The sequence below is a fragment of the Anoplopoma fimbria genome, chromosome 7, assembly GCF_027596085.1.
Source record: "Anoplopoma fimbria isolate UVic2021 breed Golden Eagle Sablefish chromosome 7, Afim_UVic_2022, whole genome shotgun sequence".
NCBI lineage: Eukaryota > Metazoa > Chordata > Actinopteri > Perciformes > Anoplopomatidae > Anoplopoma > Anoplopoma fimbria.
The window spans coordinates 15,546,107-15,618,195 of record NC_072455.1 but is presented as its reverse complement, the minus strand read 5'-3'; the positions used below and the strand labels follow the sequence as shown (position 1 = coordinate 15,618,195).

The following is a 72,089-nucleotide window of genomic DNA, read 5'->3' as shown; positions in this document are numbered from 1 at the left end:
AGCTGAACATAGAGCTGATAATAGACATGGATTGGCCCGCTTGCAGAGCACACACACATGCGCACACACACACACACACATTTTGCATTACATTTTTTTGGAGAGGTAAAATGTTGATTGTCACCCACACCTTGGTCCCTCCAAAAGCTGCCCAAAGTCCTTTCTGCTCGCAGTACGGTTGACTGATTCAAACATGGGCTTGTTTGGCCTGACTGAACGGTTCAGTGGTTTGTGCGTGTTGACTGGATGTGTCCGTGCGTGTTGACTGGATGTGTCCGTGCGTGTTGACTGGATGTGTCCGTGCGTGTTGACTGGATGTGTCTGTGCGTGTTGAATGCCTCGTGTTGACTGGATGTGTCTGTGCTGAAGCCTCTCAGGGGAAAAAACCACTCCGGCTGGTCCCTCAGGGTCACAACCAGCCCGGAGGAAGACTTGTACTGGCAACCGAGCGCTGCAGGCAGGGCTGGAGCTCTGCTGCTGTACCAAAGCTTACTAACTACTACATGAGGGCAACAGATTGTCACTGCTGCTGCCCAATTTTCATCCAACTGAGAAGTCAAATTTAAAGCAAAAACTGTTGTCCATTTGCTACCGTTTAACACAGCATAACAGAAGTATTAGTAGTCAAGCTATGGCAAGTTGTTTTAAGGGAAGTGACAGATGCAGAGACAAGCTTTTGCTACTAACTTTTAACATTTTGCAGCTTTTAATGATTTGCATAAACAAATGCAGCTTCCCTCACTCAAGAATATCCATCTCAATCTCTTCAGCCCACTCTAATTACAAAATGCCTTGTGCATTCATCTGAAAGACGTGATCCTGGCAGCCTCTGAAGTACCCACTTTCACCCTCCACCTCCACAACTCCTCTTGAGCCTGTCATTTCTGCAGCAGAGGACAGATCCGAGGAGGAGACTATGGCGCTCCAACAAATTCACACACAGACTGAGATCGACGTGTGTGCATGTGTGCATGAATCTTGGGAACATTGGAAAAAGTAGCTTGAGGTGCTCTGAATAGATTTTTCTCGTTCTACCATCAATTACTAATTACCATGAGAGCAAACTAGTAAAAATACAAAAACTCAACATGCAGAAAGAGTGCATGGGAAGGCCACACACACACACACACACACACACACACACACACACACACACACACACACACCTCCCAGCCATTACCACTACAATTGGACTGAAACATGAGATTACATGCAGATTAAATTAAGAATGCATACAAAGGATTACAGATTATCATTAAATCACTATTGGCAAGTACTGCTAAAACAATCAAAGGTGCCCAACATTAATTTATTCCTTTCCCATGACATTTATTGAATGATTTAAACTGTCATTCTGGCAGTTTCAGGCAGGAGTGTTTGGCAATCCTAGGCACTAGTTCAAGTTCTTTTCTATTGAAATATTTTCGTCCATTTTTCACCCACTTGTTCATGTTTATTTGCTGAGCCGTTTAATTCACTCTGCCACTATTGAAATGTAATCCTCAAAAAAGGATCAGAGAATATTATAATTCTTTCCAACAGATCAATCATCAACACGACCTCTGACTTTTTGAACACTGGCAACACGCCAGTAAGTGAATGCGCTGGTTCGTGTCAGTTACAGATTGTTCCAGCAGATTATCACATCGAAACAAAAACAAGACAAAGATACAAGACACGACAAGATCTGAAACAACAACAGCCCTGATAAGAAGGTGGATGTCCCAACATCATCATTCATTTGTTTCACTTACTGAATTACTCTTTGAGCCGCCTGGCAATTCGTTTACTCTGCTCTGAAGTAGCAGGATTAAAGCCTGACTCCCTTCCATCAGCCATTTCTTAATCAGACCTTTTTGCCCAAATATGGTCAGTTGTTCCTTCCTTCTCAATGAAATGCGACTTGTAATAATCTTGTTTCTCAAAGTTAAGACCACGAATGGAACACACAATTATTTAAATTCTAGTATTGATACTAAACAATATCAAACTACATAAATCATTATTTTAATATATTATAGTAAATAACAGAAGGGACTGTTAACATCATTCCTCCTCCTCATTCATCAGTTTGAATAACATCTCTCTTGCCAGTCTACTCAAAATATAATTTAAATTTAATTATTTGTCTATCTGCCTACCAGCTGTCTGTCCATCTGTCCACATATCTTTCATCCATCCGTTTCTTCCCAAAGCCATTTCCACCAGAGCAGTTTCATTAACCGTACAAGAATCCTGTCACATGACTTCTACGTTGCGATACCAAGTTAGGTTTCACACGGCGGTGACATCATGAAGGATATACGAGGCCAACATGGCACTGGTGCTCTAACCTTATAATCGGTGTCTGCTAACCGAGTGCCACAGCGCTGAACAGTCTGTTTCTATAAACCCATCTGACTGCACATCTATGAAAGCTACAATAATATTAAAATTGCCATCAACTTCTATATACAGTATTAACAGGGTGGACACTGTGTGCAGCTCCTGTACAGTCTGTTATTGGCATGCAAAAAAGCTATAATAAACACATTTTTACACACACAACACAATTAGACACAGTGAACAAAGACATATACTGACATGTGCTTCCCTGCAGTTAACCAACAGCTCAACTGGCGTCTTCTCTAATGCACATCCTGGGACTAAAATACACTCCTGAGTGGATCTGTGTTACCTCACTCAACCTGCAGGCAGTTGGCATTGCTTACAAAGACACTTCATGATTATAATGACTCCAGACCAAAGCTTCTGCCAACTCTTGCTGCAACTGCTAAATATTGGGACAATGGCTTGTTTCATTATTTCAACATTGTCTCAACACGTAGGCCAATGAAAAAAATCTAAACTCATATGCATCTCATTTAAAAGCATTATTACAGATACAACACCCTGGAGGCATATATGGTGATAACACTGGCCTGTGAACCAACCATTCGCACTTTAAAAAAACGTCCTCGGGTGCTAGAGTTTTCACAGAATGGCTATCAAAAGCATATGTACAGTCTTAAAATGCATCAAAGGGCAGTGAATAGCACTTTGGTTATGACCAAGGAGAGTGCTTGTCTGAAACAACATTGCAGCTAATTGAAAATAATAAGCAGGAAAGCAAAGGGGTACTCTATTACATCACATTCGTCATATTTATGGAAGCAAATATCTTAACGGCCTGAGTATTTACTGGCTGGCTATTAAATGTGTACCAGAATATACACAGCTGTTTAGCAGGAATGTGAATGAATAACTGGCTCTCAAGTCTGTAAACTGTCCCACAACATTAAACAAGTTACTGCCTGCAATTCGATTTGGTGCAAGGTGTTTGGTAATAGAACTGAAAAATGCGCCCCAGCTTGACTCGTGATCGTTAAGGTAAAACGGTTTTGTGTAAACCTTTTACACTCGGCTGACGGCCCAACCTGTGTGACAGGGTATGGAATGACAAGCTCATCAGGCTTAGCTAGTGCTGAAACATAATACTGAAGGGGTTTTTACATGGTGGAAAGGTGTTAAGACAATCAGTACTGTATGAGCAGGCTACGCTGGCTGACACATGACAGAGCACAGGCCGAGAGGTTGTGACAAACAACAGAGAGTCTGATGCAAAAGAAACAGAGAAAGTTGTAGTTATGTATACCCAAATATATACACAATATGTTACTGGGTGCTAGCTTTCTGTTTACAGTCCTGCATGCTTACATATTAGAATAAATGATGAGGGATAAGCGTCTAGAATGATCATACGCACTCATGAAATTAAAGGCAGACTATTTTGTTAAACAAATGACACACAAGGGAGGATTGTTAAACCTGTTTTTGTCAGCCAAAAGGATACATTTTCTGACAGACCTGTTCCCCGCAAATTTTTGGATTACATTCCTTTATCTCTTATCCTAACATTAAGCAAACGTTAGGCAAAATGATAAAAAAAAACAGCCCCTTTTAAAAGTGATTCACAGCCAAAATGTGCCAATTCTGCAGATGTGGTTAAACTAAGCTGGACAGTCAAGCGGGGTGTGTGTGTGACTCAACAGGTGTGTGCATTGATTGCAATTTTGGGGGAAAGTTGTGTGCTAATGTTGTCTATTATTTTCCTATGAACTGTATGTGTATGACTCTCACACACTTCCTTTGATAACATGCATCTACATTCCCCTGGATGACTCACATCCCTCATTCTTTTCTCTCTCTACATCCCTCTCTTTCTTCATCCAGGCCTCCGCTCGCCTGGCATTCTTTACTTCCTTCCGATCGTACTCGCACTCTCACCAAAACACACGCTTGGTCACCCCCCAATCACAATGTCCTCTCTAGCTTGGTTGATTTATTAACTCAGCGTCTTAGAGAAAAAATAAAAGGCTCACATGGTCAGTCAGTGGGTCAGGCTAGAGTACATGCTGACTCACCCCAGATCAAACAGGAAAATGACTGTTCAACACGTAGAACCACATGTAAGCTATTAACACGAAGCTATGTGTGTGTGTGTGTGTGTGTGTGTGTGTGTGTGTGTGTGTGTGTGGGGGGGGGTTACAAAGACACACTGGAGTCTTTCACTCCCGCTGTGTAACAAGCACTCTTTGTAGTCACCCTCTTACGCACACGGAGTGAAACAGGGTAATGCTGATTGGTATTCAGACCTTTAAGGATGAGGTTTAAGCAAATGTTGTGTGTGTTTTTGTTCATGTGTGTCTGCTAGACAGCATGACTTAAACAGACATACCAGGACGCATGTTGTGTTTTTATTGCCCTTAATGTCCTCTTTAATTGGCTGTTGTTGCAGACTGAAAATGATCCATTTACAAACTCCCTTAACTGTACTGTTCAATGATAAGTGTTTGAGTGAGGTTCATTTATTGTCACTGGATTGATTTTAGTGACGGATCAAAACGCAGCTGCAGTGAAAAAAGGGGACTTTAGGCACTGCTATTATTTTACAGCAATAGCAGAGGACACATGTTAGAAAAAACCCTTTCTCCCTCTCTGACATCCCTGCCTCCTCCTACTACTTTTTCCTTCTCCTCTTGCCATCCCCTCCAGTTGTTTTTCCTTCTCTTCCCCCGATTATTGCATTCCTGCTCACCAATCCTGCCTCTGTTCTCACTTGTATCCCCATCTGTGTTTATGTGTGTGTGTGTGTGTGTGTGTGTGTGTGTGTGTGTGTGTGTGTGTGTGTGTGTGTGTGTGTGTGTGTGTGTGTGGCCACGTAGGGCTCTGGAGTTTGGGGATTGGACCGCCCACTCGCCCCACTGTTAACTATGTAGCTACTGGTCAGCTCCAGCGTACTACCAGCAGAAAACAAAGCAAGCTGAGGCAGCACAAGTCTTTACTGACAAATTCACATTTAACAGCACAGTTGCCATGGAAATGATACGAAGGCTGGTGAGAAATTCTATCATTTTTTTTTTACTAGGAGTGGGGTTCTGGACTCGAGTGGAACCGACCACTTTCCCTTTCCCTAGAGTGTGCCTAAACTCACTTATATACAGAGCCAGTAATAGAGTGGAGGGGCAATAACAACAAAGACAGTGTAAAAGGCATCTATCCTTAAAGAAACACCCAGTAACCACCTTAAATCCACACACTTCCTGCCAGTTCAGTGTTTATATTTTCAACCTAACAAGGTTTACAGTTGGGTTTATAACATAAACTGTGAGATGAGTGGGATTTGGACAATTTGGAGGTTCTATTGCAGTGTGGTTCCCGATCTTTGTTGTCTAATGTACCCCCAGAGCCCTATCAGATGAACTCAAACAACCCCTTCACTACCACTGGGACTCACCGCTCTATTGGGCACCCTATCAAAACCAGGGAGTGTTTCTTCAACAAAGCAAATGCCACATTAATATACTAACTGAACGGCTCTAATTATAATCCTGGATTGAAAGAAAATAATGAAATCAGGGGCTTTTGGGAAATTATGATTTTAAGCAAGCTTTTCTTCTAAACTATGGACACAACCTTTTTTTTTTTTTTACACTGCATGGTTAACCAACGTAAACATTTAAGCCAGCGTTGCCATGGCATCATATTAAGGCTCGGCTCCTCACTAGTACCAACAGCAACTCTGACTGATAGACTGACTAAGTGGCTGGATGAATATCTGACAAGCTGGTTGGCAGAAATGACATGGCTGAATGCTTGTAGCATGTTTAAAGGGATTATATGAATGGGGAAAATAGCTCATTAAGAATTCCCTGTTGAACAAACTCCATGCCGGTTTCGTTATTAGCAGAAATATCCATCCAAGACAGGAGAGAAAATAAAGGGAGATTGGAAATAATGATGAGGGGAATATTAAAATACCGATCACGCTATGAATCAGAACAAAAAGACGGACACGGCAAGAAAAGGAGCGAGCAAAGGAGGGATGCAGGGAGGTGGAAGAAAAGGAGTAACTCGCTCCATATCTTTTGCCAGTGAACAGGGTTCTCCCAGTCTGCTCCCTGACCGGCTAAAGCTGCCTCTCCAGTTACACTGTTTAGTAGCACGTGCTCCCCAGCTCCCCGTCTAAATGAGCCCAATGTGTCTCCATCAGTGAACCGACTGTAAATTACTCTCTTTGTTGTCTAACAGCCGAGGCAGAGACGGGATCAGGACAATGAAAAAACGGGGGAAACACTGTGGATGGATGGAAAGCATAAAAAAAAGGCATCAACATTAGAGATGAATGAGTGATATGTGTCCATAAAATGTGAAATAAATCAATATCCCATCTCCTGTGATCTGACAGTAATAAATCATTACAGTCCCAGTCTCACTGTCACTGCGACAACCATTTGTGAGGCTTTTTGGGCTCTTTGTGACCCTATCTGAGCAAAAAAATAAAATAAAATAAAAATAATTTACAACAAGATGAACAAAAGCATGATTGCATTAAAACTTGCCTGACTGAAAGACTGAGTGGAGTAGTGAATGAGAGATGGATGTAACCTTGTACACTGTCTTTCCAGAACAGTACAGCAAAAAAATCCTCCTGTAAATGTGCTTTTTTTTTTTACTCTTCAAGGTTTTTAATCCATAGCATATGAATCATTGGCACACAATCACAGCACATTGATTTTAAAATCCTCTCCAGGCCATTTAATCGCCTCTGCTGGCATGTGAGTCTCTGTAGTATCCCTGCTACTTTATTATTATTACCCTCATGTCACGGGATATCCCTGTAACCGCCGTTAAAATCTCCATGAAAGTAGGATGCAGTCTGGTTTTCACATAAGAGAGGTATCAGTTTCCAACCCTCCTCGAGTGCATTTATACTCTTGTTGGAACAACATAGTAACAATAAGTTATAGTTTGTCAGTGGATTGGATTTTGGACTTCAAGGTGTACATGTGGAGACAGCCAGACCTCCTGAAGAGGCTGTTGTTAAATGCCAACCTGTCTGCAACAAGACAACTTTTTATCCCCATACCAGCCTGACCTTGTGGTAATATGTGTGAATTGTCTTTTCTCAGCTATAGCCAACCAGGAATTCTCCAAACCTGTTAAGTCGTTGTATTCCTCACGCTACTAGGAATAGAATGTGGGTCAATGCCAGCTCAGTAGAGTCGACATGAGCTTACCAACTACTGACGCCAGCAGCTACACCACAGCCGCCGCCAGGTTGCATTAGCACCGCACGGCTCTCCTTGTGTCACCATGACCAATGGTTTGGTGTGTGATGGTGCAGAGGGACTCTGGTGTGATTGTGCTCAGTCATTATGACAGCCAGGGGGGGTCATTATAAGGGCCCCCCCTGACAAGACGCATGGCTGGACCTCTCCACCCAGACTCATCAGTATCACCTCATTTGCTTGAAGAAGGTATCTCCCTCACAGCCGCCTACCTTTCACTTTGATTTAAAGTTTGCAATTAGAATAGATGAGCCATGAGGGAGGGGGAATGCACCAGGGGTCACCTTCTGGATAAACCACAGACACAGCCACGCAAAAAGTCTGTTAATTTCACAATTTCCATTTTGGATATCCTATTATTGGATTTTCTGAAAATTATATTTATTTTTTTTCCAGCCCAAAAAGAGCTGAACAATGTATTTAACTACACAACTATGATTTCAAGTACGCTATCAAGACTTTATTAAATGAATTCACAGGTGTGCCTTAAAACAGCTTCAGCCAATCAGAAGAGAGAACAGCAAAGTCTTATTACTGTCTTATTTCATGATAAGGCTATAAAGCTGTATCAGCTACATTTAGCCTACCTGTGGGTGGGTGAGGGGGACTGAAGTTAAACCACTGATTGTTATAATGTCTGACATGTTTTGTTTGTTTCATGTAGCCATAATGTTCAGTTTCCTCACACTCCTTATTTGCCATCTCCATTACCTCATCTTCCTGCATGTGGCACAGATACTATAGGTCATAGAGCGGCGAGGCTAGGCCAAAAGCAGCGACAAAGGGGCCTATTAGTGTTTCTTTATCAACAGTTTGCTTTAGGACTGAGAGCTGATAAACTGATTTATAGAGCCTCTATTACTGAGCAGAGCCGCCTGATCGATCGCTTTGGAGACCGGTTATATTGTTGGGGTATTTACCTCACAGTCGTACAGGTCCGTTAGCTGGTCGATAATCCACTCCTCCAGGTTCAGTCTCTTCCTCAGCTCCTTACGGTCGTATTTGACGGTGACGCGTCCCTGCTTCCGAACGGGTATCTCCGGTTCCTCCGTGGTGCCGGACGGCGTCTGGAAATATACCCGGGGCTGAGGGCTCGTCTCCGGGCTTGTTACAGCAGCCATTGTCGCTCGGGTTTTTAAAAAGAAAAAAATATATATTAAAAAAAAAAAAAAAAATGTCCCCCCACCCCCGGAGGTGTGGAAGTGTGGAAGCGGCGACGGCGGCGGGGAAGTGTGGAAGCGGGCTGCTCGATGTGTTCCGCACTGGAAAAAAATCTTGGACTTGGAAAACCCCACGAAGAAAACAGCGCTGGACCTGAGGATGCTTTTTTTTTTTTTTTTTTTTTTGTTGTTGTCCAGAATCGCTTAAAGGGACATTGGCTGAGGCCGGACGCTTCCACACAAACAGACGGGACCGACGGTGAAACGTGAAGTGTAAACCGGCTTATCGGGCTATTTACAGCATGCAAACTCCGCTTATATAAAAAGAGAGAGGTGAGCAGAAGCAGAGCCGGCTTCAACTCTTCATTCAGTACAAAGAGAAATCACACGTCTCTCTCTCTCTCTGTCTCTCTCTCTGTCTCTCTCTCTCTCTCTCTCTCTCTCTCTCTCTGTCTCTCTCTCTGTCTCTCTCTCTCTCTCTCTCTCTCTCTCTCTCTCTCTCTCTCTCTCTCTCTGTCTCTCTCTCTCTCTCTCTCTCTCTCTCTCTCTCTCTCTCTCTCTGTCTCTCTCTCTCTCTCTCTCTGTCTCTCTCTCTATCTCTCTCTCTCTCTGTCTCTCTCTCTCTCTCTCTCTCTCTCTCTCTCTCTCTCTCTCTCTCTCTCTCTCTCTCTCTCTCTCTCTCTCTCTCTCTCTCTCTCTCTCTCTCTGTCTCTCGGTCCCCACGAGATGTACGTGCGCGCATCCGACGTAGCGCTGCTAGAAAAAAAAGAAAAGAAAGTCTCGTTTCCTTCTCACATACACCCCCTCTTTCCTTTATCTGTCGCATGTGGCCCCCTGGAGCCCAATGTCCTCGTTTTAAGACTCACCTTTCACACCATTACACACTATAGAAGACATACTAGGCTTGCAGTGCATTGTTCTTAAATTGTTTGGCTTTAGGGGCCCAATTTTGTCTCCTATGGAATGTTTGGCATATATACAGACACAATTTCACACCTACTTTTCACAGTGTATAAAAAAAAATAACCTTGCAATTCACAGTGTTCCAAAAAAATATTATTGTATAAATTCCATGTTTGCTAAATGTTTTCTCTTCCAAGGTTACACTCTGTACATGGAAAGCAACCAGAGCAGCTGTTTTTTTTTTCTAGTTTGGGTTCAGTTTTGGAATTTTAACTTTTTCCTTTCGTCCTTAATATTTAAGAGAGATTAAAAAACTACTGGAAGTGTTCCATTAACAGGAAACCAGTCCCAGTTTTTCCACAGTCCGTCCATTGTGTTGCCACAGCGGGGAACCCCACACCCCGGCGAGGCTGGTAAATAAGAAGAGTTTTAATAATAATAGGAGTGTGAAGTCAAGGGGGAGGTAAAGAGAGGGAGTGAATTCATAATGTCCGTCTCTCTCTCTCTCCTTTGGAGTGTGTATGGGGGTGTTCACATCTGTCAACATGCTCATATTGGTGTATGTGTATGTTTGTGTGTGTGTGTGTGTGTGTGTGTGTGTGTGTGTGTGTGTGTGTGTGTGTGTGTGTGTGTGTGTGTGTGTGTGTATGTGCAGTCGTTTCAGACAACCATGGCAACAAGACTTAAAAAAAACCTGAATTATTTAGCGAACATGTCTGAAACTTACAGTTGAGTAAGCACAGACAGTCCAACACACACCCGTACACACACGGTCATTTAAACATACACTTCACACACATAGGAAGTCACTATTGCGCCAAAACCAAATGGGTCACCAGGTAAAAGAAGAAAATGCGTACGCAAACTAGTTGTGTGCATCTGCACAAGTGACCTTGAGCTGTTTATAATATTTGTGTCTCTCCACTTCTTGTCAGACAGACACAGACCTCTGGAGAGGAAGTCAGTATAATGTTAGCATGTATCATTGAAACTGTTGTGGCCTTGGGGGAGAGTGAAAATGTACAAGGCTCGTATACAGTATAATGCATGGGCGTGAGAAAATGTCAACTAATGAGCTCAAATAATCTCTCCAAGAACCTCAAGATTGCAAAAACCAAAACACCGAGCTCATTATTCATCATTTTTATTATTAAACTGCAAACTGAAAAGACCTATACATTTAAAATCCTGCATTTGAAAAAGTAGTGCAAGTACAGTACTGCAAATACATAGTAAGAACATAAGCGGAAGAGACAAATTCGGTGTTCTGCTCTCAGTCTCAACTTCCTCTGTTGTGTGACCGTACAGAGTTTTCACCACATACAGCCGACACCTGGCTCAACACTGCAAACCACACTTTCACCTGACATTTATTTATTATATTTATATGGACTCTTTGAGGACTGCTCTCGGTAATGCAGACCTCTCTCCTTTGCCTCTTTCATGGAGCCAGTAGTTTGGGAAGTCATCCACCCACAGGGGGGAACTGTTGAGCTGCTTCCACCGAGTACATTCATGGGAGGACCATGTGACAACGGGCCCCTGGGCCCCTGGGCACAGACATGTGTCTCTTGTCGTTTGATGATTCTCTGTGGTCATTTTCAGTCTCTTCCTGATGGTTATGTGTCTCTTTGAAGGACATTTTGTAGCTGAAGGCCTGGGAGGTCTACACTTTGGGCCCCTGGGCCTTGACCAGATAGCCCCATTCATGAGTTAATTTGTATTTACTACGTTTCTGCCCGTTCATTGCACATTTTTTTACACACATTTTTTTCCCTTTATACAAACTTCTCATGAATAGATCCAATCACTGTGCTCAGGAAGAAAAAGGCTACTTTGTTTGTGATTATAAACACATTTTATTTTTTTCCATCCTTCTTCCACGTGGAGGTCAGAGTCAACTTAACCCCTTTAGACCTACCAAATCAGATCAACACATCTAAAGCTGGGATGAGTTTTCAGATCAAGAACTTTTGACATCAAATGGAATTATTTTAATTATTGTATCACATGATGAGCGAAACAAAAACAGCCAATACATAAACATACGAAGTCAGCATGGAGGTGTACTGCGAATTAATTTCACTTCAACATTGTACTGTATTCTATTCTAAGTGTTTGCATTTTATTCACTGATATTCAGTTTGGAATCCCAATGAGTCTCTCTCAAATGGACTCCAGTGTCTTGCTTTGGCATATGTTATTTATGAATTGCTATTGGTTTTACCCTGATTCACTTGTGCAAATACACTAAACACAGATCGCTGTGATTGGCAGGTGTGCACATACACAGGTAGGCTACACCCCCAGGATTCTAACAGCACAGGAGATGCAGAGCTGAAACTAGTGCATCCACATTCTTAACTGTTGCACAATCCAGCTAGCACTGCACAGAGGGGAGGGTAGTGTTGCCATGCAGCCACTAGATGGCAGTATAGGATTACATTGCAGACGTGACAGTGATGAAGGAGTAGAAGTCTAGGGTGCAGTCCCCCATGTGGAGCATGTTGAGGCTGCAGGGGAAGCAGCTAAACTAATTTGGAGTGAGTGGACAATGATGAATGGAACCATCATGAAGCGTAGTTTGGTTCTCGGCCATCATATCCATCTGCATTGTCTATGAACGCCTCTTCTGGGGAAAACTGTAATCAGCACTTTGCTCACAAGCCCACAAGATAACTTTTCTAAACAATAACCGTGCAGTTTAATGGAGACAGATGGGTCCAGTCTCGAGTGAACTGTCAGCGACTTCAGGCCAAAATCTCAGTTGTGCGCTGTGCAGCGTAATCTGATCAACTTTTTATTGCTACTGTTGACTGAGTCAGGCCTTTCTTATTAAAGCTTGTGTGTGTACTGTACATGATTGTGTGTGTGTCTGTGTGGGTTGGAAGGGGGGCAGTGTGTTGCAAAACAGTGAATATGCCTGTGTGTCTTTATACAATGTGTCTTTGTGAGTCCATGGCTTGAGTTGGAGAGAAAGATCTGGCTGTTACTCGAGAGAGGGAAACCGAGAGAGAGAGATGATTGGTTGTGGGTCTTCCTTTTCTCTACAACCTCTTTGCATGTGTCTGACTTTGTTCCATTTTTAACCTCTGTTGTCCCTCTTTATTCTCTTTTCATAACCCTCTTTATTAACGGGCCCTTACGATGTTTCTGACAGCCTATACTTATTGCAAACTCTTCCCTGTTCCTCCTTCCTTCTTTCATGCTTTCTGTCTTTCTTGCTGACCTTCTTTCTTTCCAATGCTTGGAAATTGGAAAGACCTTGTTAAAATGACACAGAACAGGAAATAGTTAAACATGATTAGATCTTACATTTGCTCCAGTTACATTTCCTGTGAGTAATCTATATCCCTTACATTCCCCTCCCTCTTCCCTTAAATCCTTCTCTGTTCTGTATCTCTTTTACTATTTCTTATGGTCTGCGTGTCCTCTTTTGCTCCCTTTCCTCTTCCTGCTTCTATCCCTGTCTTTGTGGTCCTATGAATGGGGGCTTGAGAGGACACTGCAGCTGTTTCATGGACCCATCGGATGGTTATCAGGACATGTCACAAAATAATAACCTGCTGGTGGTGCTACATGAAAAGCCATAGGGTCATTTAAAAGAGCTTTATATGAGATTGGGCGTATTTCTATTGCCTCTCAACCGTTCTCAATGTGTCGACAGCTGAGCCTGTGGCTCTCAGCAAACAGCGCTAACAGTGCTAACTACGGCAAAAGTGCTGACAGTGCTAGCAGTGTTTAACTGAGAAGAAACCAGAAAAGCGTTGGTCGGGTTGATGTAATCAGCTGTAACCACCGTATTAAAGCAGTGCAGAGCAGCGGCCCTGAGCTAACCAGTGGGGCACGCTAACATGCACTCACATGCACTATAAGCAAGGAAGATTAAATCTGGAAGAAGCTCCAGCAACAAGAATAATGACTTCATTTACTGCCCAAAGGAGACAATTATCCTCTATATATTAATCTAATAGTTGTTTGCTGCTATAATAATGCTCTGAAGATGTTGAGATTTTGCACAGAACAGGTGAAAACCTGCTGGAGATGCTAGAGGATCATCAGGTTCATCCTCTGGGGAACTTGAATATACCAACTTTAATGGCAAAACATCCATAGTTGTTAAGGCATGTCACTAAGCCTAACAATCATGGTGGTGCTACAAGGGTCGGGGTATCATCATATCAACCCCCGGGAACCACAACTGTGTGTACCAAATTTCACAGCAATCCATCCAATAGTTGTTGAGATATTTGAGACTGTAATAAAGTAGTGGACTGACCGAAAAACAAACACAGACCAAAACAATAACTAACTTTCATGTGGACACAGTTGTGATAGATCTCAGGTCCAAAAGCGCTTTGTTCTAGATAGTAGGACCAAAGCACCCTCATCAGAGGTTGGTCTTATGGGCACAGGATGAAGTCGTTTCCGTGGAGGGTAAAAACGGAACCTGCACATCTACACTTACACTTGTTACAGAGTGCAAAATATTTTGTTGCCTAATTCTCTATTTATTCAGATGAGCCTCATGTGTACTATGTCCTAATGATGTCCACCTGTTGGAATGAGAGAGCAGAAGAAAGGGAAAAAACACAGAGGAGGAAGAGAGAGGCTTGGACCGAGAGACCTAAAGTGAGAATGTATTTGTTAGAAGAGAGATGGCTGAATGGAGGGAGGAGGCCGTCTATTGACACCACAGCTGCCTGCACTTCAAAATGCAGCGTTCAACACAATATCGTCTGGCTGAAAAGAAAATTCATTGGTGTGTATAGAGAAGAAAGATAGCGTGTGTGCATTTTTATTATGCACCAGACAAACACAATTTCCCCGCTCATGCATGTGTGCTGCACTGTTGAAAAATTACTTAATCATGTGACCATCTTGTATTTATTTACCAGATTAATCAACAAGTCTACCTGGACATGGTTACGGCCTGGACTCAAAACACACACAGCTCAGATAAACATAGAGACACACATACGCACACACACACACACACACACACACACACACACACACACACACACACACACACACACACACACACACACACACACACACACACACACACACACACAACCACCTCAATGCCAGTCTGTCTAGCTGCTGAATTGTTAAACATCGTCTGTCCCAGTGGATGTGTGCACCTCCTCAGGGTCATGTAACACTGACACCAGCAGTTTCGTATTTTCTGTTCATGATAGATTGATTCTTTTGGATTTGATCTTCCTCACTATGATTTTGGTCAAGGAAAAACAAACCACCAGGCATTCACTAAGCGAGTCAGTCAGCGGGTTGCAGCATAGCAGACATTCCTGCCCGGTGTAGTTAGGGAGTTGGAGAACGGCAACAATTGCCAAAAAATCTGTTGCTCCGTGGGGTGTTTTTTTTTTTTTTTTTTATGAGAAGCCCAATGTTGCTTGGCAGCAGGATTTTGGACGGGATTGAACTGTGCAGCCTTCTTTGCTCTCACGCTTCTTAAAACATGATACCACTGATCACGGAGGAGGCAGGGGAAAGTTATCTGATGACTTCCAGGGGCTTCAGTTACCTTTCCTCCAAACCCTCTAAATTATATGCTGTTTTTAGGTTGCAGATTTAACGTCATCATTTATAAAATGTATCCTTAATCTCACAACCTGACTGCCTGAGTAGCATCCCCGTTGCTTCAGAATTACCTCTAAACTGATTACTATGTATTTCCAATAACGGCCACCATGTTTTTAATAACATAACTTGCACATGTAATCTGTCACTGTCAATACCAAGACTTTTTTTAAGGCAATGAAAGGCAAAAACAGCCTTTAATGATACTTTTGCTTCCTGCAGACTACAGTTAAATGGCATGTGTGCCTGTGATATTAAATAGAGATGGACCTTACGCCATATTTATTATTAATGCTATGTCAGTAGTTACCAACCTTATTTGGTTGGTGGCCCCTCAAAGGAACAGTTTGACATCTTTGGTAATCCATTTATTTGCTTTCATGCCAAGAGATGGCATATAGATGTCTATATCCAAAAGTGAAACTTAAAGTACACTTACATAAGTACAATTTTGAGGTCCATGCACTACTTCACTATTTTCATTTCATGCTTCCTTATAGTTCTACTCCACAACGTTTCAGAGAGAAATGTTATACCTACATTTTACTCCACTACATTTATGTGACATCTTAAATACCTTATTACAGATTAAGATTTTACACACAAAACATATAAGAAGCAATGCTTTTATACAAGCCTGAAGTTTAATCCAGGGTAGCTGTTTTGCTGTCCGATTGCTCCTAGTCAATATGCAAAGATAAACTAACCAGCTGCCGTTTTAAGCTTCACATGTAGCGCACAGACATGAGAGTGCTATTCATCCTATCGTCTAGTTCTCATCATTAAAGCGAATGTGCATATTTCTCAAAATGTTCCACCATCCCTTCCCTCTTGTGGCCTGTGATCGAGGTGTAACATGGACATTAGCTTAGAGAAACCAAAGAGTTGCTCACAGTTTCTTTTAAATGATGGGTGTTTAGATTACTGAAGAGGTGAAGGTATCTAGTATCTCATCAAATAAAACAGGAACATTTTGAGAATTAAACTTTTTTTGCCTTTTATTATCTTGTGCCTCCTTAGATTAGTCACGGCTGTCTTGTACTGTTGCCAATATGTGGATGTATACTGTTACAATAAACATATATTTATATAATAAAGCACTGTGGTTCAGTTCATGGAAGACTTGTATAGCACCCAATAGACCCAAGTTTTATATCTGTACTGCTGAACTACAGGGCTCATTAAAGGGGAATTTAACAGCTTTTACACATCAAGGTCAATGTAGTCAGAATAAGAAAAAATGCATTGTCTGTGAAAATAATTGTACATATTTTCTTTGGCTCTACTGAAACTGAAAGCCTGTATTACAAAAAAGAAAGACACTTTATATTTGCATCTTGGGGAAGTAGGACTTTTGGAGGTGGATTTCTGAGATTCAAAAATTCAGGATATCTCCGCCTCTTATGCTTTCACTTTGACAATTTCTTTTTTTAAAGCTGCCTCTCACAAGTCCCCAAACATTATGAAAGTACAACACTAAATCACTGCACACCTCTAAGTTCCGGCAAACAGTTTTACTTATTTCTGGGAAATATGGAGTAGTAATGAAGTAAACACAAAGGATGGGTAAAGTTTGAGCAAATAGAGTATTGGGAAAATAAATATGATCTCATAAAGAAAACACAGATGCGATCATGTTCATGATAATATTTGCATACTGTATATTTAAGGACACATGCAGACAGATAGACAGACAGACAGACAGACAGACAGACAGACAGACAGACAGACAGACAGACAGACAGACAGACAGACAGACAGACAGAGACAGACAGACAGACAGAGAGACAGACAGACAGACAGACAGAGACAGACAGACAGACAGACAGACAGACAGACAGACAGACAGAGAGAAGTGAATTAAAACACTCCCCTTTTTACACAATCTCTAACTTCCCTCCTGCTCTCTCACTCCTCGTTCACTCAGCGCTATCTGACGCTGCCCTTGTCTCTCACTCTCTCTCCTCTCGGAATCTTCTCTTTTTTTTGAGGAAGAAGAAACGCCTCGGAGGACAGGAGAGAGAGAGAGAGAGAGAGGAGGGAGAGAGAGAGAGAGAGAGAGGAAGCAGGGAAAGTTTGTGAGAGCGAGGGGGCGAGAGGAGAGGAGAGGGGTCGACCAGATGGGAGGAAGGAAGGAAAGGATCTCTCCGCCGGCTCAAGTGCGCGATTAAAGGATTCGGCGTAAATAAACAAATATATGAATCAAAGCTCATAATAAAAAAAAAAAAAAAAAAAAAAAGGGGAGTTAGAGGCGCGCCACCGCGTTGCGTGGACGCGGACAAGACAGCGGCGGTGCGCGCTGCAGCAGTCTAGTCCTGTCTTTCTCTCTCTGGATTTTTTTTACTCCTCATGTTCTTCAAACTCTCGGTGACGTTTACTAACTTTTAAGGTCAGTGTCAGAAAAAAAAGTTTCCCTCCCCTCTCCTACTTGTTATTCACTCTCTTCCTCGGAAAATAATAATAATAAGAAGAAGAAGAAGAAGGAGAAGAAGAAGAAGCTCCGGGGTGGAAGTGGAGGAAGGAAGAGCGCGTTTTTTTTTTTTTTTTTTTGTTGTTCCTTCCGAGGAGTCCGGCTCGCCGTAGCCGGGGTTTAGGCGTTGGCACCCGGGCAGGGAGTCCCTCGCCATGGCTGGGGCCAAGCCGGGAGTCCACGCTCTGCAGCTCAAACCCGTGTCCGTCCACGAAGCGCTGAAGAAGGGGGGCAAGTTCATCAAATGGGACGAGGTGAGAACCAAAAATGTTTGGATCTTGCAGCTCTTGAACACACGTGTCAATGTTAAAGCCTCAAAGTGAAACGGATCTTTGTGTCTTGACAACAACAACAACAACAACAAAAAAAGAGCTCCTGATGTGATCAGCTTTGACTAGAAGACAAGAGACAGACAGCATGAGACATGACAGCCTGTATTTGACAGTAGGCCCACTGTTGTGAAGTGACACACGAGACTCTGGTGTTTGTGTGTGTGTGGTGTGTGTGTGTGTGTGTGTGTGTGTGTGTGTGTGTGTGTGTGTGTGAAAGATACAGATACTGACAATGTGTGCAGGTGTGTGCACAGCCTGGACACAGAAGACCACTATGTCTGCGAGTGTGTTAATCAGATACTCTATTAGAAAAACTCCCCTGTAGTTACCAGCAGTCAGCAGTGCTTGAATGTGTGTGTGTGTGTGTGTGTGTGTGTGTGTGTGTGTGTGTGTGTGTGTGTGTGTGTGTGTGTGTGTGTGTGTGTGTGTGTGTTGTGTTGAATTCTTGTCAAGCCGGTTTTCTTCAGGCTCAGGTTCAGTTCAGACGCCTTCTTTCACCCTCCTGTTTCTTTCTCTTCCTGTACTTTCCCTATTTTCTTCTCCAGAGGGTTAGTGGAGAAACACCTGTCTGAGAGGGAATCCTGTAGAAGCTGCCTCTGTTTGAGAGATTTGGGAGCTTTGTAGTGCACCTTGAGCTGAAAGACACACTCTGAATGATCACTTTTTTTTACTTTTCTTAAAAGTTTCTAAACATCTTTATTGTTGTTTCGGTTTGGGTGACAATATAAATCATGTCAACACAAAGGATTTAATTATTTCCCCTTTCCTATTTTTCCTTCCGTGTATTTCTGTAGCGGTGTGTCTGGCAACCCTGGCATGTGCCTGCCTATGTCAGTGACTATAAGGTGTGTGTGTGTGTGTGTGTGTGTGTGTGTGTGTGTGTGTGTGGTGTGTGGTGTGTGTGTGTGTGTGTGTGTGTGTGTGTGTGTGTGTGTGTTCGTGTGTGTGCGTTGGGGTTTTCTGAGGCAGAGTGCAGGGCCATTCTGCAATCTTCTCTATAGAGAAAGTAGGTGTGTGAGTCCGTGTGTCTAAGCAGCCATCAATGATTAACTGAGTTGCTGACTGTAGGCCTGTGTCTTCCAACAAGTGTGTGTGTGTGTGTGTGTGTGTGTGTGTGTGTGTGTGTGTGTGTGTGTGTGTGTGTGTGTGTGTGTGTGTGTGTGTGTGTGTGTGTGTGTGTGTGTGTGTGATCGAAATATTCCAGGGAAAAGTCCATAGTTCCACTGCGGCTTTCAGCATAGGTGTACTTTGATTATATGAGGTCAGGTTTGGTGTTACTTGCACACGCAAACAATAAATGACCAACACTTATCAGCAACAGAGCTTCACATTGCAATGGTGACGTGATGTGTGTGTGTGTGTGTGTGTGTGTGTGTGTGTGTCTGGCCTCGGAAGAAGGGTCTTGTCACGCAAACAGTGTGCACCATGTCCTTTTGATTTCCCTTCCTTTTTCTCTCCCTCTCTCACACACACACACTGACTCTCTCTGTCTCTCCGTCTTAAAGGGAATTCCCATGGTTCCCAAATGGTTATGCTGGCGATAAAGTGTGTGAACACTCAAAAACATGTGAACGCTTTCTCCTTGTATCTATTTCAAACCCTCTATTTGCTATTGCCTATTAAAATCAACATGTGAATTATGGAGGATAAATTAAGTAAGAGAGAGAGAGAGAGAGAGAGAGAGAGCGAGCACACGCGAGAGCACATCTGGGAGAGGAGGGATGTGGAGGAGGAATAAATGCAGGAATGCTTTTGTATTTGTCAAAGATGCTCCGTTGTTAAACATCAATATAATAAAGCGAGTCCATGGTTGAGATGCTACAGATACTTTCAATTAGTAAGTGTTCATATTTCTGCCCCACAAGGCTGTCTTGCAGATATCCTGCCAAATCAATAATGTGTTAAGACAAGTAATTCATGTTTCCTCCCTTTTACCGTAATCAGATCCAAATGTCTCTCAATATTGTGTTGAGACTCAATAAATTACACTATTCAAATAAGTAAGCTGTAGTATGGAGTCATTTGGACTCAGGCTTCTTCTTAGCTGTACGTTTTCTTATAATTAATAAATCATTTAAGGTTTTCATTGAGGTAAAATTATAAATGTTCTCCGGTTCCAGCTTTGCATATGTGAGGATTTGCTGCGTTTCTCTGTTTGCTATCATTTCTAATCGAATATCTTTGTGTTGAACAAGCAACTCAACGATGACACATTGAGCTTTGGGAAATAGTTTGCATTGCATTTTTCCCTATTCTCTTAGGTTGTATGGACTAAATTAATTGATGGATTAATCAGTGATGAATGATAATTGTTAGGTGCAGTCAGCCAGCCAACCCTGCTATGTGAGACAGGCTTCACATCTTCTAATTACATTGTCACAAAAGAATCCCCCTTCTTATCCCCAACTTGTCAGAAAGGCATTGAAGAAACAGAATATTTTCCTGTTTTCTTCCAATAAAGCAAGGCAAGACTGTCTTCCTAAGGATCACCTTAATTACTGACTTGTGTCATAATGAAAACGAATGACTTTTATAGCTGAATAATTTAGAACTTTAGCGCAGATGATCATTTGCTCCTGGGCTCCATCATAACACTTAAGCATATCGATGTCTCAAACACGAGAAAATAAGAGAGTTTTGCTGCTGTACACTTAAATGTTCACTTCATTTGAATTGTGTTTAACTCTTTCTCAACCAGGAAGTCTCTGGAGATACACAAGAGATAGATCTGGCCAAAACAGAAGTTTACACAGATTTACAAAAAGAAAATAGGTTGAATTTCTTTTGCAACCTTTTCTTAATGTGGCATTTGAATGCCTGGTATGAAGGCAGTGTTCTCTTATATTATTCCAAAGCCAGGGTACATGCACTTTTCTTTTACAAATTGAGAACAGACTCTTGGGACTTGGGAAGTTAATCCATATCAAATAAAGCATGACTCGGTTTGACTCTGTTGGATAGGAAACAAAGAAAATGTACCGTGCTGCTGAACCACAGGGAGGTTGCTTGGAATTTATTTAGGTTTATATTTAAGATTTATTGATTACCAGGACATACATGGAATCCAACGGTAATCTAGCAAAAGCTTTGAGACGAGTTGCTCAGAAATAAAAATCTACACATGGATTATTTTAGTGTCTGTCTGTGTTTTAACAGGGGACTTGACCAATGGGCTACTTTCCCAAAAAACACGGCCTAGTCCTTTAAGGATTTGGCAAAGTGAGAAAAGAATTAGCACACACACACACACACACACACACACACACACACACACACACACACACACACACACACACACACACACACACACACACACACACATAGAAAGTGCCCGAAGGCAGTGCAGTTTGTTTACATGAAAACCCCACTTTTGACCCCGTCTCTCTCTTTTCACCCCCTTCCTCCTCACCATGTTTTTCCTCCACTCCCTCTTCTCCTCATATCCCTTAATCCTTTAGCGTCTCTTTTTCCTCCTTACTTTTCAACCTAATACTCATCTGTCACAGAGATGCTGCTGCAGTCTACTTCAGGCCCATCAAATGACACACACACACACACACACACACACACACACACACACACACACACACACACACACACACACACACACACACACACACACTCTGACTCATGCAGGGGTGAGGAGGAGGAGGAGGAGGAGGAGGAATGCACTCCAAATTGACCGTCTCTCTTTTGTGTTTTGGCTTGTATACACACACGTGTGCTCATATGTGTGTGTCCGTGTGTGGTTGTTTTTCTCTGGGTGTGTGTTTTCCCGTTGAATGACTTCCTGTCGGAGCTTGTTGTAAGACTCCAGAGCCAAACCATTTTCCCTCTCTCCCTCCCCCCCTCCCTCCGCCTGTTGCTGCTGCTGCTCCTCCCTCTGAAGCCCGGCCACAATTCAATTGAGATGAATCCCAACTGGAATTCAGTTAAAATTCCTCCCAAACAACCAATTAAACACTCAGAGACAGACAGATTGTCTACAGAGCAGCTCGGCTCTCCTTCAGTGTGCCATGGAGTGCACAAAAATAGAAATGCTAAATCACCTGCACAACTTATATTAACTTTTACCTCCTTTGCAGACTGTTACATTCATCTGGATTATATTTGCACCTGGTATTAAAATACTCTTCCACTGTGCCACTACTTTCAAATCACGCACTGTATGAACACTTTTTATATTAAAACCAAAAGAGGAATTCATCTCGGGGTACAAACACTCCTACATGTTTTCTTTGCTCAGAACCATATGGGGGGAAGTGCTATTTCTTGGGTTTGATATGTTTATGTTCACATTGCACAATTACAAGCAGATCAGGGCTCATAAACAAAGTCACATGGAATCACTAGTTGTTCATTTATGGACAGTTTTGGGGAATGTGACGGTTTTGGCTCCAGCTTGCAAATGTCTGTAGCTTGAGTGAAGCATGATGCACCATAAAATGTAGCATTTTGAGGTTGTTTCTTGCAATTTTGTTGGGGTTATAAAGTCAGAGCTTACAGACCGCATAGCAGTTCACTTTGAGGAGTTCCAAACTATAATCTTGGCAACAGTTGAGGACACTAAAGACACTTTAATGCCACTGTTGTCCTCACTGTTTATCAGCTTTTTGTTGCCAAACCAAACTGACTGCAGACACTGGACCATTTAAATATCTTGACGAGGCATTTTGGGATCTCCTGTTTTCACCACCCCTATCTAATTTGAAGATATTATAAGTACTAACATGCTGCATTTTGAGTGATCCATGCATGAATATTTATATTGTTCATATGATAGATTTGTTGGAATCAGCCAAATATCTATTTTCAACTACCTTGGAATGTGGTTTGGATGATTGTCAGTACATCATGATGGATTATCAAGCTATACTGAACATGTTAAAGCAGGTTCTTAAAAAAACAGTTTGACTTTTATGGAAAATTAGGTATCTGCTTTCTTGATAAGAGTCGAGATTGGAATATAAATACTAATCTCAAGTCTGTACGGTAAATATGAAGCAGCAGCCAGTTAGCTTTGCATAAAGAATTGGAAAAAAGGGGAAGATTTCTAGCATATGTATGGACATTTGATGACAAAAGCTCACATATTATTGTGTAACATCTCATTTGTTCTTCCCGCATTACAAACGGAAAAAGTCCAGCTGTGTGTCCCTTTTGCTGGTCTTCATGCTGTTAAGCTAACAATGTAATAACAGTCTTCTCATCTAATTCTGAGCAAGAAAGCCGTTTGCTGGAATTTTTTTATTCTAAAGCACATGCATTTTTTCCTAGTAGTTTTTTTCAGTTGACTTGGGTATCTCAGGTGCTGTGATTGAATGACAGAAGTTTTTTTTGATAGTTTGAAATTTCTTCCAGTACACTTTCTTCCTCTGCATGTCGGGACTTGCCCAGCAGCTCCTTCTTTCATCTTGTTTTTTGTTCCTGCTTGGCTTTGAGCAGTTCTTGGTAAAAAAGTGACTTTATATCACACCATGAAATGTTTTTAAGACGCCACAGCACTGATGACAATATCCACTGTCACCAGCCTTGAACGATTATTGCTCTCCTAAAATGATACAATTTAATAACTGCCTACACTGTTCATGTTGCCGAAACAACGTGCATTACATTGGAAATACGATGTGTTGAAAGGCGAGATGGTTTCGTAACTATTTGGAACACATTTAATACCTGAGATGTGGCAGCCAATATACCAAAATGAAAATGTTTCTATCTTTGGAAGCAGATATCTTTTGTAATCAGAGGTGCTGTGTCATCGTGACCGTGTTGGGAAAACATAATGGGCCCTGCTTTTTTTTTGCCAACTGTTCCTGTGTGCCTGTATCAGAAAGTGGAAGCCTCGGTTTAGCGCTAGATAGACGCGTAGAAGCAACAAGCCACAAATTGTCATTATCGATCAGGGAATGGGTAAATGTTTAGGAGATGACAGCGGGAGTAAGAGGAGCAGGGGGAGGAGGAGGAGGAGGAGGAGGAAACGCAGGCTTGTGCGAAGGTCTGACGCCATGCCGAGAAACACGGCTGACATCCTGACAGAGTGGTGAGAAACGAGGGATGGATGGATAGAGGTTGGAGAGAGGTGGAAGGTCAACCACAGCCACATGTGAAGTGTGGGACTGACATCTGGACTGCTCCATCTCTACTCCTACTCACTTCCATTGGATTCACATGTAACCTTGTTGTATCTTGCACATTTCTTATATGTGATCTCTTCCCCATTCTTTCTGTTGCCATCTTTCTATCACTTTCTCTACCTCCTGCTGCCAGTCTCTGTCTGCTTCCTGTCTTTTAGTTTTGTTTCCCCTCTCTGTCTGGTATTTGTACTTCTAGTTTTAGGGCTCCTCTCACTCATTACGGCCCATAATATTTGGTTATATATAAAATCCATGTTAAAAAGTGTTTCAGTAGAGTTGGCAGAGGTCTTGTATGGCAACACTCACTGACCTGCTTTTTGTGGTTGTCCACAGCTTTTCATGAGAAAACTACCTTTATTTTCAGCTTTGTGACAATCTTCAATCTCCAAGCTTCTCTCTTTTGTTAAGGATTCTAAAATGTTTTAGAATTTTCAAAGCTTTTACACATCTTTTTCCCTCACTTCATTTACTTATTACAAGAGTGCGACACTGAAGACTTCCAGGAGAGGCTGTCTGAACATGTCTGTCCTTATCCTCATATCCCTGTAGCCATACTAAACCAACAGTTGCTGAGACAAGGAAGTCAGTGCAGGAGAATTATATATTCCTAATCTGAAACAGAAATCATTCCTTTTTGTTTCAGTTAAAGCAACCTGTATACACAGGGGTATTGTTCAGTAGTTAGAATACCTGGCAGGGTTAGTGGTTCATTTCCTGAGTGGGTGTTGAATTGGATGAAGGTTAAATGACCCCTGAGGAGAAATGAGTCCCAGAGAGCCCTCGCATACCGGTTCTGTTTACACCTACAGTATGCAATGCTGTTCTGATAAACACATCTAGCACATGCCATTTACCACTTAGCTAAATATTAACTGTACTGACCTTCTTTCTGTTTTATATTCTATAGCTGATTGTCCCTCTCTGGCCCCACTCATTCCTCTTCTCTCTCTCTCTCTCTTTCTCTCTAGAGTCCAAAGGTTACCCACTGTCATCAACTTTTACCATGTTGCCAAAGCAGCAGCTCAAACACACTCGCATTAAGTGCACACTGGCCCTCTTTCTCACACCACTCCCGCGAGCTGTCGCTGAACATGCACACATTATTGCAGACCAAAGGTGCGCCTGGAGCAGCCCTGTTTTATCAGTTTCCCTCACTAATGGCTTTCTCCTGACTCGCGTTAGACAACACACACTCGTTCATTTGTTGCGAAGGCAGTATCTAGGGTGAGAGGCAGAGGCCACGTGTGTCTTTCTACATGTGCATGCCCTTATGGATTGTGGGTTTTCAAGAGGGACTCATTAGCTGGTGTCAGTCCATGTAAGACCTCGGCCTCAGAGGGTGGTCCGTCACACTTTGTGTGTGTGTTTGACATTGCAAGCCAGGTAATGAAGGTGTTTTTCGGAGGGTCAGGGCATCTGGAGGGGGTCTGGAGAAAGAGACAGGGTCTTCAATCGGGTAAGGAGGAAAAACAGCAATCAAAGTGTTGGAGGGAGAGTGAATTGAAGCTATGATTGACATGGAGAGAAAGACATGAAAGGAAAGGAGGGAAGGAAGCGAGGCCAGACTTCAGTAGGTCTCCACATATGGCAGTTAATTAGGGATTGGGGTGAGGTCCAATTATATTCGTACAACCCGCTCTAACACCAAAAATGCACCATAGCGTGTATGTTTATGGTGCACAAGTTGTCTGTGGGGAGGGCATGCAGTAATGATTTACTGGTTAGGTTTCTAACCATTTCCCTTAATATCAGCTGGAAACTATTGTGACCTTTTGTCTTGTAAAACATTCTTTTTACAGAGCAGTGACAGTGACACTTAACAAGAAAAGGTTGGTAAAGGCAAATAAATGACTATATTCATTATCATTAGCCTGTTGATTAATCATTTGATCTGTAAGATGCTGGTAAATAGTGAAAAAATGGCCATTACAATGTTGATAATGTTTTCAGATTGTCCAACCAACAGTCTAAACCCCAAACATAATCAATTTATAATGATGAATTGAATTTAAACTCAGTTTTTGAAGCTTGAACTGGATTTAAATGACTAATTGATAAAAGAAAATAACCAAACAAAAGAATTTAAGTGAGTAGATTAGTGAATAATAATAATAATAATAATAATAATAATAATAATAATAATAATAATAATAATACTAAGAATAATTAAGCCTTTATTAGTCCCACAATGGGGAAATTCGGTTCTCTGCATTTGACCCATCCCGGAGGAGCAGCGGGCTGCAATGAAGCGCCCGGGGAGCAATTTTTGGGGTTAGGTGTCTCGCTCATAAATAAATAAACATGGAAAGATTGAAAAATGTATTATGGAAAGATACAAGAAAGAAAGATAACAGATGTGTGCGTCATGGTGAAGAGCAGCGCTAGAAAGCAACGGCCATGTATGTAAAACTCAGCGGGCACTACATGCAAATATGTGTGTGAGTGTGTGTGTTCAGCCCCCTGTCTGTGTGGCTTGAAGACTATACGGGAGATGATGTTATATTAGTGGTCACATGAGCCTATAGATCACATTCCTCTGGGGAAATGTGTATGTGTATCTGGTCCCAGTGGAATTCCCCATCTATACTGCAAAGAAGAGAAGTAGTTACATAAAGTGAGCCTGTTGTGAAACGGTTTAGATACACCATTTATTGTTTTTACCAATAAATACAGTTAAAGAGAGAGAGAGACAGCTTATCGGCCTCACTCATACAGGGGGTGGGTAACTGTAGCACTTTGTATATAAAACGTACCTCAATACATTGTACTACGTACGTGTACTAACCAGTACTGCTCTGATTTGTCTAAAAGCTTTCTGCCCAGAGGAATGTCCCCTGCTGTTGATATTATAGGGTGAAGACAGGGTTCTGTTAAGACTGCAGCAGCATCACTACAGCTGTTGAACTATCAAAGTAATACCATCGCACTATAGCACTAGCTATATGTGATGACTTCTATTACTTTATCTATGAATGTGTCTATTATCAATCAAATAAAAAAGTCAAATATAATAGATCATGACTGTTGAATCTATTATGTTAGATTCAACAGTCATGTGAGGCCTACATATTGTGGTTTGAATCTACAGTTTAAAGTCTGGCTGGAGTAAAATCTGAGATTAATTTTGAAACACAATATACATGTTAATTACAAAATAATCGCTGACATTTTTTATTGAAAGTTTTTTTTGTGTTGTGTTTTTTTGGGCGGGGATGAGATCAAGGCTGGATGACGCACCAGAGCCATATGCAATAACTAGATAACACAGCATCAGTGTTTCTGCTGCTAAATCGCCAGATACAACACTTACTTTCTACAGTTTGCTAGCTAGGAGTGGTGTACTGGCCATCTGGCAAACCAGGACATGTTCTGGTCGGTCAGATTGGTCATGTAGACCGTATATTAAGTTTTTACTGACCCTCAGGCCCTCTCTGTGTACCTGTAATTCAGGATGTGCATGAGAGAGTGCCGCATACTTGTTCCAGTTAAACCTGTGCTTACATCATATGCTCTGCCATAGCCTACTCTGTTGCTACTGTTGCAGCTGTTAAACAGTGGATACATTGTTTTAAGCGTCACTACCCCTGCAAAATGACTTGATCCATTCAGCCCGATAATATTCGGAAAGTCACAATTAATAAAAGATTTCCCATTCAAATACTCGGCCCATAGAGCATGATTGTTTACATTTTGCAAAACTATTGTGCAGCAGTGAGATGGCCAACATGTTGTATATACTGTTATATACTGTTATATGTAATCAAACTCACTGACGATTGGGCCTGGTTCAGAGCCTTCAGGAGACACGCCATCATGGAGCAGAGGAGATTGCTTGTTTTTTCACGATTTTAAAACCATATTTTATGCACTTGCCGAATTTATTTTTTACGTGTCATTAAAATTCATCAGGTTGGTTGATAAAAAATGTTTCTGTGGTGTGACCAACTTAGTACAGAACATATTCATTTTTGCTTTATCCAGGTGCTCCTGGGAGTGACCGGGTTCTTACCCATACCCAAACGTGTGGTGTGAATGGGTCAGAGTGAGATTTAAATCAAAGTTATTATTATCACACAGTTAATACAGCTTTAATGTATGGAAGTTATATTTCTGTCTCCTGTTTATTTTTGCTGAACATGACCTCATGACCTTGATGGATTTTCTATTCTTACAGCTTTTGAGTCTACAATAGTACATAGCAGCTATGCTACAGTTTGTGTGTGTGTATGAAAACCATATACTTAAAAGTCCAGTGTGTAGGATTTAGGGGATCTTATGGGTAGACATGGAATATAATGTTCATAACTAGATTTTCATGTTTATAACCAGCTAGCTTAGAATTAACCCTTCACACCTACAAAGATTTCCTGGAATATTTAACTACGGTATCATTTGCCTTTATTGCCCAAGGCAGGCATTCTTATTTGCAAATGATTTGCATTTTATGCATTTGATACAATGCAAAGTAGTCTCTGCTAATGAGGATGGAAGTTGCTTTGTTCTCAGCACTTTCGTTGGAACATCTGGGCCTTCCAAACTTTCCAGTTTGTATTGTAATCATTTTCTGTTGACTCAGATAATCAAACCTTGCAAACAAAAGATGAACAAACATTAGCCGTTATGGCTGCAGATATTCAAGCTCAGGCTTCATTGCAAGTTAATCAGCTAAGTTGGATGTGCACTTTAAAACCACTGAATTCCTTGTTGCTTATTAAGGTTCCATGATGTGGTTTGACTTTGATCTTGTGCTCTCTTCTTTCTACTCCTGAACTTTTTGGTTTCTTTCTCATTTTCAACCTTCGACCTTTCCTTCCTATCCATTTCCTAACCACCTTCATCCCATCTTTCTCTTTCTTCCTGTATATTCTTTCTCTCCTTATCCAAATCTAAACAATAACCACTCCTGGTATCTCTTTCTCTGAAAGCCCACTTTGGAGCCTAAACTCAAGGTACGTTCAGCTTGAAATGCACTCAAAATATGCATTTCCTGGGAATACAACACAAGTTAAAAGTGAGGAGACTTCTTTAGAAATAGTTCAAAGTTTATTCACTTTCTTGTGTAGAGATGTGTAGAGATGGGTTAGAAGCATGGTTGGATAATGCAAGACTAAAGATGGGTAAACAGCTAGCCAGGCTCTGAATGAAGGTAAAGAAGTCTGCTTATAACATTATATAAAAATAATTTGCATTGTCTCTCCAAAATGTATTTTTGGATTGAGGGATGCAGTTAAGAGTTTGTTTTTCTACCTGTTTTCCAACCTACCAATATTTATCTCTCCATTTAAATCAAGCATGATTATTGTGCATGTACATGAATACAACAGTCCTTTTATGGAGTCTTTTAAAGTGATAACGGAGCATCGGGTAATTTTTTGCAGTTATTAGTTTAGTATCCCACTTCATTGAGAAATTGATCTGTATCAATTCTAATAGATGAAGTGTTTGTTATGCAGAATTTGAAATCATTCAGTCTTAAATGATTATTCAAATGATCAACATCTGCACATTTATGTGTTAAACATGAAACTATGATTATTTATGTATCAGCTTTGTCTTTCATGTACTCGTTCTACTCCACATTAAGAAGCACCATTTGTATGTGGTCAGTGGTTACTTGTTTGTGTGTTGCATATTCCTTTGATAGTATGTTGGTGGGAAAATGTTGCCTGGCAGAAGTTTCTCTGTCTTCCCATCTGATGTTGATGATGAGGATGTTGAGAAATGATGCTCATGATGACATGTGTACATGAGTCATCCATCACTGTAATAACAAACAATCTGGACCATCATCGTTGTTTCCCAGGATGTCTGGACGCTATGGTTCTCTGCTGGACAGGAGTATGACCGCTTACCACTGTAATTACAGAGCCAGTAGATGTGTGTGTATGTATGTGTGTGTGTTTGTGTGTGTCATAGGATCTTGCATATGACCCCATAATGACGATGCTAATGACATGTTGATGCAAGCTCCGTCATGAGCCATCATTATGCTGCACATGAATGAAATTTCATGCTGGCCAAACTGTGGCTTCCAGCATCAAAACAGAAACGCATATTATCCCCGTCTGTCTACAATCCCATAATATCAAGGCACCATTTGACGGCAGGTAGAGCCACTGCTGCCATAAACAGCTTATTTCTTGTCACTCTGTCCTTTTATATATTGCTGTGGGATTTCTGTAAAGCTATTGTCTTTTACCCCAGAAGTTGTTTCTTTGGATATGAAACGGATTACACGCCTGTGCCTTTTTATGGCCTCTTAAGGAGCCTGCTGCACACAACAAGAAGACTACATTCAATTTTAAATGTAATGCTATTCAAGGTGACCAAGCAGAAACAAGACCTCGACTCATTTAGGAGTCCAATCTGTAGTTTTCACAGTCACTGGCTGAGAGATTAAGCTATGAAACAAAGTTATGGTTTCATACAACCTGGGTCTCATTTTCAAAACCATGGCCATATCATTTGTATACATTTTTTTAACCAACTCAAACTGTCATGTGATTGTTTTGATCTAGTTCAAATGCAACCCACCTAGCACTATATTAAACTGTACTGTAGAATTTGCACTCATTTGTTAGTTTTTCTCCATTTAACAAAAGAACAAAAATAGTCTATTTTTCTTTATCTTGACAGGTTTTAGCCAAATCTATTTGAAAGAGAAAATGAAAGCAACATTTTTTTTTTTTCTCAAACTAACACTCGTAAACATCCTTCACAATTTACAGAGCACCTTCCTGGTTCTGTTTTGCAGTTGTACAATGAGATGAGGATTATAGTGACATTTCAGGTGTGCTTAACAATGGCTTTGGAAAGGACGATGTTATCATAGCAAATATAATTGATGGCTTAAAGTATGAAAATTAGAAACAAAACCTATAAACCTATACACTTGCTGATGGAAATTTATGTTCGTCTATATTTCTGTTGTCGTCTAGGAGCCTAACAGCGGGCCCCCCACCCTGGTAACCCTGAAAGTTGACCCAGATGGATTCTTTCTCTACTGGACTGGAGGGTCCAACCTGGTAAGAGACAACACACACACACACACACACACACACACACACACACACACACACACACACACACACACACACACACACACACACACACACACACACACACACACACACACACACACACACACACACACATATATACACATCAACACACACACAGGTTGGCCTCAGAGTATGCCAATGTGGACACAAAAACAGATCAAATACAAATGGGCCACTCTAAAGCAGACCACGATGGGTTTTTAATGCACCAACAGGAGAGCCATTATGTCTATTACAACTGTTATTATTTGTTTACTTGAACTAAACCACATTCATCCTTTTTGTCTGTCTTTCCAAGTCGTTGTTTCTTCCTCCTCTGTTGTTGTCTCTTATCGCGGTTTTATCCAGTCCATTAGTTCACCCAATATGGGTTCCATCAATTTGTCCCGGCCTTGTTTGCCCCCTCTTTCCCCAGTTCCTCTGTCTCGCTGATGTCTTTGTGGTCTCCATCCTTTTAGTCCTCCATCTCCTTCCATCTATCTGTACTTCCCAACAACCGCCCTCCCCTCCATGTCTTTGGTGGCTGCGTTTAAGCCATTAGTTTAGTAATATTGGATTTTAGGCATTTAGCTGACATGATTAGCCAGATGCAATAGGCAGTGAGTCAGCAGTATGCAGGCTTTTGATTAGGGCAGAAGTATTAAAGGTGTTTTCTTTTATTCCCGTGTACACAGCAGTCTCTCTTTGTTTTGGTCTCTCTATCTCTACCTTTTAATCTACAGTTCTTACCCTCCATTAATCTTTCCATCTACTATATGTGTATGTGTGATGTTGGTCTGGTCAGAACATTTTGTGAGACCTCCTGGATCAAATGAAATTTCAAGGCAGCTCGATTATCTCATCCCACCTCCCCCATCCTAATTGCTCTCTATGTTTTCCTCCTGCTCTCTCTCTCTCTCTCTCTCTCTCTCTCTCTCTCTCTCTCTCTCTCTCTCTCTCTCTCTCTCTCTCTCTCTCACATACACACACACACACACACACAAACTGTCCCTCTTTTTATTTCTGGCTGTCTATGTATCAAAAAGGCATGTATGGAATGACCTGTTGAAAGCCAACATTATCATTGTGTTGTGGCTGCATGTTCATGTTGTGTGTGTGTGTGTGTGTGTGTGTGTGTGTGTGTGTGTGTGTGTGTGTGTGTGTGTGTGTGTGTGTGTGTGTGTGTGTGTGTGTGTGTGTGTGTGTGTGTGTGTGTGTGTGTGTGTGTGTGTGTGTGTGTGTGAACATATCTGGGCCAGAGCACACGTCATGTTGTCCGTGTGTGCACGTGTGTCGGCATGTGTCCATGTATTCACATAACAGATAGAGACAGAGGCTTTAAATACTCATTTTATCCTGATGCCTGCACATGCACGTCGTGTGTGTGTATGCGCGTGTGGTATTGCGATAATAGGCCATTTGTCGCCTGAGGTGCAGCTGTGACACTGTTTAGCAAAGAGTCGGTCCATCAGCCATTGGATCCTTGGCGATGAAGTCTGCAAACCTTTTAGAAAAGACACACAACAAAAGAAGAGGCTGTTTACACGTCACATCACAAGTGTAAAAAAAAAAAAAAAGAGAGAACAGGAGATTGAAAGAGGGACAGAAAACAGCAGAGGGACAGAAAACAGCAGAGACTAGAAGGCAGATAAGCCTTTCCTAAACCCCTGTGAGCGTGATCACAGAATCCTAGGTGAAATATCTCAGACATACTGCTGTGTCCGATTTTATCTTATAACTACAACAATTCCTAAGTCAACGTCCAGCTGACTTCCTTGGAAATGCTAAAGCAAAGCATGTATTACCTCATTTGGTTTATGTGTTTGGCTTTTCTAACTTTACTGACTTAGTGCTTTTCATCTTTGTTAATGTTGGCGTGACTAAGCTGGATTGTGGCCGCTATTCTTACTTCAGAAGCTGGAGTGCGGCTCGCTGTTGGCCACAGAATAGGAAATAAGCCCAAAATATTCAGACCACCAAGGCCAATGGCAGGGGAAATGTGGGAATTTAGACATGTAGAAACAGAGTCAGGCAGTGACTAATAATGGTAGTTCTTTTTTGTTTGCATTTTGACAAAAAAATATTGTCAAAAAGTTGTTGCTGTATTGTTTTTGAACGGTACTTCCCAGAGATCACTTGTCAGTCAAACTGTGTGGCCAGTGCCGAGACGTCCATTTCTATAACTTTTCTACAATGATGCAGGTTTAAATCTGGCTCATTAAATCTGGACAGTAGAAATGGTAAAAGTGCCCTCTTCTCCTCCACAAACCTCCATCTGGTCTAACGCAGCTTCTTTGCACTATTCTAAGTTGAAAATAAACACACTTGAATATATAGATTTCAACTTTGGCTTCACAGAAGTCCTATTTCAGTTATCTCAGAGTGAAACTTCAAATCAGCGCCGTCGCTCCCCTGGAGATTTTGAACCAGAGCTGAAAAGAAAGAGGACACGGCAACACGGATATCCAGCTATTATTAATGAGATCAGTTCATACCCATTTAAACAGATGACAAGGGCATTCTGGATGGAACCCATTTCTCTGAATAGAGCAGGTACCCGAAATATTTGATCTCCAGTGCAGTCTTTGCTTCTCTGCTCTTCTTTTTACTTTTGATGTCAAACGATGCAGTGTTCAACGAGAGATGCCCTGCTGTAACTTCAGGATTCTTCCCATTCGGAGATGATAAAGATGTACTGTGTCTGCTGTGTGAAATTCAGAGTTATCATGGTCAGTTCGTGGAACTGGATCACTCACTAGAGTCATTTTTAGATCCTCAGCAAAGACATGCGAGGACTTTGAAAAGTCCATAACCCAAAAATGTCTTGAGGACTTTTGAGGGTAGAAAGTAGCACTTTCTTTATCAAGGTAAAGAGAAAGACGCAGCACTGACATTTTATTTAGGACGGGCACAATACTGCATAAAAGCTCATCCTCTGTGGATTTCAGACTTCTAAGAAGCACACGCACCCAATATCTAACTACAGTTATTGAGGAAACCAGTCTAGGGGATTGGAATCAAATAATTTCCACAATTACAATTCAATATCATTTCAGAAATTCCCCCCCACTTGCACACTGGAGAAGACCGTTCCGGCCTTTTCTCTTGTCCATCTGTCGTCCATCATTCATTTGTCAGAGAGGACATTTTTACCTCCGGCTTACATTTCTCACCTTTTTTCTTTCAGATGTGTTTTTTTTAATTTCCTCTAAATCTGGTTTATCTCATTCCATTTCTTCCTTCTTTTGTATATCCATCTGATTATGTGTCCTTTCACCTTTTCTCCAGGTGTTCCTCCTCTTCCCATCTTCCATCTATTTCCTTTCTGTTCACTTATGTCCATCTGTTTCGTGTCACCTTCTTCTTAGGCCTCACTTTGTTTAACATTTTCTTTTAAATAACTCTATCTATATTTCTCTCTTTTTCCAATATTTCATTTGTTGCTGTCTCTCTCTCTTGACACCTTTTCTTTGGAACAGCGTTCACCCTTCTATATTTTCCTGCTCTGCATGTCAGCTGTACCTGATCTTTTCTTTTTCCATCCTTTTCTGATAATCTTTCTCATCTCTCCATCTCCCCCCTTCCTTCTTCCTTTACTGTTATCTCCCCCTCTCCATCTTTGCGTAATGTTCAGGGGGTCGGGTCGTCCTACAAGACCTCTGACGTGTGCATGTACTCAGAGCCCATAATTTCCCATAATGCTTGAGTCGGTAGCGATAACAACCAACTGTCGCTGACTGCGCACACCGGCTGGGCATTGAAACGATGGAGACACACCCCACCAAGCAGCAGGCTTTGGTGTTTTCTTTCCCTTTCAATCACTCATGGTCCTTTTGTCTTCTTTGTCCGTCCATTTCTGACTCTTTAAATCTGTCCACTCTTTGTGATAAAATTGTTATTAACGTGATCAGTAAAGGATGAGTAATACATTTGTAGTTGACAGAGTTCAGTTCCTTCAGTCTTGATGATTTATATTGCCTATTGTGCCTGTTCTGCAGGCATAAATTGATGCATCAGCAATTCAGAGGAAACACACTTAAGAAAGAAACCCATTTGATGGAGTTGCAGCAGAATTCCCTGCATAAAGTGATTCTGAATGCTCATTAACATTCTCTTATTGTATTCATTTTCATGTTAAAAACAGTAAAAATCTATTATCCCCTTTGTTTGGGAACTGTTGTCACCCCTTCAATGACTGCTACGGGCCAATGATATCCAGTCTGGAAACCAGTTCCCAAATACTGAATGCAAAGTGCATGATAGTGTCTGAGGGTTGAACAAGATCCACATCTCAATTCCACACATCTGTTACAACATATGCTTGCACCCTCTTGCTAACCCCGCTGTGTGTGTCCTTTTTCTGTCCTCTCAGCTAAACTCCTCCACCTCCCCTTTACATCCGCAACCTACATTTGATGCTTTAAGTTTTTTGCAGATGACTGTTGGAGGTGAAATGACAGTAAAAACAGATGGAGGAGAGGGGATAAAGGGTTCACTGAAGAGGTTGGGATGGATCTTAATCTAGAGTCTCCAAACATGTCACATCAACAAAGTTGATAAGACCGAAAAGAAAAGATGTTCTAAAGGTTACACAATAAATATAAAAGATTTAGGTCCATATATTTAGCTTTTTTTAGAGAAAACTCTTCCCCTAACCCTCTCAGAAGGCTCATTTTCTAGCCCTTCAACTGGCCCTGTATTGCAGATTATAATGCAAATTTTTTACGTCCTTGCACTGAATATCTTCTTGTTAATCAGATATCCATCTCGCACTCCCCTTCGTTGGAAAGCAAATATGTTGTTTACAGAGAACAGACACAGGATGTAAGAATGCGGTTGTATTTGATCATTCGTGTGGCTTTTAAAGAACAACACCATGTAAAGCCTCGTCTCCACTGCACGGCCAAACATGGCTAACCAGGTGAGACATCATTCAAGGCACCCTGTTTCGTTGTTTAAGAACATTTCTGCAAAATGTTTCCACGCTGCCGTTGCCAACGCAGATGATTTGTCGGCTAAGATGACGCTTCCAATAAACGAACAGGAACGTTTTTGATTTAGTGTCGTCCTGGCGGAGCGCGGCCTCACCTGCCACAGCGAGATGAGTTGAAATGCACCTGGCACGACCGCTAATCCCCCCCCCGTCACTCTGTTGTACTTTGGCTGTCCTTTATCACTTTTGCTGTCCGCTCTCGCCCGTTTTGTACACCGCTAATCCACCTTGATTTGTCTTCCCCCTCCTCCCCCATTTACTTCCCTCTGTGTCTCTGTCCCAGGGGCAGCTGTTAGCCGTCAGAGAGAGAAGGCAAAAGTTGTTCATCTAATATAAACTGAAGGATGACATTTCCTCCCTCTCTGCTCTCCTCCTTCTCTTGCTCTTTGTCTCAATTTTCTCCCCTCCTCATTCTCCATCCCAATGCTTCCCATCCCTCCCACTGCTCCCTTCTTCTTCCTCCTCTTCATCATGTCATCAATGCATTTTCTCACGTGGTCCCTTACTACAAGAGTTATTGCTCTTTAATTTCTTGGAACAACACTTCTAATCTCCCTCATTCTCTCCCTCTCTTGGCGTGGGAAAGTGGGCAGGAAGTTACTCAGACAGGCAGATGGGGGTTCTTGGGAATTTCGTTGCCCCCTCTTCCCCCACTCCTTGACATTTCCCCTCTTTTCTCTAAATTCCCTCTTCCTCCCATCCTTCCTCCATTCCCTCCCTCCTTCTTTAAGGTGTACAGGTCATGTCAATAGCACCTGGGCTTTTAGACATTTGGCCCCAGGGATGTAATTGAGTTGTCACAGATGCCCAATTTAGCCTCCTAATGGTGTGGAATTGATTTCACATACCTTGACCAGATTGAGGGGTGGGACACACACACACACACACACACACACACACACACACACACACACACACACACACACACACACACACACACACACACACACACACACACACACAAACACACAAGACAAACCTGGGATGTGACTTAAACAAAAACCCTAGGGGACAGCTCCACATACTGTCACCACATACTTACTTAAATTATTTGAACCGTATCAGTGCATTGTGAGAAGAAGTGGTGTATGTGGTTTGGGTTAAAATAGTATGTATCTGTTTCTTTAAACCAAAGTGTAAAAATGTAAATTTGTTGTTTTATGGGGGGTTATTTGCAGGACTAGGCACAATGATTTTCCTAGGCTGATTTCATTACCGTTGTTTCCCCGTTTACAGTCTTTAAGAAGTACTTTGTTAACCCAATTGAATTTCCCCAATAAGCGAAGCTAAGCTAATCGTTTGCCGGCCGTAGCTTCATATTTAGTGTACAGACAACATTGCATCAATCTTCTAATCTAAGAAAGAGAAGGGTTGTTTTCCCAAATGCCAAACTATTACTTCAATGGATGAAATGTCAGCTGACATCTTAAAATTTCATATGTTGTCTAACCAACTCAATTATATTCGATTTGTAGTAATATAAAGCAGAGAAGAAGCAAATATTTTAGCTAGAACTAGCTAATTATTAGCATATTTCCTCGATTACTGCCCCAAACGTCTTTAAAAATATACAAGGGTTGATTCATTTTGTTATTCAATGACTAATTGTTTTTAATTGTTTTTCACCTTACATGGCTTAACTGCCCTATGCTGACGCAGTAGAACCATGCCCAACTCAACTGGTAACACTGGTATGTGTGTACACCTGTGTGTCCAGCACATGCCAGGCTTTTAATGCAGTCCCAACCTCTTTAAACTTTTCTTGTGGTACTCCCAACGTGTGTGTGTGTGTGTGTGTGTGTGTGTGTGTGTGTGTGTGTGTGTGTGTGTGTGTGTGTGTGTGTGTGTGTGTGTGTGTGTGTGTGTGTGTGTGTGTGTGTGTGTGTGTGTGTGTGTGTGTGTGTGTGTGTGTGTGTGTGTGTGTGTGTGTGTGTTTTAAATGAGCCAGCTGAATTGTAAGTAGAACGATAGTTGGCAGGTATAAGTAGCGATCTAATAGAGATTATGTCCCTGGCTCAAGTCAAACATCCACAAGGAATTAACTTGGAACAAGGGTTTACATAACACACACACACACACACACACACACACACACACACACACACACACACACACACACACACTGAGTGAGCGATTCGTAGGGGAAGTTGAGTATGTCCGTAGATAATGTGACAGCTTCCTCCCTCTTTCTCCTTTCTTCTTGTTACTCTGCTCGTTCACGCGTTTCATTTTCTGTTGACATTATCTGTTAGTGCACATGGCACAGCAGTCGTCACTCTCACTCCCTGTGACACAAACACACACGCACACTCAAACAGCATAGTAGACAGTTGCTGTATGAAGAACTGAGACACCGCACGGTATCGAATCTATTGTCTAAGCAGATGCTTCCTCCAAAATGAGTGTGTTTCTGTGTGAGTGTTTGCACACTACGCAGTACTTCGCTAATCTCTCTGTTCAGCTAGTGAAACTAAGTGTGGAGGAACAGCTTAGAAATTAAACTGTAAAGATAATTCAGGTTTATCCCAACTTCAATCTTATTGTTTTTAATAGTTTTACAAATAATTTCTAGCTTAAAAAACGTTTTCAAAACATCCATCACACATCACAGATGACATAGTTGTCCTGAACAATGAAGGATTATTAACGACATCATGTGCACTCTCTAGACGCTTTCCTGTTCTCGCTCCGTATTTAGTGGACAGATATCAACTTCTCATCTAACTCAAGAAATTTAACTATTCCTTTAAACTAACACACACTCGTATACAACTCTACATTCATCCTGCCGTGTGTGTGTGTGTGTGTGTGTGTGTGTGTGTGTGTGTGTGTGTGTGTGTGTGTGTGTGTGTGTGTGTGTGTGTGTGTGTGTGTGTGTGTGTGTGTGTGTGTGTGTGTGTGTGTGTGTGTGTGTGTGTGTGTGTGTGTGTGTGTGTGTGTGCGTGTGTTCGCCCTCACTGATCTATGTGTGTTGGTGTTTTGTGACAGATTTATGATTACTGCAACTATTTTAGTTGAGTGTGTGTTTTCGGCCCAGCTCTGCCTTTTATTTATTTGCGCTTTGAGACTTTTGGTATGACTTGTGCTTGTTTTCATTTTATTGATATTCGACTTGTTTTTGCTTTTCCGTTCATAAATGATGATGTTTTTTTTCCTCCCTCGTACATTTGGACTTCTCTTTCATGTTTTAGTGGTTATTTTTCTCTTTCCTTCTTCTCAGTGCTTCTTCTTCTTCTTTCTGTAAATTCTAATATTTTCCTATTGCAAATCCCTTAGGACATCAGTCTCTTGCCAAAGTGGCTAAAATGTTTCACTCTCCTCATTTTTGCCATCTCCAGGAGAGAGAGAGAGAGAGAGAGAGTTAAGATAAGATAATCCTTTATTAGTCCCGCAGCGGGGAAATTTGCGAGAGTGGAGGAGAGGTAGAAAAAGGAGAGTGTTATCTCATCGATATACGCAGAGGAAATTTTACGAGGCGGCGTGGACAGAGTTATAGAGCTGTTTCACAGGGCTATTAAGTGTTCCCCTCCTTCTCTTTCTCTAAACACCTTGCCAACTCTCCCATTGCGGCCATAAAATAGTTTGAAGTTTGTTCTACTTCTCCCGATGTTTCTGTGTCCTTTAAAGTCTTCTTCTCTCGAAGCTACTTCTCCTCTCCTATCCTCCGCACTGATTGGCCGGTTGGGTCACAGCCAAGCGGCAGAGGGTGGAGATGTACCGTATGCTGTCCTGGCACTGCGCGCGTTAATGTGTGCATGTTTGTGTGAGTTCGGGAGGATCAGTTTCCTGTATGCCGTCATCATGTGCCATTTGATAGGGGCCACGATTGGTCATTCGAGGCATATTTAGCTGTGGTGATCTTTCAAACACACACGCAGGCGCGTCACAGGAAAGGAGTGGCGCTCTCTTGATTGTTTAGTTGGCCTTTCATATTTTTCTAATCTTAAGAAAATGAATGGAGGAGACCGGCAGGGCAGTAGGGAGGAGGGGAAATTAAGAGCGAATCAAAGAAATGGAGGAAGGAAAGGAGTAAGTGAACAAGGGCCTAATCAAAGCACATTAACCTTTACTGTACTTGTGTTTAGTGTCTAAAAATAGACTGACCTAATGGCAATTGTTGGAAAAAAATACACCTATGCACGCAACTGCAGAACAGCACAAAATATTACCCTAATGATAATGTGGAAAACAAAAAAGAGAGATTTTATTAATAGCAATAGTTCAACATTTTAGGAAAACTCTGTTATCATGCAGAGTTAGATGACAAGAAAAATACTTTGCTCAAATCTCTCTGGGGCAAGCTCCGGCAGAATTTATTTTGCAAATTTGAAAGATGAATGCATCAATCTGTTGCCCTTTAAGAGCAAAATTAGGAGGCTAGATCTATAAAGAACTTTTGTGCTCTTGTAAGAATGTTGTGCTCTTGCTCTAGCAGTGTACATTTAGGCTACTCAAGTACTGTACCTTTGTACAATTTTAAGGTATTGTACTTTCCTTGAGTATTTCCACTTCCTGTAACTTAAAAACTTCTCGACCACTACATATCAGATCGAAATATTGTACTTATAATTTCACTACAGTTATTCGACAATATTAGATACTTGTCAGGTTACTTGCAGATTCAGATTCCCAATACAAAATATAAGTCAACTGATAAACTATGATGTATTATTAAGTAGTGTAAAGCCTAATTGCTAAGTATATAAAGTAGTTAAAATAAGTCCCAAGTTTACAAGCTGCAACATTAAAGCGATAACACATTAACGGACCAATAATTGTAATCCAATGAGCCACTTCGACTTTGACTTTCAGAGCCGAACTAAAGTCCTTGCCAGCAGTTGAGAAGTGAAAAGTGTTTTTGGTTCATTATCAAACTGTGGCACTAGACATTAAACTTTGACAGTCAACCACAGTTTTGGCAATTAATGGGAAAAACACTGCTATATGATACATTATCATTTGGCAGCAATAGCGTAGTTCAGTGCTTCTGTGGTTGATGGCAGAAAGTATGATCATAATCTATGTAATGTTGGTAGCGCATCCTTAGCAGCAAAGAGGGAGGACAAACTTCTTCTGGACTCAACAGGACAGACTGCATTACAGCATCATGTGCGTTGTTCTGAATAAAGGGAGAAATACACACTCCCTGCCTATGTAATCAACAGCTTCGTGCAACAAGTTTACATCATTCTCTGGAATTGGAAAGGAAGTGTATTCTGAAAGATGTCGGAAACTGAGTCAGAAGTACATGAGGCAGGCGGAGGGGGAAAGTTCTTGGGTTGCCCAAAATAAAATGAAAGTAAATTATAGCACTTTATCACAACATGACTCCTGGAAAACTCTCACCGAGACTCATTTGGAGCAATAATGAGCCTGCAGCCGAGTCTGAACTGATAAATGGAGTGAGCTGTGTTTGGGATTTGCAGCACGGAGAGATGAATGGAGCGCTCCATCTGCCCTGACTAGCTAAATATTACTCACTGGAACCACACAAATACACACATGCTAACTGAGCAGAAGGCAGGAATATGTTAGGAATGTGCTCTCGGAGATGACCGACCTTCACGCGGACACACACGCACCACGTTGAGTGCTCGGATACACAACTATGTGCCAAAAGTGCACACATTACACTTCGCATCAAACACTTTTCTGATCACACACTGACACATTTGTACTCGTTTGAAGTGAAGATTTCCTGGTGAAGAATTGCTCACGCTTCTGTGTCACACGCATTTAATGTGTGCTTACTTGTTCGCCTTCTCCACACTCATATGCACACACCTACACACACACACACACACACACACACACACACACACACACACACACACACACACACACACACACACACACACACACACACACACACACACACACTCACACATACACCCTGTCTTGCTCAACAGGTCAGGATGTTTCACAAGTCGGGACATGCATGTCGAGGATATGCCTGCCTGTATATTGCTGCGTGCGTGTGTGTGTGTGTGTGTGTGTGTATGTGTGTGTGTGTGTATTAGTTTTGTATTACTAGCCAGCAAGAAAATGTGAACTGTTAAAGACACACACACACACACACACACACACACACACACACACACACACACACACACACACACACACACACACACACACACACACACACACACACACACAGGCTGCAGACAAAGTTGTAGTCTCATTACCACAGTCTCCAAGGAGTCACCATGGCAATGGCAGAATGAAACCACGGCCTGTGGGGAGAGGAGGAGGGTGTGTGTGTGTGTGTGTGTGTGTGTGTGTGTGTGTGTGTGTGTGTGTGTGTGTGTGTGTGTGTGTGTGTGTGTGTGTGTGTGTGTGTGTGTGTGTGTGTGTGTGTGTGTGTGTGTGTGTGTGTGTGTGTGTGTGTGTGTGTGTGTGTGTGTGTGTGTGTGTGTGTGTGTGTGTGTGTGCCTGAGCATGTGTGTCCTACTGATCCAGAAGTGGTTTATTCCCCCAGGAAGTAAGTTATTCACCACAGGCCAATCAGGGGACAAAGTTTGAGACAGAGTTTAATCCAATTGGTCCAACTCTTCTGACCTTTTATCACTCGCGGCCAATCCCAGAGGTGCGGACAGCTGACAGGGTATTGACATCACCGCCAGACCGAAGTTACAAAAGAAGGAATGAGAAAGACATGAGTTTCCATACTTGATTTAAGGATAGTGACTTTATGAGTTTGTCTTTGCTGTAATCTTTGGAAAGGAAATGTATCATGGATAAAACGAGGCCAAGAAGAAGGGAGACCTAAACATTTGTTTTTTTTCATTAATGAAACATCTTAAGACAGAGGAATAATGTAAATAGTGTCCTACAAATGCACTCAATGCCCCAGCAAAGCCTTGATGGGGAGAAAGATGAGGAGAAAAAGACATAGATGTAGTAAGAATGCTTGGGCAATGAGTGCAAGGCTAAACAAATATTTACAGCGCACCCACGGTGTTTATGGCCCCGTTCACGACCACGCTCTCCTCCTCTTGTCCAACCCTCCCATTCGTCTTCACTTCCAGACCACGCTTTCCTTCAGGCCAAGGGTGCCGTTAGATCATTGCTTGCTTTTATGCAGTACGACTATTGTCCTATCTTCTCTGTGTGTGTGCATCCATACAGATGGTATTTGTGTTGCAGCATCAGTCATGCAGGTCTATTCCAAAGATATGTCCAAGATATCTGTGGGTGTGTGTGTGCAGAGTTCTTCAAAAGTTCAGTCTCTGTGTTTTACACCGTCTCACACAAACACACTAATACAAAGTTTATATGTCACTGGTCGTGTTTTATGTCTAGAGAAGCAGGGGAATCTGATAAGGATGGATAAAAATGAATTTAATGGAAGGAGGAGAAATGCGAGACTGAGCATAAACATACCAGAAACACAATTTTGTTCCATCAGTGTTTCTGCTTACAGCTTCTTACATTACTTGTAAACATAGAAAGATATGGATATGAAAGTGAACTGTCATGCCATCATGGTGGGTAAACATAAATGCACCTTTTAACAGTTAAAAAACATTTATCCTTGACTTTCTTTTGTAAAAGTTACATTGATTATTTTAAATTTAATCTGTAGGAAACTGCTAACAACTCCATCCATCCATCTCACACAAATAGAATATACTGTAGTAGACTGAGAGTCTACAGCAATGCTGGTGGCTCTGTACAAAGACATAGCGGTGCTTTGAGCTAAATGCTAACATCATGTTGGCTATGTTCCTCATCTTAGTTTAATGTGATAGCATGCTAACATTAGCTAAATAGTTAATTAGTAAAGTAAAGCTAATCCTGATGGGAATGTCCATATAGCGCCAGTGGTTGATGGAAATTTGACCAAAATGATTGCAGTTCTTCCTGAAGAGGACATGAAAGTCTGTACCAAATGTCATTGCCATCCAGTCTACTGTTTTTGAGAGAGTTCACTTAAAACCTCCTAAAAGAATCACCGATGTCAGTAGAGCACATTGTCGAGGAACAATTACTGTCAATAGAACATTTTGTGGCAAACCATCCCATGGTTGGTGAGATGTTTCAGTCCGGACCAAAGTGGTGAGCAGACCAACAGACAACACGGCTAGTGTGGCAAAAATATAAGTGTGTGTAAATGTATAAAAGGAGATGAACCCCGATTTCTTCACCGTATTAAAACTAATCTCTCTGTTTCCCCTTTCCCTGATTTGCAAATATTGATTCCCTGTCCTGCACACACTCTTCTACTCATCAAGTGATTGTCTGACACCTCTCTGTCTTTTAGGAGGTGGAGATTCTGGACATCAACACCATCAGGGACACCAGGACAGGGAAATACGCCAAACAACCAAAGGTTAGTAATGCGTGTGTGTGTGTGTAAGTGTCTTTGTGACAGAGAAAGAAGCTGTCACCTCCTGCTGTTGATAACTTTGTCCTCTTACCAGAAATGTGATGCTCAAGTGTGACTGTCACCAAAAGATGTGTGTGTGTGCGTGTGTTCTCTGTATGTGCGTGCTTCCTCTCTCAGCTGATGGCTCAAAGGTGAGAGAGTGCTAATGAGCCTGCTGACAGATGGGCCGTCAGACAGGAAGTGATATAACCTGTGACTGTTGGCGAGGAAGTCGTTGTGTAAGAGCGTAGATCTGGCCGTTGGATAAAGCAGCGTATTAGTAGTTGAAATGAATATGGACTTGTTGGTATAGTTCAGGCTTTTGGGTCAAATTGGTAAAAAAAAAAAAAAAACAGTAAGCTTCGGTCAATATATAGCAGCATGTTACATTATTACTCTACCTACAATCTGTAATCAAAGCAATAGACAGTGAAATTTGGTCTGAAAAAAGCCTTAGCCGTTATGTCAGAAAAACTGCATGATCAGCAACATTTAAAGGGTGGCATTTAGTTGTGTGTTGTGTAATGAGTGAATTTCATGTATTTTAGGGTTATATGGTAATGAAATGTGCCTTTGATACTGCTGATCAATGTCAAAATGTGGTGTTCAGGAAAGGCAAGATGAAAAAAAATCACCAGTGATTTAAATGCTTAAAGGGCCAGTTCAACCACATTACAAAAAGACCTATCTTCTCACTTTTCCCAGATACCATCTAGCTATGCAGATAGGTTTGGTTTGGTTTGCCCAGATTTTGCCCTGATAGAGGTTGTAGTAACTATACACTTCTTGCCTAGCACTAAACAGCAGACACACAATGTTAGCGGCTAGATGGTGAACGTAGTGGAGCATTTAGCAGCTAAAGAGGGAGATACTTCCCTTAGGAGTTGGTGATTATTAGACTGACATTCATTAGGTGGCCAGAATTAATTAATTAATGAGTAAATTAATGTATTAAATGAAAGCTACTGTAGCTCCTTATCTGCTGAATGTTAATAAGCAACAGTTTGTTACCAAGTTTGCCATATCAACTTCATAGGATGATAATATTTAGATGTTCTATTGTTGGCCCAAACATCTAATATTGCAGGTTTAAAATTGTAACAATATTTATATCCAGAAGCAATGTTGTTGCTCTGGAAAATCAACAGAACACACTGTCAAAAGTGGACAATTTCTTTGGTATGTAGGGGGTTCCAAAGAAACCCATTAATAGTGAGGTCTGTGTCTTATCTTTAGTCACATGGACGCTAATGTTTAGTTTTCCTAATTTGAGTGTACTGATCCTTTTAAAGTATCGGTTGCTGCTTAATTGCAATGCACATTTTGTGCTCTGCCTTGGCTGTATTTTTTCTTGTTAAACAGTCTTTCAAGTTAATTAATTTAATTGAAATGAAAGAGAGACACAAGAGAGAGTGAGTGATGGAGATAATGCATAATTGATGGAGAGACATTGAGCGTTAGAGGGAGTTGGTGGTGGAGAAAGAGTGGTCTAAAAAGGAGGAAAGAGTCGTTTGGTTAATTAGATCAGAGTGCTACACCACATGGATCACATTTACTGTTCCCGGGAGGCAGAGAGCTGGGCAACGAGCGGGAAGGATGTAGAGATCTTATTCAGAAGTCCAACCAGTGTTGTGGTCAATATATTATGTGTGTGTCATGTTCACATTCAATGTCTGAAAGAGTATAAATATATAAACGTGTGTGTGTTTGTGTTTGTGTGTCAGGACCCGAAGCTGCGGGACGTGCTGGGCTTCGGTGAGGGTGAGAACGTTGAAGGGAAGCTGGTAACCATCGTCCATGGCAACGACCTGGTCAACATCTCCTTCCTCAACTTCCAGGCTATGCAAAAAGATGCAGCCAAGGTAACCATGGAAACCGGTGCCACCACCTTCCCATATCCTACTCACTTACTTCTAATTGCCTTAAATATTTCTCCCCTCCTTCCGTCCTTCCTTCCTTCCTTCCTTCCAGTCATATCTCTGTCATCCCTCCTTAACCCCCCTCTTCTTGTTTCTTTCTTTCCTCAGGCCATATGCTGATTACTCACTTTACGATGTTGACATACAGGCATGTGCATGTTTAGGAGTTGTAAAGCGGGATTTGTGTGTGTGTGTGTGTGTGTGTGTGTGTGTGTGTGTGTGTGTGTGTGTGTGTGTGTGTGTGTGTGTGTGTGTGTGTGTGTGTCTGTGTGTGTCTGTGTCTGTGTGTGTGTGTGTGTGTGTGTCTGTGTTGTATATAGAAACCATTTCCCTTAGTTTTGACATCAGACGAACAGTCAAACAACCCTGTTTTATCACCTTGTGCCTGTGTGTTTCCAGATATGGACAGATGAGCTGTTCACTCTGGCCACAAACATACTTTCCCAGAATGCATCACGGCACACCTTCCTCCTCAAAGCGTAAGAAGCTGTGTTTGTCTTATCTTGACATAAGCGAACTGTAGATCTTTGTTTTTTTAAAAACCTCTCTCTCTCTCTCTGTCTGTTGCAGGTACACTAAATTAAAGCTGCAGGTGAATCAGGATGGGAAAATTCCTGTCAAGAAGTGAGAAACCACTTTTTAAACTTTTTTTAAGAATGTTAAACACCAGTGCACTCCACTTCTTCTTTCCTTTCCTCTTCTCTGTCTCTCTTCCACTTTCTCTCCTCTTTAGTTCAACTCCTCATTGTCTCTTCTCACTGTTTTTTGGTCAGCCCTGTCACTCATATTAATATAATCCTTTAAGACTGTTGATTGTTAGATTTTTCTGTTACATGTGAATTTGAATTTTGAATCTCTCCAAACTCTGTCTGTTTCTTTCAGTATTCTCAAGATGTTTTCAGATAAAAAGAGAGTGGAGACAACTCTGGAGCAGTGTGGCCTCGTCAATAACCGGGTAATCGGCAAAAGCAATCACTGACCACAGGGCTAAGATATGCATGTGTGTTTCGGTTCACACATGAGATTCAGATGTGGTGTTGCATTCTTTGCATGCCTTTGCAATGTAAGGAAGGCAAAAAAAAGGCTGCAGGCCTATAGGAGAGTAGCCATGAAATATGACACATGATGACACATGATGACATATGATCGAATGAACTGTCAGCAAGAGTCACAAGTCTTTAAGATTTTTTTACAGCTTTTGTTTGAGCTTAAAAAATGCTGGTAGGTGGATTTTTTTTTTTACAGAGAAACGCTAGCTGTTTGACCCCCGTTTCCAGTTCGTGCTAAGCTAAGCTAACCGTTTGCTGGCAGGTGCCCTCATATTTACCATACAGTCATGAGAGTTGTGTCAGTCTTATCATAAAACTTTCAGCAAGTAAACAAATAAGCATATTTCCCCAAATGTTAAGCCATTCATTTCAAATCTGCCTGTTGCCATTGAGGTTGCATAAAAACGAGATATAGAGTTGTTTTTCTATAGAAGTCTTAAAAGTGGCTTTCTAGAAATGAATCCTGGCTTCCTTCATTCATTCAAACATGAGTCCAGAGTGTTTGCTTGTATCTGCAGTGTAAGGTACCACAGACTTGTGGTTTGGTAGGTAAAACAAGGTTTCCTGTGTGTTTTTAGTCAGTGCAATCTTTCTCTAAAATCAGTTTGGAGTCACAAGACATTTATTTTTTGCATAAGGGACCAGATTGTGCAAACTGCACTGTCAGCATTTCTCTTAGTATTGTTGTACTCTGGTGCCTCCTGCTGGTTAAATAGGAGATCACACATAGTGGGAGAGGACTGAGGAGAATTTGATCTACAGCTGATAGTGTCATTAATGTTATTTGGTGTGACAAAAAGGGCATTTATCTTCAGTCTGCATAATTCACAATGCTTCATAGTTTGGAATAAGTGTCCATTCTTTCTCTTTTTTTATTTCCCTCCATATCTTTCAACACAATCCTCTCTGTTCTCTTTCAGTCTGAGGGAATAAAGCCAGATGATTTCACGTGGGATGCCTTCCAGAAGTTTCTCGACAGCCTCTGTCTCCGGCCCGAGATACAAAGCATCTTTGAGGAAAGGTTTGTGACACATGATTACACTTTGATAAACTGTGATTTTCTATTATGTTAATTCCCTTTTGCCATAACACAGGTACAACCCTCACCCTAAATCCTTTAGTAATTATACTCTAGTTATATCTTATGAGTTCCTAGTAATGTTCACAACCTGTTGCTTCTGTGTGACCATACACATTCTTTTCAGTACATTTTTCTCTTTGCTCCAGTGGCTCCAAGAGGAAGCCATTCATCTCTTTGGACCAGTTGATGGACTTCATGAACCGCCGGCAGCGAGACTCCAGACTGAACGAGGTGCTGTACCCCCCGCTGAAGAGGGAACAGGTCCGACAGACCATGGAGAAATATGAGACCAACGCCAGCCAGCTGGAGAGAGGTTAGTAGCTTTGAGTGTGGTTTTTTTTCTTCTTCTTTTCACATTCCAGACATTTAGATGCTAATATCCAGAGCAGCTTAAAACATGCTATCCATATTTCTTAAATAGAAATAATGCAGTGAATCATCGCAGCAAATATAAATCAGTCCCTGTTTTTTTTTTGCCTTTTGGTGTGCTCCCCAATGATCATACAAGAAAGTGACCAGGATACACTGATCTTTTCAAGCTGCTGAATCAAAAAAGAAAAGTGCACAAAAATGTAGTCACATGATATAATATTTTTTCGCTAGATAACAAGAGGTCCGTGTACGTGCAGCTGTATCCTGTCGTAGATTGTATCTGTTTATCCTAAAGCAAGGTTTATCAGCTGCTGCAACAGTCTGATAATTATAGATTTATAGGTATGATTGGTTTCCTGGTGTTTTATTGAAGAAGGTTGTCCACTTCTAAAATCCTTGACCATGTACTCACCAAACCCATATCTCTTTCCCTTCAGTAAAACAACCAGAATGTGGGAATCATTTGTGAATTGGATGAAATATCCTCCACATGTTTTGTTGTGGAAAAACTGTTCACAAGTGGGGAACAAACAGAGCCTGGCTAGGACACCGTTAAGCCAAAATATGTAAGATGATCCACTATCCAGCCCACAGTGCTCAGATGGTTGACGTCCGAAAACAGCCTTTTGCTCTTTTGGCCCGTTTACTGCTAGAGCACATGACGTAAATTTAGTATAGTAACTTCCAGTCCTTGCCATGAGCAGATGGATGCTGGTCTCACTGTCAAAAACAAGTTTGACCTTTTTTTATAGTCTGTAAACACGTCCCATCCTTATCTCTCTCCCGCTCTCTCTCTCTCTCATGCAGACCAGATCAGTTTGCAGGCTTTCAGTCGGTATCTGGAAGGAGAGGAAAACAGCATCGTGCCTCCAGAGAGACTGGATATCATCGACGACATGAACCAACCACTGTCTCACTACTTTATCAATTCCTCACACAACACATACCTCACAGGTGAAAGTACACTCTTACATTTTGACATCTAGCTTTATAGTTCATCTATTGGATCTAAAACCATCTTTCCCTCCCTCTGTCTGTCTGCCCTCAGTGGGTCAGCTGACCGGTCTGTCGTCAGTGGAAATATACAGGCAGGTGCTGCTGACCGGCTGTCGCTGTGTAGAGCTGGACTGCTGGAAGGGCCGGCCTCAAGACGAGGAGCCCTACATCACCCACGGGTTCACCATGACCACTGAGATCCCCTTTAAGGTGGTATTCAGTGCTTTGTGGCATTCAATTGCCCAGCATTATTATTAATATATAATATTATCTGTGCAACATTTTCACAGAGTTTTTCCCTTACATAAATGTCTGTTTTTTCACTCTATATATGACTGGCACCATATAAAAGTGATGCAATAAACTGCCAAAGTTTTTACATCGACACAAAAGAAGTGGAGTATTTTCATGTTTATGGAAGCATTAAGATTAAGAGGTCCACTATGTAAATTGACTTGATAGTTTATTGACTTTTAAGTACATGTTATAAAGCCCTGACAAGCTGAGACGCTGTTTCTCCTTTGGCTGTTAAAAATATAGAAATTATTAAGGGATCTTGGTGAGTGGACCTCTTAACCTTGGTGCATTTGTGCGGTCTGGTCAGCAAATTCTTTGTGCAGTGGATTCAGAAATGCTGAATATGGAGGCAGCAACCACAGGCAATTTGAACAAACCGAAGACATTTTAGTGCCATAAAATGTTTTAGCCTCTTTCATAAGAAGCTTGTCTCTGCTTTCCAACTTAATGATGAAGGCAAAGTTCTGCTGTGCTTTTAAAATAAATAACTTTTCATTTTATACTCATGAGCCATCATGAAACGCCTTACAATCAGAGGAAATGTGTATTTCACCATTTCCTTAGTCATTTTATTCAATAGACACCTTTTAATGTTCTCATTCTTCCCCTGACTGTAGGAGGTGATTGAAGCGATAGCGGAAAGTGCTTTCAAGACCTCGCCGTACCCCCTCATCCTGTCCTTTGAAAACCACGTAGATTCGTAAGTGTTATCAGTCTGCATGAGTGTGTTTATTAGCACATGGATTCAGATCATCCAGTTTGTCTCAGCTCCATGTATTTTGGTTTGCAGTTAGTTTGATGTATTTATTACCAAACTAAATGTTTTGATTTAAAGGTGCAGTGTGTAGTATTTAGTAGCAGTGAGGTTGCAGATTGCAACCAACTCAGTACCCCTCCGGTCAACCCTTATCTCCTAGACTGTGGTAACATGAGCAGCCCAGTGCACAACCAGGGTTACGCCATGTTATCTTTTAGGACCTTTGCCTTGCCTTCTTAAGGAGCAAAGATATTCTGATGGTGGCTAGCAGTGCTATGGTTTTTCCCCTGAGCTGATCACATTACTGCATTTTCACAATCGTATCATAGAGCTACGGTGGCCTTCAGGTAACAGAAAAACATGAGAGGCTCCCGCTAGAGCCAGTGTTTGGTTTGTCCGTTCTGGACCTTAAGGGCCCTGTCCCAGTGTGGCGGGTTAAAGTAAACCAGAAAACTAACCTGTGTCTCTTGTTCTGTCAGGGCCAAGCAGCAGGCCAAAATGGCAGAATACTGCAGGACCATCTTTGGAGACGCCCTGCTCATTGAACCACTAGAGAAATATCCGGTAAGAAAGATCTTCACACACACACACACACACACACACACACACACACACACACACACACACACACACACACACACACACACACACAACACACACACACACACACACACACACACACACACACACACACACACACACACACACACACACACACCATTTGATACTCATTTAGAAAATGATTTTAAGGTCAGTTTTAGTCTTAAACTATCTTGAGTGATGTCTCACTGGAGAAATTAACAATATCCTCTCTGTGTTCACAACTTTCATTTCAGTTCTCAGACCAAGGGTCACAGAACCAGATTTGATCATACAGACATTTTGTGTTATTATTTACCATATTTCTGCTTATGAACGAGGCCCACATTGGTATTTGCAATAACATGAGTTATGCATTATTGTATACTTGTACTTAACTGTCTTACAAAGTTAAAGAGCATTTGCAGTTAAAGTGCATATGAATCCAATAAAGTTTTACTGGTTTGGAGCTGCATACTCTCAAGAAATATATGCAATGGCAAAAACTTAAAACCATTTCTTCATGTGTTTAAACGCACAACAGGTTAAAACATAAAATGATGGTATTTTTCAACCAAAGTAATGGAGAGTATGTGTTGATGATTTAGAATGATTTGAAGGCTGTTTTAAAGGCTTCCCTGTGACTTCTGTGACATTGTAACATTGAATGTGGCGATTATCTTAACTTAACTTGTCCTTTTTCCAAATGTTCAATTTCAACTGAGTTAACTCGTGTGTATGTTCTTTGTCTTTAGCTGGTCCCCGGTCAGGCCCTCCCTTCTCCGCAGGAGTTGCTGGGTAAGATTCTAATCAAAAACAAGAAGAAGCACCAACACCACCGACCCTCGAGTAGTGGCAGCATAAGACGCAGAGAGCTGGAGGAGCATTCGTCACCCAACAACGGTGAGTTCATGCAACTACCTGCATCTCTTTCAGTGGCATGTAGGGCCGAGAATCAGTAGGTTTCGATTGCATTTAAGCACTATAACGAGTGTTTGGAGGAATCAAACCTGGACTGTCTTGGCCCATGATCGCACATAACTTGAAACAACAATGGGCCTACCACATACAGCGTGTAAAATAAGTATTGAACACGTCACCATTTTTCTCAGTAAATACATTTCTAAAGGTGCTATTGACATGAAATGTTCACCAGATGTCGGCAACAATCCAAGTAATTCATACATACAAAGAAAACAAAACAAATAAGTTCAGAAACTAAGTTATGTGTAATAAAATGGAATGACACAGGGAAAAAGTATTGAACACGCTTAGTGAAATTTATTTAATACTTCGTACAAAAGCCTTTGTTGGTAATGACGGCTTCAAGACGCCTCCTGTATGGAGAAACTAGTTGTATGCATTGCTCAGGTGTGATTTTGGCCCATTCTTCCACACAAACTCTTCAAATCTTGAAGGTTCCGTGGGCCTCTTCTATGAACTCTGATCTTTAGTTCTTTCAATAGATTTTCTATTGGATTCAAGTCAGGGGATTGGCTGGGCCATTCTATTGTCTGTGTGTTTGGGATCATTGTCTTGCTGAAATGTCCACCCTCGTTTCATTTTCATCATCCTGGTAGATGGCAGCAGATTTTTATCAAGAATGTCTCGGTACATTTTTCCATTCATCCTTCCTTCAATTATATGAAGTTTGCCAGTGCCGTATGCTGAAAAACAGCCCCACACCATGATGTTCCCACCTCCAAACTTCACTGTTGGTATGGTGTTTTTGGGGTGCTGTGCAGTGCCATTTGACCTCCAAACATGGTGTGTATTATGGCATCCAAAGAGTTCAATTTTGGTCTCATCTGACCAGACTATATTCTCCCAGTATTTCACAGGCTTGTCTAAATGTTGTGCAGCAAACTTTAAACGAGCTTCAACATGCTTTTTCTTCAGCAATGGAGTCTTGCGTGGTGAGTGTGCATACAGGCCACGGCAGTTGAGTGCATTACTTATTGTTTTCTTTGAAACAATTGTACCTGCTAATTCCAGGTCTTTCTGAAGCTCTCCACAAGTGGCCCTTGGCTCTTGGACAACTCTTCTGATAATTATTTTCACTCCTCTGTCAGAAATCTTGCGAGGAGCACCTGGTCGTGGCCGGTTTATGGTGAAATTATGTTCTTTCCACTTCCGGATTATGGCCCCAACAGTGCTCACTGGAATATTCAGAAGTTTAGAAATCCTTCTGTAACCAATGCCATCAGTATGTTTTGCAACAATAAGCTCTTTGCTTTTACCCATCATGAGATGTTTCTTGTGTGACACCTTGGTAATGAGACACCTTTTTATAGGCCATCAGTTGGGACTGAACCAGCTGATATTCATTTGCACTGACAAGGGGCAGGATTGCTTTCTAATTACTGACAGATTTCAGCTGGTGTCTTGGCTTTCCATGCCTTTTGGGCACCTCGATTTTTTCATGTGTTCATTACTTTTTCCCTGTGTCATTCCATTTTATTACACATAACTTAATTTCTGAACTTATTTGTTTGGTTTTCTTTGTATGTATGGATTACTATTGACATGAAAATGTCATGTCAATAGCACCTTTAGAAATATATTTACTGAGAAAAATGGTGACGTGTTCAATACTTATTTTACCCGCTGTACATGCTAAAACGAGGTTATTATATACCATTAATGTAGATGAGTTGCACATAGACGTTAACACTATGATTTTGTGTAGGTTGCCCTCAGAACGACAGCGAGGGAAACCAGCTCCTTTCAAATGGGGAGGAAAAGCTGGCTGAGCGGCTGGTCAAAGACTCTGAGCCTCGCAAATCCATTGGTGAGTTATGGAAGAGAAGAATAGATGGACATATGGATTATAAAGTCGGCCATTGTGGCGCACACTAGGTTTTTGCATAATGTATATTTATAACATTGCTCAGGAGGTGAGGGAGAAAGCGAGGAGGACGAGGAGGACGAACCGACAACTGAGCTGAAGAAGCCAAACTCTGACGAGGTAAGAGGCCATCAAGAACAAGGCTGACGGCGTGTTTGACTGGCTGATGGGCTGATTGATGGATTAGTGCTATCTGCCCCCCGCAGGGTACCGCCAGCAGTGAGGTGAACGCCACAGAGGAGATGTCGACTCTCGTCAACTACATCGAGCCTGTCAAATTCAAGAGCTTCGAGGTGGCAAACAGTAAGTGTGCGTGTGAGTGATAAGGACACAGGAAGATGTCCTCACTTTTTGGTACGGGGAAGATGTGAAGTGAAAAAAAAAAAGAGTGTGTGTGTGAGGGGGGGTTGGCAAGCCTCGTTAGTTCTGAGCATCTCTCCTCTGTAGCTCATTAGGCAGACGGTCGGGCTGTGTGTACTCATTTGTGGTTAATGATCAGCCTTGTCATACGGACATGTCGCGCATAGATTATCTAAATCAATTTTTGTACCTGTGAGTTCTTTCTCTTATTTCGCTCTTTATCTGTCCACCAGAGAGGAGGAAGTTCTTTGAAATGTCTTCGCTGGTGGAAACAAAAGGCATGGACACCCTGAAGAGCTCCCCCATCGAGTTTGTCGAGTATCCCTGAAAGCTTGTCATTCCTTGAAAACTCCTTTTGAGGAATTGGTTAATGTGTATGTGCATAATCCTTTGTGTTTAAATGCCTCTTTAGTGTTAAAAACTCAAGATGATGGAAAGTAGTGAGCAAAGAAAAGTTTTCAAAGCCTAGTTTTCACTTTAAAACATGTCAAAAGTAATATTTGACCTTTTAATCTGCTACAGTGTGCAGCATTTCACAAATAGTCAGTGCACACATTGGCCACATTTACAGGGTTTGGCTCTTAACAGCACTCCTCCAGGTACAATAAGAATCAGCTGAGCCGAATCTACCCTAAAGGAACAAGGGTGGACAGCTCCAACTACATGCCTCAGCTCTTCTGGAATGTCGGCTGCCAGATGGTGGCGCTAAACTTCCAGACCCTCGGTGAGTGTGGTTATTTCAGATGGCCTGAATTTGGGCATGTAAGCTAGGCCTATAAAGTACAAAGCATCCACAGGCCCAAGAAACATAAATAAGGTTATTAAGAATTTAAAGTTTTGCTTTTTGTAACTGGTAGATACTGTGTCTCTTCAGCCTTATAAATAATTCCCATGTCAGGAACATCAAGTTAAAGCATCTCAACCTTTATCTTCCTAACTTTTTTTGCTCTCTCTCATCCCTCTTTCTGCCTTTTCCCTTCCTCATCTCTCCATTCCTCTCTACCAGACCTCCCTATGCAGCTGAACATGGGTGTGTTTGAGTACAACGGCCACAGCGGCTACCTGCTGAAACCTGAGTTCATGAGGAGGACGGACAAGCACTTTGACCCTTTTACAGAAAACATAGTGGATGGTATAGTCGCCAATACTGTCAAAATAAGGGTAAGGGGAAACAAAAGTGTCATCCTTTGGATATTAAAGTTCTTTGTAATAGTTGTTATTATAAACATGTTTAATTTAACATCCACCAGATTATCTCCGGCCAGTTTCTGATCGATAAAAAGGTGGGCGTGTACGTGGAAGTGGACATATTTGGACTTCCTGCTGATACGAAGAGGAAGTACAGAACCAAAACATCCAATGGGAACTCGCTGGACCCCGTGTGGGACGATGAAATGTTTGTGTTTAATAAGGTGCACAAACCAGGATTTTTGATGTCTTTCACATTTTTCCCTCTCCCTTCATTGTCTGTCGTTTTGTTTACTCTTAAATGCTCTCTAAACTTCTCCCATGGCATCAACGCCCCCCTCTCTCTCCAGGTGGTCCTGCCCACGCTGGCCTCTCTGAGGATAGCGGTGTTTGAAGAAAACGGCAAGTTTATTGGACACCGGATCCTCCCTGTGTCGGCCATTAGACCCGGTCAGTACACACGCACAAACACACATAAACACACTCTTTCACTGTCAAGCATTTAGAGTTAAGTCTGGTTGTACCAAACATTTAGTTAAAACATCATTCATCAAGACTGCTGTACATTTCACTGTCAACACCAATGGACAGTTGTGATTTATGTATTTGTTTCTCTCTTCCCTTCTTCCTTCCATCTAGGCTACCACTACATCAACCTAAAGAATGAGCTGAACCAGCCCCTCCTCCTGCCCTCTCTGCTGGTTTACACTGAAGCTCAGGACTACATCCCTAATGAACACCAGGGTAAGAACACACTGGAAACCAAATTAAATTAGCGATTTTAAGGTTAATCAACCACCTTGACTTGGAATTTGCTTCAAGACTTGTGACTTGACTTGAAACAAATTTGCCACTGGTCCAGAATATGTGATCTTATGGTTATTTATGACCTTAAGGCACCCTTTGTCTTGTTTTTGTGTGTGCGTGTGTGTGTATTCTCATGCAGAGTATGCAGAGGCTCTGACCAACCCCATTAAGCACATCAGTCAGTTGCATAAGAGAGAGACACAGCTGGCTGCTCTCATAGAGGACAACAGTGAGGTAAGACACCTCTGTGTGTTGAACATTAACAACAAACAAAAAAAACCCAAGAACCTTTGCAGGGAGGTCAGAACATGAGGACTCAAACATTCCCCCTTCATTTTATAAAATGTCTGTATCCCAGTTAGTCAGTAGTGAGTATAAACTGTGTGATAGGCCTACAGATTGTGAAATCTCAACTCATCTTCCTGTTGCTTTTGTCCAGCATGTCCCCAACCAGCCCAAAGAGGGAGAGACCAAGAGGGAGAGTGACATCATTCCAGGAGGTCGACTCCCCTCCCCCTCCCACACTCTCCCCCCTTGCACCTGGGAAGAAACCCCTGACATCATCAAATTACCTGCACCGGGTAGAGACCTCTCTAAATCATACTAACATGTTGTCTCAATGTCTACGTGTAACACATGCAAATACACACACCTGTCATTTATCTGCACGTGTGAAAGGTAGTTATGCTAATGTAACATTCACTGATATCACTTTCAATGATTGATGCACTAAATTTACCACCATGATTTTTTTTTAAGTACTTATTGCATAAGATTCTTTATGTTATCCATTATACCAGTCCATTTACTCTGACAGCGAAGAAAATCAGCTCCCTGCACCTGCATTAGGATGGGGGGGTTGGGAGTTTTGGTTATGGAGCAAGTTTAGCAGTCTAAAAGTTGATACACGCTTAGTCTGCCTACCTCTCATGTGTATTTGCATCAGCCTGCTGCATGGAGGTGTATATTATAACGTTAGCTAACGTAATATGTCCATGTGTCTTCACTGCACAAATATTCATTGTAGTCGATTTACAAGAATTTTTACTTTACTTTTTCCCCCAGTGTGTTGTAAAAAACATGCATCTTTCTCATTTTCAACTTTCCATGAATTTAAATTTAAAGCTTTTATGAAAATGTACCGTTTTTAGAAAATCCAAAGTGAAATTTTACTAGCAATTTCCTGCATTTATGAGAAATATTGTTATTCTCAAGATTAATATAAATATAAACTTAAACTAAAGCCATGCACACTGTTCTGTTTGTGTCTGATTGCTTTTCCCATAATCCATTTCACACATACTGTCTGTGTGCTTCTCCTCCTGTTTCTTTTGTGTTTGTGATCACGCACGTGTGTTTGTGTGTGTAGCTCAAAGTCCAAAAGAAGACCTCATTGCCACTGTTCTGGCAGGTAAGGTCACTCCAGCACATTCATTCTCACACAGAAACTTGTGAAATAGTTTGTCTGTCACATAGAGCTTAAGTGAGACAAGCTGCCTAGTGGCTAGCAAGATTTACACTGAATGATATGACGATTGGCCATAACTTTATCATTCTGTTTGTTTCTCAGACGTCCAGGCCCAGTCCATTGAGGAGTTGAAGCAGCAAAAGGGCTATCAGAAGCTGCTAAAGAAACAGAGCAAAGAAGTCAAAGAGATGCGTAAGAAACACCTCAAGAAGGTACACTCACAGACAGATGCTTAACAGAATTGAAACATTCATATTTTCATCCATATATATTCACTTTTTCACTCCACTTGTTGGAATTTTTCAGCTCTGCATAGAAACTGGATGTGCAAAGTCCACTATGTTGGCAAAACTCACTTTTTTTTGCTAATGCAAGGCAAAACAGCTTATCTACATTTTGCTTGTGTGTGTTTTGCAGGTGTGGAATATGAGTAAGGAGCAGAAGAGTCGGAGTTGCCAGCTTAAATCTGACACAGAGAGGAGACGCAGTCAGATTGAGAAGAACCTCAAACGTAGCATCAAGAGAAAGTAGGGATAGATGGATGGATTTATGGGGTGTATAAAGGGAGAACAGTGGAGTAAATCTCAAGAAGTACCTGTACATGATGGAGGGAAGGAGGAAAGCATACAATAAAATGTCTTGATAGATTGATGATGTAAAGATAGATAAATGGAAGTAAACTGGCTGACTTGACCTGACCTCGTTGTGTATGTTCAGCGAGCCCCATGAGCCGGTGCAGCGTGAGCTGACAGCGTTGGATCAGGAGCTTGAGAAGCAGACGGTCCAGCTGAGGGAATGGCAGATGCAAGAACTGCTGAATCTCCGACAAGAGCTTTTCAAACTGGAGAGAGAGAAGCAACAAACACAGCTGCAGGAGGTAAGATTGTAGTTAAGGCTCTTCTTTTGCACAATCTGCTTTTCCTTTTACAGTCAGAAATAATGGAAAAAGCTCCCCATTCCCGTTAGGTTAAAATTTTTTATTTTAAACAATCAGTCTTTTGAGAATTAATTTGACATTTTGACTAACTGTTTTTATAACTTTGAATGACCTATGTATGTAATATTTTGGTACTTGTAACTTTTTTTACGTTTATTCCTATGAAGGTTGTGTGTGCCTCATTAGGTTGTCTGTCTTGTGGACACGCTAGGATTTGCGCTGTGTTGCATTGTTTAATTTCCCCTGGCCACTGCAATTCAAAATGAGCTTGTAGCTAAATGTCGTACACAGAGCATTTCTTCTCTTTCTTAATATTAATGTATTTTTGTATTTGGTCCATGATTTAAATACATTTAAAAAAACTAAAACTTAACATAACCAAACTTGGCGACACATGCACACATCTATGTATCACTCCTCCAAACTTTGCACACTTATGCATACTCAAGGTGACACACTTGGAATAACACTGTATCCCTCCACTGAATTCTTAAATATACACACACAGAGTTCTTCCCGAGCTGACCTCTTAGAACGTGGCACTTCTGTACATCTGCACAGCTATTCGCTGACAGGTCGTCGTCTGCTGCTGTGTGTTTTTAGGCCCAGCAGAAGTTAAAGGAGACTACCAATGAATGCCAAGCAGCTCAGCTGAAGAAGCTCAAGGAGACGTGCGAAAAGTAAGTGCAGTAGTTTCACCTTGCACGGCCAAATACGAAAAGATGGGACAGAACATAGAAGACACTGCTAGAGTCTTTCTTCTTTTAGTTATTATTATGGTGTTATTAAGTCTGCCATAGTGTTGTATTGATTTTAAAGTGTCTTTTTTTCCCTTTTACAACATGTGATTTTGATTCCTGGAAGTTGGACTTGCCACAAGCGTCCAGCTTTTTTAACAACATTAACAATAATGTAAAAGTTCTGTACAATATTTGCTATTTTTCCAGGTTTATATGTAATATTGGGATGTAATTGTGTTTGCAGGGAGAAGAAAGAGCTCCAAAAGATACTGGACAGGAAGCGACAAAACAGCATCTGCGAAGCCAAGATCCGTGACAAAGACAAGGCTGAAACGTAATATGCTTGTCTGAAATTCAAGATGGTTGTTTGATATTTTGGCAGTTGGACCTTATTTTGAATCACAGTTCTCATTTCTTTAATCCTTTTTTTTTTACTTTTATTATCCTCATTCTTTCCTCTTCATCTTCCTATCTCTCTCTCTGTAGGGAACTGAATGAGATCAACAGAAAACATATTCAAGATTCCGTCTCCTTAATCCGCGGGGTAAGTACCCACACTAACACACAAGCACACACATTCTTATCAGCAGCAGTCCTCAAGGATGGTCGTTTTCAGCTACTTTATAGTACATAGAGTACAAGAGTGGAGTAAAGTTGATGACAATGGCAGAAAAAAAAACATTGTCATCAACTTTACTCAGACAAATTATCTTCCTTTCCCTTCATCCCATATTCCCTTATCTTTTTGCCGTCCCTCATACATATATTTTCGTTTTTTTTTCCTGGGTTCTCTTTAAATCCCCTCTTACACACTACTTTTCATCCCATATCTCCTTTCTATATGTATTCCCACTTCCCTGGCATCACCTCTCAAATCTTCCTCCCTTCCCGCTCTTCTCCTCACACCCCAGCTGGAGGAGGCTCAGACCAGGAGACAAGACAAGCTGATGTTGAGGCATCGGGAGGTGCTGCAACAAGTAGATGATGAACTTCCACTGGTGAGCAAAAGCATATGGACTCACAAACATAAAAGTGCTTGAATATTGTTTGTTTTATATTTGCCTGGTGTTTTTCATACAGCTCCAGTCTAAGTTGGAAAAAGGACTAGATCAGGAGTATCAGCGACTACCGGAGGAAATCTGCCAGCACCTTCAGTTGGAGCTCAAGAACAAAGGTCTCCGAAAAGACGCCCTGTTCTCCCCTTGGTCCAACCACAGCAGCCCGAGCCCCAGCTCCGGCTCGGGCCCGCCCTCCAACTGCTCCACGCCCTCTTACCCGTCAACGCCCAATCGGAGCACCTGTAACAGGAGCATGGACAATAGCACTGCGTCGTTGGCCGATTCCACTTCCTCGTCCACCACTCCCGTCCTGTCAGAGGCGGAGATGTCATTCAGTTAAAATACTAACTTTTAAAAAGTAAAATACAATACATTCAAGTGGGGTCTATAATGATTATAATGCGGGATAGTAATGATATTAAATATTTACTAATTTTATTCCTTTTTTTAAATTACAGACTGTTTTGTTCTTGTCTACAGAGCTATATAATTTTTTATTTTGCTGTTTTTGTCAGATGCACATCATGACTTTTGTTGGAAGATTTCCTAAGAATCATTACCAAACTTTGAATTTTTTACATTTTCTTGTCTGTCTGTCTTGCTTTTAATGTCATATACTTTGATACTTTTTTCTTAGCATCATTTCCAGTTATCGTCTGGTCAGTAAGCTTTGCTGTGGTTTCGCCACAAAACAAGCTTTATGTTCACACTGTTTCAGCTATAGCGTTCAGTTTGTAACAGTTTTAACCTCTTAATTGACACCTTTTTTTGAAAGCTTTAAACCGTAGAGCTGTTAAGGAAAACATTGTAACATACATACAGTTGGCCCAAGCGATAACTTGGGCCAACTGATTATGTTGGCCCGATAATGATCTTTTGTTTGTAGCAACATTAGATCAGTGTGATTGCTTCATAAAGCCTCATGTCCAACAAATACATGAAGAACTTTTTAAAATGCAACCAATAGATATATGTCTGAGTGCTACGATTACATGTCAAAAGACACATCTTTTCCTTTTTTTGCAAGTAGAAATCTTATTGGTTAGAGCTGTATTTTCCAGAATTGAGTATCAAAAGAGAACATGAGATACATTTTTTTAGCTGTAATGGTAGAAGTGACCAGTAAGCGGTGCTGCAGCCTTAGCTGTTTATTTCAAACTGGTGGTTGAGCCTCCTATTCATATAGCCTGATTATCCTATCATACTATACACACTCACTCACACACCTGTCTCAGCAGGATTTGCAGCGTCATTGGTCTGTATAAATTATCTGGCCTTTAACCCAAAATCAAAGTCCAGCCAAGGTTGCATGGGGGGGGGGAGTCAGCCATCTGGCTAGGAACAAGTATGTGTGTGCCTGTTTGTGTGTGTGTGATGGTAAAGAAGGGAGGGTTTTAGTGATGTAACACCCTCTTTCGCACACACACATGCCTGACACTGTATTTTACTGAGGCATCTATGAAAGTTTTATACACACATAATATTGCATACACACACGCACACTAAAAGACTTTAAAATCCTCATCCCATCAAATCTACCCCGTTTAAAAAAACAAGACACACAAATACACACATAACATTTTACAAATATCCGATTACTAAACTCGACAAGGGTATTTGTGTGTGTGCATGGAGAAGTAAATCTCTTGATGAGACATCTGCTTATCCTACTAAATGGAAAGAGTCTGCTGTGTGTGTGTGTGTGTGTGTGTGTGTGTGTGTGTGTGTGTGTGTGTGTGTGTGTGTGTGTGTGTGTGTGTGTGTGTGTGTGTGTGTGTGTGTGTGTGTGTGTGTGTGTGTGTGTGTGTGTCCATGTTTGTTGGTGCAATTACTTTGCAACTTTTGCAGCCTAGAGAAGGACACTATGTTTAAATAGCAACACCACTGTAGGAGTCTTCATATGATGACTTAAGGCCGCACTATGACATTTTAATTTAAAAATGCAATCGTATTTGGAGTCTGAATCCCCATATGAGGCAAACACATGAGGGTATTCCTTTGCATTCTAGTTGCTACACTGTAGATATGCTAAATTGAATGAATTATTTTTGTTTTAGTGTATAGATAATGTGGAAAGAAGTCCTGTCACAACTCAGTTGACGGCATGATGCTTAATTTCAGTAAAGCCTCAAAATTCATAGTGTTATTTCTTATTGCCGATAGGGGCTAGCATGTGTTGCTATGAAAACCAGTAGTTCTCTTGTTTCCACAGTGGTCAGTGGACATAGGAACAGCTTTATTTTAAGGTGAATATTCCACACAGCTCCCTCAGTTTGTTAGATACTCAATTCAAGCCAAATATTGAATGTGGGATTCTAGTGCACAAACGGTACTTTATGTATTCTATGTTTTTGTCCCTTTCAAAGCTTTGTCATTTTTTGTTTTCGTCCATTACTGGAGACTTTATTTTTTTTCTAATTTTAAACAACACAATGTTTTTTTCTTTCTTGTGTTTTCCACTTTGAGGGGTAAAATGTTGGCACTCTGTGTATATGAATTCTGTGTACATGTTTAGATTTTTGTGAATTTTACTACTGACTACAAGTGCTGCAGATGGATGGAGGTCAGGAGAGGTCAATGAAGGTTGAGGGATAAAAAATAATTTTAATAATTTCTGCTTTTTCTCAAAGAAAAGATTGTTTTTAGATGACATTTCTGCCTTGTCCTCTTCCACCTCCCTCCTTCAATGAGCACTGGCTGCCTGTCTGTCTGATTATTCCCCCCTCACACAAATGTCATTGTAAACTATCATCTATTTAAATGGAATTTTAACAACTTTTTATTTTGTGGTTATTTAAGTTTTTATAGATGGAAGAAATAACCCATTCATTTTTTTGCAGAGTGTAAATGTTTAATGTATCAAGCCCCCATTTCAGAATGTACATCTTTTCAAAGCATTTTGAAATCAACATTTCGCTTTTTCAGGTTGGACACCATAAAGAAAGCAACTAGTTTATCTTGTCGGTCATAATTAGGACTGCAACAACAACATACACCTTCTAGGGTCAGCACTTTCTTGAAATGGGTACGCTGACCTTTAAATCGCTGAGAATTTAAGAGTGGAAGATTGCCAACCTTTTCCTTCACTCAGCGTACAACACTGCATACAGTATGTAAATGTTTTTGCTCAGCTATCTCGTTTTGGACACCAGAGTAAACAGTGTGATAATTTACTAAATGCAGTGGAGACTGTGGTTAAAAAGGGACCCATCTTCAAAAATCTAATGGTTTATTTGCTTAGAAATATTGATACATTCCTTGCATGCCGTCTGCTTTTAAGGTTGAGGTGGTCCAAGCCATTCCAATTCCAGTGGCAAATATTCATTTATATATATATATATTTGTACAGTATTACCAGGTACACAGAAGAGTAGTTTTCATTCTTATATTTGATCCCATTTACAACAACTCCATTTCAACTGAGATTCTTTTCCTATTTAAATGCACTTCTACCCTTTTTTGTTTTTGTTGCTTGTCAAAAAAAAACAATAACTTTGGTTCCTGTGACATGGGCATCAATCCAACCATTTTTTAGTGATTTTTACTTTTTGTGCTACAGTCGTTTATTTTCTATGAGGTTTAGTGGCCGCAAAAGAGTTGTCAAGTACATTTTCAAAGCTACACTGGTTTCTGTGTCTGTTTTTGAGCTGTTTTTTATCTGGGACCATACCAACAGATGCAAATATGTGAGGAAAAGTGTGAAAGAAGCCAAATTTGAGAAAAATAGGTCTTCAATATATAATTCTTAAAGAAAATATGATTGCAAGAAAAATACAACAGAAGTAGTTCAATTATCTTAAGGATTTTGATCTGTAGACTCTAACTCTACTATAAAAATACATGTGAATGAGATGCTTTAATACTGTATTGTTAGTTAGACAACTGTCATGACTGGTAAAAATACCCAAAACACCTTGAAATTAAGTTAAATGCCATATTTTATTTTACAGCTGTTGATATCAGACTTAAAGCTGCACTAATTCATATTTTTATTTTCACATTGGATCAAATGATTATGTTAATTGTATGACTTTTATACTATAGTATGTCGAAAAAAGTTATAGTATAGTATAATGAAAAAAGTCACAGTATATTATGTAAATGTCATTGTCAAAAGTAATTGTATGGCATGTCAAAAAACAGGATTTTTTTTATGTAGTCATTTACTATAGTCTAGTGTGTAAAACAGTCATTAATGTGAAAGGGGTCACATATAGTCGGGAACCCACAGAGAACTACTGAGCATTTCAGTGCATGTCTTCAGCATTCAATGTCAGGTTTTTGTTATCTTTGATTACCTAGTATTACTTAACATGCTAAATCATTAGCATGTGCACAGTACACATTGTGCTATCTACCAGTCACAGAGTTAATCCTGGAGTCATAACTCTTGTAGGGCTTTGTGAAAAATGGGTCAGACTCCCAAGAAGTAGTCCAAAATAGTCCCTAAAACATAAATACAGGATGCAAGATATTTGGATATCAGCATTTGGAATCAGGATCCTCATTGACTTCCAGTGTAAGCCTTGACTCTAAAAAGGCCAACCTGAGTTCTCTTTCCATCAGTACATGCTTAGATTCGGCCTGTGCTGCTTTGGCACGAGAGAGAGAGAGAGAGAGAGAGACATGTCAGTACTCTATGGTGCCCTTAGCTCCTTTTCCTTCACAACAGAAAGGAACCTGGGTGTGAGTTTTTACCTCTGTTATTTCTGTCCTGTTTATGTTGAAAACATAGACATAGACACTAAGCTCGCTTCAGCATTACAAACACAAACACTTCTTGACTTTACTCTTATTGAACATATGGTGTGACTAGTCTCCCTCAGGCCCACCCTTAGGCCTCTGGCTAACATGTCTTCTCTCCCTCTCTTTTTCTTTCTCTCTACCCCTCTGTTCCATTTCCTTCTCTTTAGTTTCCCTCAACAATGAGACCTTCTTTTACTTTTAGACTAGTTAAATTGATTGAATGCAGCAATGTTTGTACAATTTAGATAGTGAAGAGAGCATGTGATTTAGACAAGATATGTAGTAAGTTTTGTTTACACTGTATATGTGTATATGTTGGATATAAGGGAATACTATACAATGAACCACATGTAATATATATATAAAATGTCATGTTACAGAGCTGAACCTTTGCTGTTTTTGTGGCTTCTGACTGGACACACACACTTTTTCCGACTTACAATACTATGATTTTTTTGTGACTTTTTCGACATACTATACTATGACTTTTTTCTACATACTATACGATGACTTTTTTCTACATACTATACGATGACTTTTTTCTACATACTATACTATGACTTTTTTAAAATTTTCCGACTTACAATACTATGACTTTTTTCGACATACTATACTATGACTTTTTTCGACATACTATACTATGACTTTTTCGACATAATATACTATGACTTTTTCGACATACTATACTATGACTTTTTTTGACATACATTGGGGTGACTGTATGTGGCTCAGTGGAGAGCAGGGTCGTCTTCCGATCAGAAGCTTGGGGGTTCGATCTCGTCGGTGTGTCCTTGGGCAAGACAACCCCAAAATATTGGATATATACCATACTATGACTTTTTTCGACATACTATTCTATGACCTTTTTGTGACTTTTTCGACATACTATACTATGACTTTTTTCTGACTTTTTTCTACATACTATACTATGACTTTTTTCGATACATACTATACTATGACTTTTTTTTTTTTTAAACTTTTTCCGACTTACAATACTATGATTTTTACTATACATACTATACTATACTATGACTTTTTCGACATACTATACTATGACTTTTTCGACATACTTTACGATGACTTTTTTTGACATACATTGGGGTGACTGTATGTGGCTCAGTGGAGAGCAGGGTGCCGTCCGATCAGAGGCTTGGGGGTTTGATTTCCGGCCACGGCAGTCATACTATACTATGACTTTTTCGACATACTATACTATGACTTTTTTTGACATACATTGGGGTGACTGTATGTGGCTCAGTGGAGAGCAGGGTCGTCTTCCGATCAGAAGCTTGGGGGTTCGATCTCGTCGGTGTGTCCTTGGGCAAGACAACCCCAAAATATTGGATATATACCATACTATGACTTTTTTCGACATACTATTCTATATGACTTTTTTTATACTATGACTTTTTTTTCTGACTTTTTTCTACATACTATACTATGACTTTTTTCGACATACTATACTACGACTTTTTTGTGGCTTTTTCGACATACTATACTATGACTTTTTTTTTTACTTTTTCCGACTTACAATACTATGATTTTTTTTGTGACTTTTTGGACATACTATACTATGACTTTTTTCTACATACTATACGATGACTTTTTTCTACATACTATACTATGACTTCTTTTACTTTTTTCAACATACTATATACTGTCTTATTTCAACATACCATACTATGACTTTTTTTTTTTTTTTCATACTATGACTTTTTCGACATACTATACTATGACTTTTTTTCGACATACTATACTATGACTTTTTCGACATACTATACTATGACTTTTTTCGACATACTTTACGATGACTTTTTTTGACATACATTGGGGTGACTGTATGTGGCTCAGTGGAGAGCAGGGTCGCCGTCCGATCAGAGGCTTGGGGGTTTTCCGGGGCAGTCATACTATACTATGACTTTTTGGACATACTATACTATGACTTTTTTCTGACTTTTTGGACATACTATACTATGACTTTTTGGACATACTATACTATGACTTTTTTCTACATACTATAATATGACTTTTTTCTGACTTTTTGGACATACTATACTATGACTTTTTCCGACATACTATACTATGACTTTTTTCGACATACTATACATTGGGCCGACTGTGGCTCAGTGGAGAGCAGGGTCGTCTTCCGATCAGAGGCTTGGGGGTTTGATTTCCGGCCACGGCAGTCCACATCGATGTGTCCTTGGGCAAGACACTTAACCCCAAATTGCTCCCGCAGGAACCCCAAAATTGTGGATATATACCATACTATGACTTTTTTCAACATACTATTCTATGACCTTTTTGTGACTTTTTCGACATACTATACTATGACTTTTTTCTGACTTTTTTCGACATACTATAATATTACTTTTTTCTGACTTTTTGGACATACTATAGTATGACTTTTTTCTACATACTATACTATGACTTTTTTCGACATACTATACTATGACTTTTTTTACATACTATACTATGACTTTTTTAATGACGTTTTCAAAATACTATACTACGACTTTTTTCGACAGACTATACAATGACTTTTTGGTGACTTTTTCGACATTCTATACTATGACTTTTTCGACATACTATACTACGTCTCTTTTATAAAGTTTTTCGACATACTATACTATGTCTCTTTTATAACGTTTTTTGACAAACTATACAATTACTTTTTTGTGACTTTTTTTCGACATACTATACAATTACTTTTTCTGCTTAAAGGGCCGCCATGATGAGAGCTGTTGAACTCTCTAAAATTTAGAGAGTTCAACAGCTCCCTTTCCTTAGCATTTAGAGTCTAAATGCTAAGGAAAGGCCCTTCAATACTTCCTTTCTTATCACCTTTAGCAAATGATACACTGGACCATCCTTTACTCTAATGTGGCCCCCCAATTCCTTCCGGAAGCAACATTAAAAGTGACGTTTAGCCGTTCATGAAGACAAATTATTTGACTTTCTTGCATATATTTAATAATTATGTTCAAACAGTAATCGACAATGGGATTTATATGGAAAAATATGTCAACTTTTCATTTTATTTGTGTTCATTAATTAAACAATTATTATGTAACAAATAAGTCAAAACAAAACATGAATAACAAATAAATCAAACAGCAATGAAAAAACATAATTTAGCAACACAAATAAATATATGTCCGAAAAGGAGTAGGAAGAAATACACAAATATACCACCTCAATATTTATTATTTTTAATTTCAATTCCAATTTTGGTAATGAAGTAATATATTTTACCAGGCTGTCCATTTTGGCATGGGATAATCCCGCATTCCAATGAAGGAAATGGGGACAGTGCAATAACAAGAAGCATCAGGTAAAAAACAAGGTTTGGACTATAATGAATAATTTAACAGTAGAAAAGCTAAATATTACTGAAAGGTTGAATTCACATAATGCACAAAGAAGTTATATAAGAAGTTATAATAAACAGTATAATTAATATTGCACTTGAGTGAATTGTCAGTGTTGGTATGTAAGATCTACTAGGAGCAATGTTGATTGTCAAGTGTGACAGTAGCAGGAAGGGCAGACCTGCTGTATTGCTCATTCACAACCGGTGAAGAAGCTTCTCAATGAATGACAAGATCAGAATTTGCAGTACGAAATGTTAGTTGCGCTTTTTTCAGTCCATCTTCGATGTAGTTCAACGAGGCAGAGTAATGTCAGTAATGTCCTCAGTCACAAAATAATTGCGTAGCATAGTGAAAGTGAAATTGAATTCTCTAGGCAATGGGGTTGTCATCTAATAAATTGTTGGCACTTTTTTCAACATACTATACTATGACTTTTTCTGACATGGTATACTATGACTTTTTTATGACGTTTTAAGACATGCGCTACAATGTTTTTTTTATGTCTTCTTTTGACATACTCTATGACTTTATTTACGACAACAATACTTTTTTTTCCTTTCCAAACTTAAATCTTTCGACCTACTAAAATATGACTTTTGTCAACATGCTATACTATGACGTTTTATTATTTTTTAAGGCATATTATGTTATGACTTTTTGTGACTTCTTTCAACATACTATACAAGGACATTTTCAGGAATTTCTGAAAAATAAAAAAATATATACATACTTTGTTATGACTTTGTTGTATCATAACTATGACTTTTTTGAACATACTATAATGATTTTATCAATTCATGGCATATTCATGGGACTTTCACACACGCACACACCTATACACACACAAACATTCTGGAGAAGTGACTCTTTTTGTGATGGTGAACATGCCTCAAGTAAACACACACCCTTACTCAGCAAAGAAAGGAAGTGACACATTAGCTGCCAAATTATGCAACTGGCAGCTTATAGACCAGACGGAAGCTTTCTCCTCACACTCTCCCCTCTTATTCTTTTCCCTCTTTTTTTCTCCCTTACTTCCTCTCATCCCTCTCTCATCCCTTGCTGCTGCTTGGCTTGGTTGCGAAGGTTAGTTTGGGAATATAATCCACCTAAAATCCCTGATTACCTGCTGAAAATCCTCAGTAATCAGCACCATAATAAAACCTCAGAGGAGGCACTTGGTTTGGGATATTATGGACATTTTATCCAGGCTCAGTATTGCATTCAGATAATCACCTGCGTCACGCACAAAACGTTGATAACGTCATAAATACATTTTCATGTCACCTGTGAAATCTGTTCCAACTAAATCCCCTTTCTATTTCACAAAATCATTGTTCTAGCTTTAATCACCCTCAACTCTCCAAATGTAACTACTTTACTTTAATCCCACCAAGAAAAACTTCCTCTCTTCCTCAATCTCATTTTCTCCCTAGCCCCTTTATCCCCTCTGTTTGCAAAAAAGTCCAGTGTATCGTCTCTCCCTCGCAGCCACCACTCTCTGCTCTCGTTTATTTTTATCCCCCTCATCCTCTTACTCCAGTCTGTCTGTTTCTTTCCTCTTGCTCTCACTGAACTGTTCTGTACATCCCCTTTCACTCTCTAGACATTAGTCCTTCCTCTCATTTGCTTTATTTGATTATACATATATATATATTTTTTATTTTTTTCTATTTATTTATGCGTGGAGGCAATCATATGGACCCAGGAGAGGGGAGTTGATCAATGGAGCATGTCACTTCCTGTCTGCTTCCTCATCCCACAGGATGTGTCAACACCAACTCTGTCACTCCTCTCTCATGCTTCAATTTGTTTATTGCTTTCTCTCTGTGTCTGTTTGTCTCAGATTCTGGTCACATCCACTGTCTGTCAACCTTTTTTCTCTCTCTCTCTCTCTCACATACTTTGTAGCGCTCCATCTTTTTTTTCCTGTCTCACTCCGTCTGCATCTCCCATCTTGCTGTTCCTCCTCCGCTTCTTTATCTCTCCCTCAGGAGTGTTGTGTTTACTCTTTGTCTCTTCGTCTTGTTCTCCTCCAGCGGAGGACGGAGCCTTGTCTTGCTGCCGTGGTTACCGCAGGGTTGCTTTGGGAATAACAGCTGCCACTCTGTTGTTCAGAAACTGACAGAGAAGAACGAGAAAAGGGAAAAAAGGCAATAGAGTGAAAACATGCAAAACATAAACAGTTTCAAACCTCTAAGTCGAAGTTTGGATTTCTTGTTACTTAATTAGGTCAGTCTTAGAAGGTGAGTGAAATGGACAGACACAAACCTGGAATATGATGCAGAGCAGGTGAAAACACTCTCATCCTCTCTTCTTTGTGTGCTATTCCCAAAGTGCCTCAGAACAAATCAGAGAACCACAGTGGAGCTGTTTATTGGCCAAGAGGTCAACACAGCGGTTTTACTGGTCAGGTCCCAGGTGTGTGAGTGTGTTTCTGTGTTTGTGTGAGTGAGTGTCTCCAACAAACACTACCCTATGGCCAGTGCTATAAATATGATTGTGTACTTTGTCATGTTGCCAGGTTAGATAACAGCTAAAAAGCATAAGTGATGCTGATGAGATAGTGAACTGTGAGGCTGTTTAGTGAAATAAATGTAGAAAGTAATGCACAAACAAAGATAGTTTGCAGGTTGACCTCAAACAAGCAGTTCATAGAGGCCAACCCCTCGGATGTACATGACATGCAGTGATGTTAACCTGATTGAACATAATACTGTATTTAAGAATGATATGATTTAGCATGAAAATATTTTATTTAAACCTTTGTCCTAAAGAACTTTGCTAATAGCAGTTTTGAATCACAGCAGATACAGGCAGAGATTAGCAAAAATTCATCTACTTAATTAAGTTATTGTTTCAAATTAGTTCCTTTAAATGGGCAAGTTGTTAA

The 72,089-nt window shown here is 40.7% G+C and overlaps 2 protein-coding genes across 2 annotated transcripts in view; one reads left to right on the top strand and one right to left on the bottom strand.

Moving 5' to 3' along the window:
- ppp1r14bb (protein phosphatase 1, regulatory (inhibitor) subunit 14Bb) overlaps positions 1-8,736 on the bottom strand; it is a 20,782-nt gene extending 12,046 nt beyond the window's left edge. The window contains exon 1 of the mRNA XM_054601480.1: positions 8,531-8,736. Within this exon, the coding sequence (XP_054457455.1) occupies positions 8,531-8,731 (201 nt within the window). The 5' untranslated portion in view covers positions 8,732-8,736. The remainder of the gene's footprint in view (positions 1-8,530) is intronic.
- An 8,607-nt stretch (positions 8,737-17,343) lies between these two features.
- Positions 17,344-65,095, top strand: plcb3 (phospholipase C, beta 3 (phosphatidylinositol-specific)). Its single transcript, XM_054601026.1, has 34 exons — positions 17,344-18,004; positions 31,158-31,244; positions 44,516-44,584; positions 46,345-46,482; positions 46,939-47,018; positions 47,110-47,163; positions 47,422-47,494; positions 48,509-48,609; positions 48,816-48,982; positions 49,849-49,995; positions 50,090-50,247; positions 50,952-51,034; positions 51,571-51,655; positions 52,426-52,573; positions 54,360-54,461; positions 54,565-54,638; positions 54,725-54,821; positions 55,112-55,196; positions 55,478-55,602; positions 55,885-56,039; positions 56,129-56,290; positions 56,417-56,516; positions 56,706-56,810; positions 57,013-57,107; positions 57,313-57,454; positions 58,243-58,284; positions 58,444-58,553; positions 58,759-58,868; positions 59,059-59,218; positions 59,882-59,958; positions 60,263-60,352; positions 60,505-60,562; positions 60,930-61,016; positions 61,099-65,095. Exons 1-34 carry the CDS (start codon positions 17,906-17,908, stop codon positions 61,414-61,416), a joined length of 3,783 nt encoding a protein of 1,260 aa, XP_054457001.1. The 5' UTR covers positions 17,344-17,905; the 3' UTR covers positions 61,417-65,095.
- The last annotated feature ends 6,994 nt before the right edge of the window (positions 65,096-72,089 follow it).

Bases quoted from the DNA above. Each gene is read 5' to 3' on its own strand.
- plcb3 (XM_054601026.1), top strand. From the start codon at position 17,906: ATGGCTGGGGCCAAGCCGGGAGTCCACGCTCTGCAGCTCAAACCCGTG. The intron at 31,245-44,515 runs GTAAGAGACAAC...TCTGTCTTTTAG, and splicing joins GGACTGGAGGGTCCAACCTG to GAGGTGGAGATTCTGGACAT. The intron at 47,019-47,109 runs GTAAGAAGCTGT...TGTCTGTTGCAG, and splicing joins CACACCTTCCTCCTCAAAGC to GTACACTAAATTAAAGCTGC.